Raw genomic sequence first — 72,089 nt, forward strand, 5'->3', positions numbered from 1 at the left:
GCACTCTCTGAGTAAAATACTTACCCCTGACATCTCCTCTGTACCTACTTCCCAGCACCATAAACCTGTGTCCTCTTTTGGCAACCATTTCAGCCCTGGGAAAAAGCCTCTGACTATCTACATGATCAATGCCTCTCATCATCTTATACATAGAGTGGTTGTAGATGGGTCATATTCTGCATGGAGATTGGTGACCAGTGGTGTAGTGGTGTGCCTCAGGGATCTGTTCTGGGACCTTTACTCTTTGTGATTTTCATAAATGACCTGGATGAAGAAGTGGAAGGATTGGTTAGTAAATTGGCTGATGACACAAAGTTTGGAGGTGTTGTGGGTAGTGTGGAGGGATGTCAGAGGTTACAGTGGGACATTGGTAGGATGCAAAACTGGGCTGACAAGTGGCAGATGGAGTTCAACCCAGGTAAGTGTGAAGTGGTCCACTTTGGTAGGTCAAATATGTTGGCAGAACATAGTATTAATGGTAAGACTCTCGGCAGTGTGGAGGATCAGAGGTATCTTGGGGTTCGAGTTTATAGGACCCTCAAAGCAGCTGCGCAGGTTGACACTGTGCTTAAGAAGGCATACAGTATATTCGTGGAATTGAAGTTAGGAGCCGAGCGGTAATGTTGCAGCTAAATAGGACCCTGGTCAGACCCCACTTGGAGTACTGTGCTCAGTTCTGGTTGCCTCACTACAGGAAAGATGTGGAAGCCATAGAAAGGGTGCAGAGGAGATTTACAAGGATGTTGCCTGGATTGGGGAGCATGCCTTATGAAAACCAGTTGAGTGAACTCGGCCTTTTCTCCTTGGAGTGACGGAGGATAAGAGGTGACCTGATATAGGTGTATAAGATGATGAGAGGCATTGATCGTGTGGATACGATAGGGTATTTTAAGAGACTTTTGGATAGGTACATGGAGCTTAAAAAAATAGAGGGCTATTGGTAAGCCTTTTAATTTCTAAGGTAGGGACATGTTCTGCATAACTTTGTGGGTCAAAGGGCCTGTATTGTGCTGTAGGTTTTCTATGTTTCTATCAATAAAATATTTATTATTATTATTACTATATGAAAAAACTTTTAATATTCGACTTTATATCATTGGCTTGTTTTCCCTCATATTTTCTTTTCCCTTCTTATGACTCTTATATTTGCCCTATGATGGATTTTAAGAATTCCTCAATTATCCAACTTCCCACTCATTTTTGACAATAGACAATAGACAATAGACAGTAGGTGCAGGAATAGGCCATTTGGCCCTTCTAGCCAGCACCGCCATTCACTGTGATCATGGCTGATCATACACAATCAGTACCCTGTACCTGCCCTCTCCCCATATCCCTTGACCCCTCTATCTATAAGAGCTCTATCTAACTCTCTCTTGAATGCATCCAGAGACTTGGCCTCCACTGCCTTCTGGGGCAGAGCATTCCACATATCTACCACTCTCTGGGTGAAAAAGTTTTTCCGCATCTCTGTTCTAAATGGCCTACCCCTTATTCTTAAACTGTGGCCTCTAGTTCTGGACTCACCCATCAGTGGGAACATGCTTCCTGCCTCCAGTGTGTCCAATCCCTTAATAACCTTATATGTTTCAATCAGATCCCCTGTCATCCTTCTAAATTCCAGTGTATACAAGCCCAGTCGCTCCAATCTTTCAACATATGACAGTCGTGCCATTCTGGGAATTAACCTTGTGAACCTACACTCCCTCAATAGCAAGAATGTCCTTCCTCAAATTTGGAGACCAAAACTGCACACAATACTCCAGGTGGGGTCTCACCAGGGCCCTGTACAGCTGCAGAAGGACCTCTTTACTCCTATACTCAATTCCTCTTGTTATAAAAGCCAGCATGCCATTAGCTTTCTTCACTGCCTGCTGTACCTGCATGCTTGCTTTCATTGACTGACGTACAAGAACACCTAGATCTTATTGTACTTCCCCTTTTCCTAACTTGACTCCATTTAGATAGTAATCTGCCTTCCTGTTCTTGCCACCAAAGTGGATAACCTCACATTTATCCACATTAAACTGCATCTGCCATACATTTCCCCACTCACCCAACCTGTCCAAGTCACCCTGCATTCTCATAACATCCTCCTGACATTTCACACTGCCACCCAGCTTTGTGTCATCAGCAGATTTGCTAATGTTACTTTTAATCCCTTCATCTAAATCATTAATGTATATTGTAAACAGCTGCGGTCCCAGCACTGAACCTTGCGGTACCCCACTGGTCACAGCCTGCCATTCCGAAAGGGACCCGTTAATCGCTACTCTTTGTTTCCTGTCAGCCAGCCAATTTTCAATCCATGTCAGTACTCTGCCCCCAATACCATGTGCCCTAATTTTGCCCACTAATCTCCTATGTGGGACTTTATCAAAAGCTTTCTGGAAGTCCAGGCACACTACATCCACTGGCTCTCCCTTGTCCATTTTCATAGTTACATCCTCAAAAAACTGCAAAAGATTAGTCAAGCATGATTTTCCCTTCATAAATCCATGCTGATTCGGACTGATCCTTCTACTGCTATCCAAATGTGTCATAATTTCCTCTTTTATAATTGACTCCAGCATTTTTCCCACCACTGACATCAGGCTAACCGGTCTTTAATTCCCTATTTTCTCTCTCCCTCCTTTCTTAAAAAGTGGGACAACATTAGCCACCCTCCAATCAGCAAGAAGTGTTCCTGAATCTATAGAACATTGGAAAATGATTATCAATGCATCCACAATTTCTAGAGCCACCTCTTTAAGTACCCTGGGATGCAGACCATCAGGTCCTGGGGACTTATCAGCCTTCAGACTCAACAGTCTATCCAACACCGTTTCTTGCCTAATATAAATTTCCTTCAGTTAATCCTTTACCCTAGTTCCTTTGGCCACTATTACATCTGGGAGATTGTTTGTGTCTTCCCTTGTGAAGACAGATCCATAGTACCTGTTCAAGTCATCTGCCATTTCCTTGTTCCCCATAATAAATTCACCCGTTTCTGTCTTCAATGGCCCAATTTCGGTCTTAACTATTTTTTTGCTATTCACATACCTAAAGAAGCTTTTACTATCCTCCTTTATATTCTTGGCTAGTTTACCTTCGTACCTCATTTTTTCTTGGCGTATTGCCTTTTCTGTTGTCATCTGTTGCTCTTTGAAAGCTTCCCAGTCCTCTGGTTTTATGCAGTGCTTAACTTCCCTTGTCAGCCACAGTGGCCTATCCCTGCCATTTGAGACCTTCTGCTTCTGTGGGACCTATCTATCCTACACCTTGTAAACTATGCCCAGAACTTCAGCCATCTCTGCTCTACCATCACCCCCACCAGTATCCTCCTCCAATCCACCTGAGCAAGTTCCTCTCTCATGCCTCTGTAATTCCATTTATTCCATTGTGATACTGATACATGTGAGTTACGCTTCTCCCTTTCACATTGCAGTATGAATTCAATCACATTATGATCACTGCCTCATAAGGGTTCATAGAAGATACATAGAACATTGAGATTTAAAGCACATTACATAGTCTTCGGGCCACAATGTTGTGCTGACCATGTAACCTGCTCCAGAAACTGCTGAGAATTACCCTACCACATAGCCCTCTATTTTTCTAAGCTCCATGTACCTGTCCAATAATCTCTTAAAAGACTCTATTGTATCTGCCTACATCACCGGCAGCCCATTCTATGCACTCACCACTCTCTGCGTAACAAAATTTACGCTGACATCTCCTCTTTACCTACTTCCAAGCACCTTAAAACTGTGCTGTTTCGTGTTAGCCATTTCAGCCCTGGGAAAACCCCTCTGACTCTCCACACTATCAATGCCTCTCATCATCTTATACACCTCTATCAGGTCACCTCTCATCCTCCGTCACTCCAAGGAGAAAAGGCCGAGTTCACTCAACGTATCCTCATAAGGCATGCTCCCCAATCCAAGCAACATCCCGGAAGCACAGGTAAGCACATCCAAGGTACAGACAAGGGAAGCACAGGAGTGCCTACAGGACTGCTTTGAATCAGTGGACTGAACCGTATTCAGGGATTCATATTCGAACCTGGATGAGTATGCTGCAGTTGTTACTGACTTCATTAAAACTCATGTGGATGACACTGAACATTCCCAAACCAAAAGCCGTGGATGAACCAGGAGGTATGTCATCTGCTGAAGGCAAGATTTGTGGCATTCAAGTCTGGCAACCCAGGCCTGTACCAGAAAACCAGGTATGATTTGCAGAAGGCTATTTCAAGGGCAAAGAGACAATTTTGAATGAGTTTGGGGGTGACATCGGATCCACAGCAACTCTGGCAGGGTCTGCAAAACATTACTTCCTACAAAGCAAAACCCAATAGCATGAATGGCAGTGATGCTTCACTACCAGATGAATTCAATGCCTTCCATGCACACCTTGAAAGGGAGAACACAACTACAGCTGTGAAAATCCCTGCTGCACCTGATGACCCTGTGATCTCTGTCTCAGAGGCTGATGTTAGGCTGTCTCTAAATAGGGTGACCCCTCGCAAGGCGGAAGGTCCTGATGGAGTACCTGGTTCAGGTTCAGAATACCTGTGCCAACCAACTAGTGGGAGTATTCAAGGACATTTTCAATCACTCACTGCTATTGGCGGAAGTTCCCATGCTTCGAAAAGGCAACAATTATAATAGTACCCAAGAAGAGTAATGTAAGCTGCTTTAATGACTATCACCTGGTAGCACTCACATCTAATGCTTTGAGAGGTTGGTCATGACTAGACTGAACTCCTGCCTCAGCAAGGACCTGGACCCATTGCAATTTGTCTATCACCACAATAGGTCAACAGCAGACCAACCTCAATGGCTCTCCACACGGCTTTAGACCACCTGGACAACACAAACACCTACGTCAGGATGTTGTTCATCAACTATAGCTCAGTATTTAATACCATCATTCTCACAATCCTGATTGAGAAGCTGCAGAACCTGGGCCTCTGTACCTCCTTTTGCAATTGGATCCTCAGCTTCCTAACTGGAAAACCACAATCTGTGTGGATTGGTGATAACATATCCTCCTTGCTGACAGTCAACATCGGCGCACCTCAGGGCTGTGTGTTTAGCCCACTGCTCCACTCTCTATATACACATGACTGTGAGGCTAGGCATAGCTCAAATACCATCTATAAATTTGCTGATGATACAACCAGTGTTGGTAGAATCTCAGGTGGTGACAAGAGGGTGTACAGGAGTAGGATATGTCATCTAGAGGAGTGGTACCGCAGCAACAACCTGGCACCGATATCAGTAAGACGAAAGAGCTGATTGTGGACTTCTGGAACTGTAAGACGAAGGAACACATACCAATCCTCATCAGTGCCTTATAAAGCCTCAGCAACACATCCCTGCCCTTGTGTTCAAGCCCTCTTGAAATGAATTCTATCGTTGCATTTGCCTTCATCACCACAGACTCAATCTTCAAATTAACCTTTAGGGAGTTCTGCACAAGGACTGCCAAGTTCTTTTGCATCTCAGATTTTTGAATTTTCACCCCAATTAGAAAATTGTCTGCACATTTATTTCTACAACCAAAGAGCATGATTATGCATTTTCCAACATTGTATTTAGAAACATAGAAACATAGAAAACCTACAGCACAATACAGGCCCTTTGGCCCACAAAGCTGTGCTGAACACGTCCTTGCCTTAGAACTACCTAGGCTTACCCATAGTCTTCTATTTTTCTAAGCTCCATGTACCTATCCAGGATATTCTTAAAAGACCCTTTTGTTTCCACCTCCACTACTGCCACTGGCAGCCCATTCCATGTACTCACCACTCTCTGCGTAAAAAACTTACCCCTGACATCTCCTCTGTACCTACTTCCAAACACCTGAAAACTGTGTCCTCTCATGCTCGCCATTTCAGCCCTGGGAAAAAGCCTCTGACTATCCACATGATCAATGCCTCTTATTATCTTGTACACCTCTATCAGGTCACCTCTCATCCTCCATTGCTCCAAGGAGAAAAGGCCAAGTTCACTGAGTTTTTACCCTCTTTGTGCATGGCACAGGCAACAATCCAGAAATTACTACCCAGTTTTCTCTGTAGCTCTCTAAATTCTCTTTACAGGACCTCATTGCTTTTCCTTCCTATGTCAATGGTACCAATTTGTACCAAAACATCTGGCTGCTCCCACTCCCTCTCCAAACTGTTGTGGACATGATCTGAGACATCCCTGACCCTAGTACCTGGGAGGCAACATACCATCCAAGTGTCCCATTCATCTCCACAGAATCTCCTGTCTGTTCCCCTCACTATTGAGTCCCCTATCACTACCGCTTCCTTCTTCTCTCTATTTCTCTTCCGCACCACAGACCCATGCTCAGTGCCTGAGAGGGAATGGATCAGCCATGATGAAATGGCAGAGCAGACTCGTTGGGCCAAATGCCCTAATTCTGCTCCTATATCTTACGGTCTTATGGTCTTAGGTTACCTGAATTCTTTACCAAGGTGAACTCCACAGGAACACTTAAAAGGATGGTGCTAGCTTTTTCATAGCTAGGCAATCTCATTCACAAGCACAGGATGTCGTGGAGTGACCTTGCCAACAATAACGTATTTTTGAAATATTTTTGAGCTGGAAATGAGTGTTTTGTTGATTGATTTTGTTACCCATTTACTGCCCCTCCCTGTTTGCCCTTGAGAAGGTCAGAATAAGAATCAGAGTCAGGTTTAATATCACCGGCATTTATCATGAAATTTGCTTTCTTTACAGCAGCAGTACAATGCAATATATAACACTAGAAAAATGTGAATTACAGTAAGCACTTCTTTATTAGATAGTTAAATTTAATAAGTAGTGCAAAGGTAGAAATAAGAAAGTAGTAAGGTAGAGTTCATGGGTTCAATCTCCATTCAGAGATCAGATGGCAGAAGTGATTAAGTTGTTCCTGAATCGCTGAGTGTGTGCCTTCAGGCTTCTGTACCTCCTTCCTGCTGGCAACAGTGAGAAGAGGGCATGTCCTGGGTGGTGGGGGTCCTTAATGATGGATGCCACTTTTCTGAAGCTCTGGTACTTGAAGATGTCCTGGATACAATGGAGGCTAGTACCCACGTTGGAGCTGACTAAGTTTACAACTCTGTCTAGCTTATTTCAATTCTGTGCAGTAGTCCCCTCCCCCCCCCATATGGTGATGCTGCCAGTTAGAATGCTCTCCTCTGTACATCTGTAAAAAAATTTGCAAGTGTTTTAAGGTGGCACGCAAAGTCTCCTCAAACTCGTAATGAAATATTGTCTCCTTCTTTGTAGCTGCATTGATATGTTGGATCCAGGATAGAACCTTAGAGATGTTGACACCCAAGAGCAGGAAATTTCTCACTCTCTCCACTTCTGATCCCTGTATAAGGACTGGTGTGTGAGGATAGTTCTTTGCTCTAAAAGAGATTGAGTGCAAGGTTGTTGCTGCAACACATCTCAACGAGCAGATCTATCTCATTCCTGTATGCTTTCTTGTCACCATCTGAAATTCTGCCAACAGTGTTTGAGCAACATTAGAATCACTACCAACCTTCTGATGATGATGCCCCCCCTCTCTGTTGCTGGGGAGGGAGTTCCAGGATTTAGACCCAGCACCAATGAGTGTGGTGGGGTGGAGATATGTCTCTACCAAAGAAGTTGTAAGGCTCTCCTTCCCTCTGCTAACCTGAATGGTCACCCTTGGACAAGGTGAGGCTCCTGCTTAGCCCCCGATCATAGTCATGCACGGAAGCAGGTGGTAGATGGTCATATGAGCAGCTGATGAATATCACAGTTCCTGGTTATGCAACCACTGATGCCAGGCAGATAATCTCTGAAGAGTATTGATAATGGCTGAGGTCAAAAGTCTTGTAAAGACACTACTGATATGAAGGCAATGGCAAACCACTTTTGTTGGTAATTTGCCACAAACAATCATGGTCACAGATAGAGAAAGGAATAAGAAGAGCTTATTAGTAGACAGAAGTCCATGTTTGCCCATGTCATTGGACAAGGCGTAATGAGGATGACAATAACCAATGAGGCATTGGCTATACATTTCCAAACCAGAATGGTGAGTGGCTTGGAGGGGAATCTCTTGTGTTTGTCCTTGGGACTCAAAAGAACACTGTTTTTTGGGCAGGAAACTTAAAATTGCACAATCCTTCTTGTAAACATAAACAAAGCAGTTCTGCAGATGCTGGAAATGTAGAGCAACATACCCAGTCCTGATGAAAGGTCTCGACCCGAAACATCAACTGTGTATTCTCTTCTGTAGATGCTGCCCGACCCATTGAATTCCTCCAGTATTTTGTTTGTGTTACTCTCAAAAATGCAAAAGTTCAAAGTTCAAAGTTTATTTATTATCTAAGTATGCATACGTTGTACGAGGCTGAGATTCGTCTCATAACAGGTAGCCGTAAAACAAAGAAACCCAGAAGAACCCAGGAAAAAAAAGGCCCTCAAACCCAGAAAGAAAACAAATCATGCAAACAGTAAATGCAAGCAAATAGCTTTCCGAACTGAAGTTCACAGAGAATCCATCCCAGACCTTTAGTTTGTCTCAGAGCCAAGTAGCCTTGGATCCTGACATCCGAACCTTTTCAACCTGACACAGCGCCTAAGTTATCGTCCAAACATCGAGTTCAGTGTGTTCGTAAACTCTCTGCTGCCAGTGTTCTCGGAGACCATTGATAGGGGGAGTGATGTCAAATGGCATGGAATGTGGGCACTTCTGGGCATACTTTTGGAAGTGTTATTTGCCCACTTGTGGCCTCCAAACACGACAGGTGAATGGACCGGAGGAAGGTGTAATAGGAGCTTTGAGGCCAGTTTCTGTGCAGATTGAAGAGAATGGACTCACCTAATACTAGAGGAGCCAGACTATGACTGAGTGACTTTTCAGCACACACCCTTATACTTTCTTATAATGCAGAAGGCCATTCAGCCCAATAAGTTTCTGTTAGCTTTCTGATCAATCCCATTTATCCCAACCCTGTACATATTTTCTTGTAACCTGCTCCCACTCATAAAATGTAGACAATATAGCATAGAACATAGAACATAGAATAGTACAGCACATTACAGGCCCTTTGGCCCACAATGTTGTGCTGACCCTCAAACCCTGCCTCACATATAACCCCCCACCTTAAATTCCTCCATATACCTGTCTAGTAGTCTCTTAAACTTCACTAGTGTGTCTGCCTCCACCACTGACTCAGGCAGTGCATTCCACGCACCAACCACTCTCTGAGTGAAAAACCTTCCTCTAATATCCCCCTTGAACTTCCCTCCCCTTACCTTAAAGCCATGTCCTCTTGTACTGAGCAGTGGTGCCCTGGGGAAGAGGCGCTGACTGTCCACTCTATCTATTCCTCTTAATATCTTGTACACCTCTATCATGTCTCCTCTCATCCTCCTTGTCTCCAAAGAGTAAAGCCCTAGCTCCCTTAATCTCTGATCATAATCCATACTCTCTAAACCAGGCAGCATCCTGGTAAATCTCCTCTGTACCCTTTCCAATGCCTCCACATCCTTCCTATAGTGAGGCGACCAGAACTGGACACAGTACTCCAAGTGTGGCCTAACTAGAGTTTTATAGAGCTGCATCATTACATCGTGCCTCTTAAACTCTACCCCTCGTCTTATGAAAGCTAACACCCCATAAGCTTTCTTAACTACCCTATCTACCTGTGAGGCAACTTTCAGGGATCTGTGGACATGTATCCCCAGATCCCTCTGCTCCTCCACACTACCAAGTATCCTGCCATTTACTTAGTATTCTGCCTTGGAGTTTGTCCTTCCAAAGTGTACCACCTCACACTTCTCCGGGTTGAACTCCATCTGCCACTTCTCAGCCCACTTCTGCATCCTATCAATGTCTCTCTACAATCTTCGACAATCCTCTACACTATCTACAACACCACCAACCTTTGTGTCGTCTGCAAACTTGCCAAACCACCCTTCTACCGCCACATCCAGGTCATTAATAAAAATCACCAAGAGGTCCCAGAACAGATCCTTGTGGGACACCACTAGTCACAACCCTCCAATCTGAATGTACTCCCTTCACCACGACCCTCTGCCTTCTGCAGGCAAGCCAATTCTGAATCCACCTGGCCAAACTTCCCTGGATCCCATGCCTTCTGATTTTCTGAATAAGCCTACCGTGTGGAACCTTGTCAAATGCCTTACTAAAATCCATGTAGATCACATCCACTGCACTAGCCTGATCTATATGCCTGGTCACCTCCTCAAAGAACTCTATCAGGCTTGTTAGCAATGATCTGCCCTTCACAAAGCCGTGCTGCCTGTCCCTGATCAGACCATGATTCTCTAAATGCCCATAGATCCTATCTTTAAGAATCTTTTCCAACAGCTTTCCCACCACAGATGTAAGGCTCACTGGTCTATAATTACCCGGACTATCCCTACTACCTTTTTTAAACAAGGGGACAACATTCACCTCCCTCCAGTCCTCCGGTACCATTCCTGTGGACAACGAGGACATAAAGATCCTAGCCAGAGGCTCAGCAATCTCTTCCCTTGCCTCGTGGAGCAGCCTGGGGAATATTCCGTCAGGCCCCGGGGACTTATTCATCCTAATGTATTTTAACAACTCCAACACCTCCTCTCCCATAATATCAACATGCTCCAGAACATCAACCTCACTCATATTGTCCTCACTGTCATCAAGTTCCCTCTCAGTGGTGAATACCGAACAGAAGTATTCATTGAGGACCTCGCTCATTTCCACAGCCTCCAGGCACATCTTCCCACTTTTATCTCTAATCGGTCCTACCTTTACTCCTGTCATCCTTTTGTTCTTCACATAATTGAAGAATGCCTTGGGGTTTTCATTTCCCTTACTCGCCAAGGCCTTCTCATGCCTCCTTCTTGTTCTTCTCAGCCCCTTCTTAAGCTCCTGTCTTGCTACCCTATATTCCTCAATAGACCCATCTGATCCTTGCTTCCTAAACCTCATGTATGCTGCCTTCTTCCACCTGACTAGATTTTCCACTTCACTTGTCACCCATGGTTCCTTCACCCTACCATTCTTTATTTTCCTCACCGGGACAAATTTATCCCTAACATCCTGCAAGATATCCCTATACATCGACCACATGTCCATTGTACATTTCCCTGCAAAAACATCATCCCAATTCACACCCGCAAGTTCTAGCCTTATAGCCTCATAATTTTCCCTTCCCCAATTAAAAATGTTCCTGTCCTCTCTAATTCTATCCTTTTCCATGATAATGCTAAAGGGCAGGGAGCGGTGATCACTGTCCCCCAGATGCTCACCCACTGACAGATCTGTGACCTGACCCAGTTCGTTACCTAATACCTAGTATGGCATTCCCCCTAGTCAGCCTGTCAACATACTGTGACAGGAATCCATCCTGCACACACTTAACAAATTCTGCCCCATCTAAACCCTTGGAACTAATCAAGTGCCAATCTATATCAGGGAAGTTAAAGTCACCCATGATAACAACCCTGTTATTTTTGCACCTTTCCAAAATCTGCCTCCCAGTCTGCTCCTTGGTATCTCTGCTGCTACCAGGGGGCCTATAGAATACCCCCAGTAGAGTAACTGCTCCCTTCCTGTTCCTGACTTCCACCCATACTGACTCAAAAGAGGATCCTGCTACTTTACCCACCCTTTATGCAGCTGTAATAGTATCGCTGACCAGTAATGCCACCCCTCCTCCCCTTTCCCCCCTCTCTATCCCTTTTAAAGCACTGACATCCAGCAATATTGAGAATCCATTCCTGTCCTGGTGCCAGCCAAGTCTCTGTAATGGCCACTGCATCATAATTCCATGTATGTATCCAAGCTCTCAGTTCATCACCTTTGTTCCTGATGCTTCTTGCATTGAAGTACACACACTTTAGCCCTTCTAACTTACTACCTTTACACCCTTTATTCTGCTGCTCTTTCCTCAAAGCCTCTATATATGTTAGATCTGGCTTTACTCCATGCACTTCTTTCACTGCTCTATCGCTCCGGGTCCCATCCCCCTTGCAAATTAGTTTAAACCCTCCCGAACCATGCTAGCAAACCTACCAGCAAGGATATTGCTCCCCCTCGAATTCAGGTGCAACCATTCAATCTGTACAGGTTCCACCTTCCCCAGAAGAGATCCCAATGGTCCAAAAATCTAAAACCCTGCCCCCTGCACCAATTCCTCAGCCACGCATTCAACTGCCATCTCCTCCTATTCTTACCATCACTATCACGTAGCACTGGCAGCAATCCTGAGAATGCCACCCTTGAGGTCCTGTTCTTCAGCCTTCTGCCTAGTTCCTGAAACTCACGCTTCAGGACCTCATCCCCCTTCCTGCCTATATCATTGGTACCAACATATATCACGACTTCTGTATGGGGCCTTTGGGGCAAGAGTGGACATGGGGAAGATTTTTCTATGATGGGGGAGTCCAAGACCGGAGGACATAGCCTCAGAATAGAGAGGCTTCCTTTTAGAACAGAAATGAGGAGGAATTTCTTTTGACACCCTGAGTGGTGAATCAGGGGAATTTGTTGCCACAGGTAGCTGTGGAAGCCAAGTCATTGGGTATATTTAAAGCAGAGGCTGACAGATACTTGAATAGTCAGGGCATGAAGGGATACGGGAAAGAAGCAGGAGACTGGGACTGAGAGGGAAATGGATCGGCCATGATAAAATGGAGGAGCAGACTCAATGGGCCAAATGGCCTCATTCTGCTTCCACACCTTATGATGTTATGCTGACCATGATCAATCTAAATCTTCCCTCCTATGCATCATATGACTCAATTTTTTTTACATCTATGTGCCTATCCTAGATTTGTGAGCAACCTTTGTTTATGCCCCATTTCTACCTGAATTTTCACCTCTCTCCCATCACTGTCGAGTGGATCATCAGACTATTGCCTGTGGCCTGGAGGTCTGTGTGATCCTACTAAAAACGATGAATGGCATTTTAAAAGCTGGGAGATAAAATTTCTTCTGCAGGGCTCAAAACAGATTTTTAACGATGAAAAAATTGAATAAAGATTTACCCAGGTTCTTCTTTTAGCATTAATCTTTTAACTCTCAAAAATTCAAATCCTTTTGATCTTTCAGCCAATATTATGAGAAACATTACCGCATAACAGCCCATATTTGATTTGCCACTTTCTTTTGCATTCTCCTAATCTGTCTAGGTCCTCCTGTAGAGTCGACTGTACTTCCTAAGAAGGTTGGCGTCATTCAATGTCTGTAGTGAGATGCTGAAGATGTTCTATAGGTCAGTTGTGGAGAGCGCCCTCTTCTTTGTGGTGGCGTGTTGGGGAGGAAGCATTAAGAAGAGGGACGCCTCACGTCTTAATAAGCTGGTAAGGAAGGCGGGCTCTGTCGTGGGCAAAGTACTGGAGAGTTTAACATCGGTAGCTGAGCGAAGGGCGCTGAGTAGGCTACGGTCAATTATGGATAACTCTGAACATCCTCTACATAGCACCATCCAGAGACAGAGAAGCAGTTTCAGCGACAGGTTACTATCGATGCAATGCTCCTCAGACAGGATGAAGAGGTCAATACTCCCCAATGCCATTAGGCTTTACAATTCTACCGACAGGACTTAAGAACTTTTTAAAAGCTATTATTAATGCTTTTTGAGATAGTGATTTAGATGCATATCATATTTTTTTTACTGAGTTAAGTATTGTATGTAATTAGTTTTGCTACAACAAGTGTATGGGACATTGGAAAAAAAGTTGAATTTCCCCATGGTGATGAATAAAGTATCTATCTATCTATCTATCTATCTATCTAGACATATCAGTATCGCAGATGTACATGTATCAATATCATAACGGAATAAAGGGAATTACAGAAGAATGGGTGAGGAGCTTGCCCAGGTGGATTGGAGGAGGATACCAGCAAGGATGAGAGCAGAGTAGAGATGGCTGAAGTTTCTGGGAATAGTTCACAAGATGCAGGATAAATATGTCCCACGAAGAAGAAGTTCTCAAATGACAGGGGTAGGCAACCATAGCTGACTAAGGACTGCATATAAGCCAAGGAAAGTGCATATTAAGTGGAAAGCTGGATGCTTGGGAAGCTTTTAAAATCCAACAAAAGACAACTAAAAAAAACTGTAAGAAGGTATATGTATATATTTTTTGATTTGGAACAAGAAGGCAACGGGAGAGCACCTAAGGATTTCCAGTGGGAAGACATTTTGAGTTCTCGGGGGGAGAGGCTAAACTGCGCAGGTGCGTGATGTCAGCCAGTTGAGCGCAAACAGTTTAAAAAGAAGGCAACCATATCCAGCAGGCAGCGTTGGGAGCGGGCAGTGGAGTGAGAGGCAACAGAGTGAAAGGGCTTTGGCTCCACGGGCTTTAGCGGTAACGGGATGAGGCGAGGCAATTGTTGATTGCAAAAGGAAGTAGTATTTGTGTGAGGCCAGTTTTCTGTGGTCGGTGTCAGATGTGGGAGGTCTTGGAGTCTCCCGGCATCCTGGATGGCCACTTCTGCACCCGATGCATCAAGATGCAACTCCTAAGGGACCATGTTAAGGAACTGGAGATGCAGCTCAATGACCTTCGTCTGGTCAGAGAGAGTGAGGAGGTGATAGAGAGGAGTTACAGGCAGGTGGTCACTCCGGGGCCATGGGAGACAGAGAAATGGGTCACAGTCATGAGAGGGTAGGGGAAGAGTCAGGTACTAGAGAGTACCCCTGTGGCTGTACCCCTTGACAATAAGTACTCCTGTTTGAGTACTGTTGGGGGGGGACAGCCTACCTGGGGGAAGCGACAGTGGCCGTGCCTCTGGCACAGAGTCTGGTCCTGTGGCTCAGAAGAGTAGGGAAAGGAAGAGGGAGGCAGTAGTGATAGGGGACTATAGTCGGGGGTTCAGACAGGCGATTCTGTGGACGCAGGAAAGAAACTCGGATGGTAGTTTGCCTCCCAGGTGCCAGGATCCAGGATATTTCTGATCACATCCAAGATATCCTGTGGTGGGAGGGAGAACAGCCAGAGGTTGTGGTACATATTGGTAGCAATGACATAGGTAGGAAAAGGGAAGAGGTCCTGAAAGAAGACTACGGGGAGTTAGGAAGGAAGTTGAAAAGCAGGACCTCAAAGGTAGTAATCTCAGGATTACTGCCTGTGCCACGCGACAGTGAGAATAGGAATAGAATGAGGTGGAGGATAAATGCGTGGCTGAGGGATTGGAGCAGGGGGCAGGGATTCAGATTTCTGGATCATTGGGACCTCTTTTGGGGCTGGAGTGACCTGTACAGAAAGGACACTGAGGCAAGGAAAAAATGGTAGGAAAAGGGAACCGTGGCTGATGAAACATGTGAGGCAACTCGTCAAGAGGAAAAAGGAAGCATATGTTAGATATAAGAAGCAGGAAGAAGGACAGGCTCATGAGAAATATAGGGTAGCCAGGAAGAAGCTAAAGAAAGGACTAAGGAGAGCTAGAAGGGGGCATGAGAAGGCCTTGGCATGTAGGATTAAGGAGAACCCCAAGGTGCTCTATGCGTATGTGAAGAACAGGAGGATGATGAGAACGAAGGTGGGACCGCTAAAGGATAAAGAGGGCAACATGTGCCTGGAGGCAGAGGAGGTTGGAGAGGCCCTAAATGAATACTTTGCTTCAGTATTCACAAGTGAAAAGGATCTTGATCAGGGTGAGGTCGAAATAGAGCAGGCCTGTGTGCTGGTCAATGTGGAGATTACGGATGAAGAAGTGCTGGATCTTCTTAAAAACATCAAGATTGATAAATCCCCAGGGCCGGATATGATTCACCCCAGGTTGTTGTGGGAATTGAGAGAAGAGATCGCAGAAGCATTAACTATGATCTTTGAATCCTCTTTGGCTAAAGGGGAAATGCTGGAGGACTGGAGAATGGCAAATGTAGCTCCCTTCTTTAAAAAAGGTAATAGGGAGAAACCTGGGAACTACAGACCTGTGAGTCTTATGTTGGTGGTCTTCAAACTACTGGAAAGGATTCTTAAGGATAGGATCTACGAGCATTTGGAGAAGTGCAGTCTACTCATGGATAGTCAACATGGCTTTGTGAAGGGAAGATCATGCCTCACGAGCCTGATTGAGTTTATTGAAGAGGTAACGAAAGAAATTGATGAGTGTAGGGCAGTGGATATGGTCTACATGGACTTTAGCAAAGCATTTGACAAGGTCCCTCATGAGAGACTCATGCAGAAAGTCATGAGGCATGGGATAAGTGGAACCTTGGCTCTTTGGATAAAAAATTGACTTAAAGGAAGAAAGCAGAGGGTAGTTGTGGAAGGAAAGCATTCTGCCTGGAGGTCGGTGACTAGTGGAGTGCCGCAGGGATCTGTCCTGGGACCCCTGCGCTTCGTGATTTTTATAAATGACCTGGATGTAGATGCAGAAGGATGGGTGAGTAAGTTTGCGGATGACACAAAGATTGGAGGAGTTGTGGATGGAGCTGCAGGTTGTCGAAGGTTACAAGAGGATATAGACAGGCTGCAGAGTTGGGCAGAAAAATGGCAGATGGAGTTCAATCCGGATAAGTGTGAGGTGATGCATTTTGGAAGGACAAACCAGAAGACTGAGTACAGGATTAATGGTCAGTTACTTAAGAGTGTGGATGAACAGAGGGACCTTGGGGTTCAAATCCATACATCCCTCAAGGTCACTGCACAGGTTGATAGGGTAGTTAAGAAGGCCTATGGGATGCTAGGCTTCATTAACAGGGGGATTGAGTTCAAGAGTAGAGAGGTCATGTTGCAACTCTACAAATCTCTGGTGAGATCGCACTTAGAGTATTGTGTTCAATTCTGGTCACCTCATTATAGGAAGGATGTGGAAGCTATGGAGAGGGTGCAGAGGAGATTTACCAGGATGTTGCATGGTTTGGAGAACAAGTCATATGAAGCAAGGTTAGCAGAGCTGGGACTTTTCTCTTTGGAGCGTAGAAGAATGAGAGGAGACTTGATAGAGGTCTACAAGATTTTGAGAGGCATAGATAGGGTGGATAGTCAGTACCTGTTTCCCAGGGCACCAATAGCAAACACCAGAGGGCATATGTACAAAATTAAGGGAAGGAAGTTTAGGGGAGACATCAGGGGTAAGTTTTTTTACACAGAGGGTTGTGAGTGCCTGGAATGACTTGCCAGAGATGGTGGTGGAGGCTAAAACATTAGGGGTATTTAAGAGCCTCTTGGACAGGCACATGGATGAAAGTAAAATAGAGGGTTATGGGCTAGTGTGAGTTTAGTACTTTTTTTAAGCAGTATATGGGTCAGCACAACATGGAGGACTGAAGAGCCTGTACTGTGCTGTAATGGTCAATGGTTCTATGAATGGGTTAGTAGATTAAAAGTTAGTTTAAACAGGTCAGTTGATTTGGGGAATAATGTACGAGGAGCGTTTGATGGCACTGAGCCTGTACTCACTGTAGGTTAAAAGCACTGGGGTGGGGGAATCTCATTGAGACCTATCAAATATTGAATGGTCTGGACAGAATGGATGTGAAGAGGATGTTTTGATTAGTGTAGGATTCTAGGACCAGAGGACACAGCCTCAGAATAAAGGGATGTCCATTCAGTCAGAGGGCAGTGAATCTGTGGAATTCATTACCACAAACAGCTGTGGCCACATTGAGCATATTAAAAGCAGAGGGTGACAGGTTCTTGATTAGTCAGGGCATCAAGAGTTATAGTGAGAAGGCAGGAAAATAGGGTAGAGAGGAATGGTGAAGCAAACTCGATGGGCCAAATGATCAAATTTTGCTCCTGTGTCTTATTGGTCTTGTAGTCTGATTGCTCACATGGGTGTAATTGGGCAGCATGGGCTCATTGGTCTGGAAAGACTTGTTACTGTGCTGTATATCTAAAATAAAATAAAAAATAATCATGGCAGAATATCGATGAAAGTTAGAGCAATGATATCAGACAACATTTTGGGTTTTCGATTGCTATTCATTTGTAATTCATAATACGATCAGGATCTTTGCATTACAAAATAAGGGTGGATAGTTTGGGTGTCACGTCAACTTTGTCAGTTTCATTGGCTTTTGCTTTAGAAAAGCCACACAGTTACTACACATCACTAAAATGAAGCCTTTTGACATTTTCAAAACCATAAATATTTAATTTGCTGGAATTCCTGATTTAATTGCATCAATTATTTTTTAGCTTCTCCAATTGTGATTCAGACACTACTGTAAAGGGTTAAACAAGAAATTAATCTATAATTTCCTCTTCTATATTTCTTTTTCATAATGGTGATCATTTCATTAAAAATCACTTGAAAGTGCTTACAGCATGCATATTTATTACTGGAGAATATACCTCTTCGATTGCCTGCTTTTAGTAACTAATTTAACAGAGAAAAGCACTTCAATGAAATGTATTCAAACATTTTGACATCTTGCCTCACCTCACCTCTAGTGCAGAAATTGTTTCTGACAGTCATTAAATCAGGATCCCACTGTTTTGCTCTATTGGACTTTGTGTGTTCTCAACACAGACATTGCCTTATTTTAAAGGGTTCATTTCTACAGGAGAAAATATTCTTGTCAACAATGATTCAAGACAGCTTTGACCAAAGTCCTGCTCCATAGTGCTTTCAGATGAAGAAGCATAAAAATAGTAAATACTAAAAATAGTATGTACATGAAAGCTATTTAGTTCAACAATCTCTTAATCATTTCACAGATGAAGACAATGATTATAAATACTATTTCCTTTGTATTAAATTCAGATTTCAGATGACAGCCTGCCAGATAATGTTCACCATAGTGATAGACTGACATAAATATTATCAAAATCCTTCAATAGTTTACAAAACTATTAAACATCAGTGGCAGACCAATCGATTTGAAGAGAGAATGAGCTTTGCACAGGTCGGGGAGAAGTGCACAGACACAGTAGCTCGTCATCACGCAAGGACACTGAGAAAGCTCCGAAATAAAAGAGAGACACTGTCTAGCGGACCAGTCTGCGAAGGAGCGGTCATCGCAGTAGTGCAAGTCAAAGTAGTAGGGCTTTGCCGAGGATGGGCCTAGGCGAGGTAGGTTACATTTTAGACCATAAGACCATAAGACAAAGGAGCAGAAGTTGGCCATTTGGCCCATCGATTCTGCTCCACCATTTAATCATCAGCTGATCCATTCTCACATTTAGTCCCACTCCCCCGCCTTCTCACCATAACCTTTGATGCCCTGGCTACTCAGGTACTTATCAGTCTCTGCCTTAAATACATCCAATGACTTGACTTCCACTGCCACCCATGGCAATAAATTCCACAGATTCACCACCTTCTGGCTAAAAGAATTTCTTCGCATCTCTGTTCTGAATGGGCGCCCTGCAATCCTCAAGTCATGTCCTCTCGTACTAGACTCCCCCACCATGGGAAACAACTTTGCCACATCCACTCTGTCCATGCCTTTCAACCTTTGAAATGTTTCTAAACATTCTTCTAAACTCCAAGGAGTACAGTCCAAGAGCAGTCAAACGTTCCTCTTATGTTTACCCTCTCATTCCCAAAATCATTCTAGTGAATCTTCTCTGAACCCTCTCCAACGTCAGCACAACCTTTCTTAAATACGGAGTCCAAAACTGCACACAGTACTCCAAGTGAGGTCTTACCAGTGCCTTATAGAGCCTCAAAATAACATCCCTGCTCCTATACTCCATTCCTCTAGAAATGAATGCCAACATTGCATTTGCCTTCTTCACCACCGACTCCATCTGGAGGTTAACCTTAAGGATTTCTTGCATGAGGACTCCCAAGTCCTGTTGCATCTCAGAACTTTGAATTCTCTTCCCATTTAAATAATAGTCTGCCCATTTATTTCTCCTACCCAAGTGCATGACCATACAATTGCCAACATTGTATTTCATTTGCCACTTCTTTGCCCATTGACCCAATCTATCCAAGTGTCTCTGCAGATTCTCTGTTTCCTCTGCACTACCGGCCTCTCCATCTATCTTTGTATCATCAGCAAACTTAGCCACAAAGCCATCTATTCCATAATCCAAATCATTGATAAACAACATAAAAAGAAGCGGCTCCAATACGGACCCCTGTGGAACACCACTGGTAACCAGCAGCCAACCAGAATGGGATTCCTTTATTCCCACTCTGTTTCCTGCCAATCAGCCAATGCTCTATCCACGTATGTAACTTTCCCGTAATTCCACGGGCTCTTATCTTGTTTAGGCCTTGTCAAAGGCCTTCTGAAAATCCAGATACACAACATCCACTGCATCTCCCTTGTCTAGCCTACTTGTAATTTCCTCAAAAAATTGCAATAGGTTTGTCAGGCAGGAGTTTCCTTTAAGGAAACCATGCTGAGTTCTGCCTATCTTGTCATATGCCTCCAGGTACTCCGTAACCTCATCCTTGACAATCGACTCCAACAACTTCCCAACCACCGATGTCAAGTTAACAGGTCTATAATTTCCTTTCTGCTTCCTTGTCCCCTTCCTAAATAGCGGAGTGACATTTGCAATTTTCCAGTTCTCTGGAACCATGCCAGAATCTATTGACTTTTGAAAGATCATTGCTTATGCCTCCACAATCTCCACAGCTACTTCCTTCAGAACACGAGGGTGCATTCCAGCTGGTCCAGGAGATTTATCTACCCTTAGACTATTCAGCTTCCTGAGTACTTTCTCTGTTGTAATTGTGACTGCACACACTTCTCTTCCCTGACACCCTTGAGTGTCCGGTATACTGCTGATGTCTTCTTCAGTGAAGACTGATGCAAAATACTCATTCAGTTCCTCTGCCATCTCCTTATCTCCCATTACAATTTCTCCAGCATCATTTTCTATTGGTCCTATATCTACTCTCACCTGTCTTTTACTCTTTATATACTTGAAAAAGCTTTGAGCCTAATCCTCTTACTGCTCTCTTTGGTATTCTCGGAACTCAAGATATAACTTTAACTCCTTCAGACTTGTATGTTCTAGCTTTAATCTCACTTATGGTAAGAAGACGGATTTTGCTTAAATGGAAAGAAGCAGTCTCTCCTACTCATATGCAGTGGTTAGAAGACATTATGACTCATCTTAGTTTGGAGAAGATTTGGTGTTCTATTTCTAATTCAGTACAGTATTTTTATATGACATGGGGTCCTTTTATGAACTACTACTCTAAGGTTTTTTTTCTACGTAGATGTTATTAATTATGTTATTCTTTGTTAACAACTTAGCGACACTTTTTAAAAAAATTTTCTTTCCTTGTTCTTACCCATTGGCTTTCTTGGTCGGGGCTAGATTTTTTTAAATGTATATAAAATTCCTAATGTATACGGTTTATAAATTTGCAGTATTAGTAATCATTACCGGAGTACTATATACACGTATGTTACTCAGTCCTATACAGTTCAATTTTTCCATTGTCTGTATTCTGTTAGTAATTTTTTAATATATATACTCTGTATTTGTTATGTATTCTTGTATACATTAATAAAAATATTGAAAGAGAGAAAAAGCTTTTAATATCCTCTTTGATATTACTTGCTAGCTTTCTTTCATAGTTCATCTTTTCCCTCTTAATGACCTTCTTAGTTTCTTTTTGTAAGCTTTTAAAAACTTCCCAATCCTCTGTCTTCCCACTAATTTTTGCTTCCTTGTATGCCCCCTCTGCTTTTACTTTGGCTTTGACTTCTCTTGTCAGCCACGGTTGCATCCTTTTTCTATTTGAAAATTTCTTCTTTTTTGGAATATATCTGTCTTGCACCTTCCTCACTTCTCACATAAACTCCAGCCACTGCTGCTCTGCCGTCCTTCCCGCTAGTGTCCCTTTCAAGTCAACTTTGGCCAGTTCCTCTCTCATGCCACTGTAATTTCCTTTACTCCATTGAAATACCGACACATTGGATTTCGGCTTTTCGTTCTCAAATTTCACAGTGAACTCAATCATGTTGTGATCACTGCGTCCTAAGGGTTCCTTCACCTCAATCTCTCTAATCACCTCTGGTTCATTGCACAATGCCCAATCCAGTACAGCCGATCTCCTAGTGGGCTCAACAACATCCTGTTCTAAAAAGCCATCTCATAGACATTGTAGAAATTTTAGCCCTTCTCAAACAAGAATACTGGGAATGACTGAGAGACCAGTTTTCTGTTCTGGGTGTCAGATGTGGAATGTCTGGGAGACTTCCAGCCTCCCCCATGGCCACATCTGTGCCAGGTGCGTCGAGCTGCAGCTTCTTAGAGACTGAGTTAGGGAACTAGCCTTGCAGCTTGATGATCTTTGGCTTGTTAGGGAGAATGAGGCGGTGATAGACAGGAGCTACAGGCTGGTAGTCACCACAGAGCCAAAGGAGACAGAGAAGTGCATGACCATCAGAAATGGGAAGGGAGGATGTAAGGTAGTGGAGAGCACCCCTGCAGTTGTCCCCCTTAACAATAAGTACTCCAGTTTGAGTGCTGTTGGTGCTGTTTGGGCAGTGGTCCTACCTGGGGAATAGAATGAGGTGGAGGATAAATGCATGGCTGAAGTATTGGAGCAGGGAGCGGGGATTACGATTTTTGGATCATTGGGACCTTTTCTGGGGCAGGTGTGACCTGTACAAAAACAGAGATGGGTTGCGCTTGAATCTGAGGGGGAACCAATATCCTAGTGGGGAGGTTTCCTAATGCTGTTGGTGAGGGTTTAAACTAGATTTTCAGGGTGGTAGGAACTGAAGTAGACAGACAAACAGACAGACAGACCTACTTTATTGATTCCGAGGGAAATTGGGTTTTGTTACAGCTGCACCAACTAAGAATAGTGAAGAAATATAGCAATATAAAACCATAAATAATTAAATAATAATAAGTTAATCATGCCAAGTGGAAATAAGTCCAGGACCAGCCTATTGGCTCAGGGTGTCTGACACTGTGAGGGGGGAGTTGTAAAGTTTGATGGCCACAGGTAAGAATGACTTCCTATGACGCTCAGTGTTACATCTCAGTGGAATGAGTCTCTGGCTGAATGTACTCCTGTGCCTAACCAGTACATTATGGAGAGGATGGGAGTCATTGTCCAAGATGGCGTGCAACTTGGACAGCATCCTCTTTTCAGACACCACCGTCAGAGAGTCCAGTTCCACCCCCACAACATCACTGGTCTTATGAATGAGTTTGTTGATTCTGTTGGTGTCCGCTACCCTCAGCCTGCTGCCCCAGCACACAACAACAAACATGATAGCACTGGCCACCACAGACTCGTAGAACATCCTCAGCATCGTCCAGCAGATGTTAAAGGACCTCAGTCTCCTCAGGAAATAGAGACGGCTCTGACCCTTCTTGTAGACAGCCTCAGTGTTCTTTGACCAGTCCAGTTTATTGTCCATTCATATCTCCAGGTATTTGTAATCCTCCACTATGTCCACACTGACCCCTTGGATGGAAACAGGGGTCACTGGTGCCTTAACCCTCCTCTGTTTCAGTAAAGAGACATAGGATGGGGAGGTTGGAGCACAAGTTGAGACAGCTTGTAGAGAGTTTGTGAGGAATGATAGGTAGACATTAGAGCAAAGGAAGTAGTGACCATAGTGACCAAAGGAGGTATTAGGAGGTAGTGACCATTATATGATAAGTTTTTACCTGCAATTTGAGAAGGATAAGGGCAGATCGGAGGTGTCGGTGTTGCAGTTGAACAAAGGAGACTATGGAGCCATGAGGGAGGAGCTGGCCAAAGTTAACTGGATGGATATTGTAGTAGAAAAGACAGTGGAACAGCAATGGTAGGTATTCTTGGGAATAATGCACAAGGTGCAAAATCAGTTCATCCCCCAGAGAAGGAAGGATTCAAAGGGGGGAAAGGGGCCACAGTGGTTGACAAATGAAGTCAGAGATAGCATAGAGTTAAAAGAAAGGAAGTATGACAGAGCTAAGGTGAGTGGGAGGACAGATGATTGGGAAAGTTTTAAGGAACAACAGAACTTAACTAAAAAGGCAATACGGGGAGAAAAAATGATGTACGAACGCAAGCTAGCCAGGAATATAAAGGAGGATAGCAAAAGCTTTTTTAGGTATGTGAAGAGAAAGAAGATAGTTAAGAACAATGTTGGGCCCTTGAAGAATGAATTGGGTGAAATTGTTATGGAAAACAGAGAAATGGCAGAAGAATTTAATAAGTACTTTAGATCTGTCTTCACTAGGGAAGACACAAGCAATCTCCCAGATGTATGGATGGGCCAAGGTCATAGGGTAACAGAGGAAATGAAACAGATTGACATTAGGAAGGAAACGGTGATGAGTAGACTGATGGGACTGAAGGCTGACAAATCCCCAGGTCCAGATGGTCTGCATCCTAGGGTACTAAAGGAGGTGGCTCTGGAAATTACGGATGCATTGGTAATCATTTTCCAATGTTCCTTAGATTCAGGATCAGTTCCTGAGGATTGGAGAATGGCTAATGTTATCCCACTTTTTAAGAAAAGAGGGAGGGAGAAAACAGAGAACTATCATCCTGTCAGCCTAACATCAGTAGTGGGGAAGATGCTAGAGTCCATTATTAAAGATGAAATAGTGGCATATCTAGATAGCAGTGATAGGATTGGGCCGAGCCAGCTTGGATTTACCAAGGGCAAATCATGCTTGACTAATCTATTGGAGTTTTTTGAGGATGTAACCAGGAAGTTAGACAAGGGAGACCCAGTGGATGTAGTGTACCTCTATTTTCAGAAGGCATTTAATAATGTCCCACATAGGAGATTGGTGGGTAAAATCAGAGCTCATGGCATTGGGGGGAAGGTATTGACATGGATAGAAAACTGGTTGGCAGATAGAAAGCAAAGGGTAACGGTGAATGGGTGTTTCTCGGAATGGCAGGTGGTGACTAGTGGGATGCCACAGGGCTCGGTATTGGGACCACAGCTGTTTACGATTTGCATCAACGATTTAGATGAATGCATTGAGAATAACATCAGCAAGTTTGCTGATGATACTAAACTGGGTGGCAGTGTGACATGTGATGAGGATGTTAGGAGAATTCAGGGTGACTTGGATAGGCTGGGTGAGTGGGCAGATACTTGGCAGATGACGTTTAATGTGAATAAGTGTGAGGTTATCCACTTTGGGAGTAAGAACAAGAAGGCAGATTATTATCTGAATGGTGTAGAGTTAGGTAAGGGAGAAATACAAAGAGATCTAGGAGTCCTTGTGCATCAGTCACTGAAGGTGAATGAGCAAGTGCAGCAGGCAGTGAAGAAAGCTAATGGAATGTTGGCCTTTATTAAAAAAGGAATTGAGTACAAGAGCAAGGAAACCCTCTTGCATTTGTACAGGGCGCTGGTGAGACCACACCTGGAGTATTGTGTACAGTTTTGGTCTCCAGGGTTAAGGAAGGACATCCTGGCTGTAGAGGAAGTGCAGCGTAGATTCACAAGGTTAATTTCTGGGATGTCTGGACTGTCTTACGCAGAGAGGTTAGAGAGACTGGGCTTGTACACACTGGAATTAAGGAGATTGAGAGGGGATCTGATTGAAACATATAAGATTATTAAGGGATTGGACAAGACAGAGGCAGGAAATATGTTCCAGATGCTGGGAGAGTCCAGTACCAGAGGGCGTGGTTTGAGAATAAGGGGTAGGTCATTTAGGACAGAGTTAAGGAAAAACTTCTTCTCCCAGAGAGTTGTGGGGGTGTGGAATGCACTGTCTCAGAAGGCAGTGGAGGCCAATTCTCTGGATGCTTTCAAGAAGGAGCTGGATAGGTATCTTATGGATAAGGGAATCAAGGGATACGGGCACAAGGTAGGAACCGGGTATTGATAGTAGATGATCAGCCATGATCTCAGAATGGCGGTGCAGGCTCGAAGGGCCAAATGGTCTACTTCTCCACCTATTGTCTATTGTCTATTGTCTATCTTTGCATCATCATTGGGGGAGGTTCCAGAGGATTGGAAGGTTGCGGGTGTTGTTCCTTTATTCAAGAAAGGGAGTAGAGATAGTCCAGGAAATTATAGATCAGTGAGTCTTACCTCAGTGGTTGGTAAGTTGATGGAGAAGATCCTGAGAGGCAGGATTTATGAACATTTGGAGAGGTATAATATAATTAGGAGTAGTCAGCATGGCTTTGTCAAGGGCAGGTTGTGCCTCACGAGCCTGATTGAATTTTTTGAGGATGTGACTAAACACATTGATGAAGGAAGAGTAGTAGATGTAGTGGATATGGATGTCAGCAAGGTATTTGATAAAGTACCCCATGCAAGGCTTATTGAGAAAGTAAGGTGGCATGGGATCCAAGGGGACATTGCTTTGTGGATCCAGAACTGGCTTGCTCACAGAAGGCAAAGAGTGGTTGTAGACGGGTTATATTCTGCATGGAGGTCAGTGACCAGTGGTGTGCCTCAGGGATCTGTTCTGGGACCCTTACTCTTCGTGATTTTTATAAATGACCTGGATGAGGAAGTGGAGGGATGGTTTAGTAAGTTTGCTGATGACACAAAGTTTGGAGGTGTTGTGGGTAGTGCAGAAGGCTCTTAGAGGTTACAGCGGGACATTGGTAGGATATAAAACTGGGCTGAAAAGTGGCAGATGGTGTTTAACCCAGATAAGTGTTAAGTGATTCATTTTGGTAGGTCAAATATGATGGCAGAATATAGTATTAATAACCATATAATATAACCATATATCAATCACAGCACGGAAACAGGCCATCTCGGCCCTCCTAGTCCGTGCCGAACTCTTAATCTCACCTAGTCCCACCTACCCGCACTCAGCCCATAACCCTCCACTCCTTTCCTGTCCATATACCTATCCAATTTTACCTTAAATGACACAACTGAACTGGCCTCTACTACTTCTACAGGAAGCTCATTCCACACAGCTATCATTCTCTGAGTAAAGAAATACCCCCTCGTGTTTCCCTTAAACTTTTTCCCCCTAACTCTCAAATCATGTCCTCTCGTTTGAATCTCCCCTACTCTCAATGGAAACAGCCTATTCACATCAACTCTATCTATCCCTCTCAACATTTTAAATACCTCGATCAAATCCCCCCCTCAACCTTCTACGCTCCAATGAATAGAGACCTAACTTGTTCAACCTTTCTCTGTAACTTAAGTGCTGAAACCCAGGTAACATCCTAGTAAATTGTCTCTGCACTCTCTCTAATTTATTGATATCTTTCCTATAATTCGGTGACCAGAACTGTACACAATATTCCAAATTTGGCCTTACCAATGCCTTGTACAATTTTAACATTACATCCCAACTTCTGTACTCAATGCTCTGATTTATAAAGGCCAGCGTTCCAAAAGCCTTCTTCACCACCCTATCTACATGAGACTCCACCTTCAGGGAACTATGCACTGTTATTCCTAGATCTCTGTTCCACTGCATTCCTTAATGCCCTACCATTTACCCTGTATGTTCTATTTGGATTATTCCTGCCAAAATGTAGAACCTCACACTTCTCAGCATTAAACTCCATCTGCTAACATTCAGCCCATTCTTCTAACTGGCATAAATCTCCCTGCAAGCTTTGAAAACCCACCTCATTATACACAACACCTCCTACCTTAGTATCATCAGCATACTTACTAATCCAATTTACCACCCCATCATCCAGATCATTTATGTATATTACAAATAACATTGGGACCAAAACAGATCCCTGAGGCACCCCGCTAGTCACCGGCCTCCATCTTGATAAACAATTATCCACCACTACTCTCTGGCATCTCCCATCTAGCCACTGTTGAATCAATTTTATTACTCCAGCATTAATACCTAATGACTGAACCTTCTTAACTAACCTTCCATGTGGAACTTTGTCAAAGGCCTTGCTGAAGTCCATATAGACTACATCCACTGCCTTACCCTCGTCAACATTCCTCGTAACTTCTTCAAAAAATTCAATAAGGTTTGTCAAACATGACCTTCCATGCACAAATCCATGCTGGCTACTCCTAATCAGATCCTGTCTATCCAGATAATTATAAATACTATCTCTAAGAATACTTTCCATTAATTTACCCACCACTGATGTCAAACTGACAGGTCTATAATTGCCAGGCTTACTTCTAGAACCCTTTTTAAACAATGGAACCACATGAGCAATACGCCAATCCTCCGGCACAATCCCCGTTTCTAATGACATCTGAAAGATCTCCATCAGAGCTCCTGCTATCTCTACACAAACTTCCCTCAAGGTCCTGGGGAATATCCTGTCAGGACCTGGAGATTTATCCACTTTTAAATTTCTTAAAAGCACCAGTACTTTCACCTCTTTAATTGTTATAGGTTCCATAACTTCTTTACTTGTTTCCCACACCTTACACAATTCAATATCCTTCTCCTTAGTGAATACCGAAGAGAAGAAATCGTTCAAAATCTCTCCCATCTCCCTCGGCTCCACACATAGCTGACCACCCTGATTCTCTAAGGGACCAATTTTATCCCTCACTATCCTCTTGCTTTTAATATAACTAGAAACCTTTCGGATTTACTTCCACCTTATTTGCCAAACCAAACTCGTATCTTCTTTTAGCTTTCCTAATCTCTTTCTTAAGATTCCTTTTACATTCTTTATATTCCTCGAGCAATTCCTTTACTCCATGCTGCCTATATCTATTGTAGACATCCCTCTTTTTCCGAACCAAGTTTCTAATATCCCTTGAAAACCATGGCACTTTCAAACCTTTAACCTTTCCTTTCAACCTAACAGGAACATAAAGATTCTGTACCCTCATAATTTCACCCTTAAATGACCTCCATTTCTCTATTACATTCTTCCCATAAAACAACTTGACCCAATCCACTCTCTCTAAATCCCTTCGCATCTCCTCAAAGTTAGCCTTTCTCCAATCAAAAATCTCAACTCTAGGTCCAGTCCTGTCCTTCTCCATAATTATATTGAAGCTAATGCTATTGTGATCACTGGACCCGAAGTGCTCCCCAACACATACATTTGTCAGCTGACCTATCGCATTCCCTAACAGGAGATCCAACACTGCCCCATCTCTAGTCGGTACTTCTATGTATTGTTGCAAAAAACTATCCTGCACACATTTCACAAACTCTAAACCATCCAGCCCTTTTACAGAATGAGCTTCCCAATCTATGTGTGGAAAATTAAAATCTCCCACAATCACCACCTTGTGTTTACTACAAATATCTGCTATCTCCTTACACATTTGCTCTTCCAACTCACGCTCCCCATTAGGTGGCCTATAATACACTCCTATCAGTGTTACTACACCTTTCCCATTCCTCAATTCCACCCAAATAGTCTCCCTAGAGGAGCTCTCTAATCTATCCTTCCAAAGCACCGCCATAAGATTTTCTCGGACAAGCAATGCAACACCTCCTCCTCTGGCCCCTCCTACTCTATCACACCTGAAGCAACTAAATCCAGGAATATTTAGTTGCCAATCACACCCGTCCTGCAACCATGTTTCACTAATAGCTACAACATCATAATTCCAGGTATCAATCCACGCTTTAAGCTCATCCACCTTTCTTACAATGCTCCTAGCATTAAAATAGATACATTTAAGATACTCTCTACCTCCTCCTCTCTTTTCATCCCTAACAATGCATTCAAATTTATTATCCTTTTCTTTCTTCTCCCCTACATCTTCGGGCTGAGCGCATCCCTTCTCCATCACCTGCCTTTCCTCCCTCACACACTGTCTACTTACTTGCTCTACTGGTGAACTAACCTCCTCTCCCATAGTTTCCTCAAATTGATTCCTGCCCCCCCCCCCATCTTACTAGTTTAAAGTCTGCCCTGTAGCCCTAGCAAACCTCCCTGCTAGGATATTGGTCCCCCCAGGATTCAAGTGTAACCCGTCCTTCTTGAACAGGTCACGCCTGCCCCAGAAGAGGTCCCAATGATCCAGAAACTTGAATTCCTGCCCCCTGCTCCAATCCTTCAGCCACGCATTCATCCTCCACCTAATTCCATTCCTACTCTCACTGTCGCGTGGCACAGGCAGTAATCCCGAGATTACTATCTTTGCGGTCCTTCTTCTTAACTGCCTTCCTAACTCCCTATACTCTCGTTTCAGGACCTCTTCCCCTTTCCTACCTATGTCATTGGTACCTACATGTACCACGACCTCTGGCTCCTCACCCTCTCACTTCAGGATATCTTGGACGTGATCAGAAATGTCCCGAATCCTGGCACCAGGGAGGCAATCTACCATCCGGGACTCCCGATCACCTCCACAGAACCACCTGTCTGAACCCCTGACTATCGAGTCCCCTATTACTATGGTCCTCTTTCTTCTATCCCTACCCTTCTGAGCTACAGGGCCGTCCTCTGTGCTGGAGGCCCGGCCACTGTCACTTCCTCCAGGTAGGCTGTCCCCAGCAACAGTACTCAAACATGAGTACTTATTGTCAAGGGGTACAGCCACTGGGGTACTCTCTAGTACCTGCCTCTTCCCCTTCCTGACCGTGACTCACCTATCTGCCTCCCGTGGCCCCAGAGTGACCACCTGCCTGTAACTCCTCTCTATCACCTCCTCACTCTCCCTGACCAGGCGAAGGTCATCGAGCTGCAGCTCCAGTTCCCTAACTCGGTCCCTCAGGAGCCGCAGTTCGGCACACTTGGTGCAGATGTGGACGTCCGGGAGGCTCGGAGACTCCAGGATCTCCCACATCTGACACCGAGAACAACAAGCTGCCCTCACACTCATACTTCCTGAATAACTGAAAATAACAAGGAGACCTAAAAGATAAGCCTACTGTGCCCTCTTCCGCCTAAGCCCTCTGAGCCCAAGCCCTACACTCTGCTCCCGGCTCACTCCGCTGCCCGCAAACGAAGCTGCCCGCTGCTTAAGGCTGCGTTCTTTTTATATCTTCCCTCCTTCCCAGGCCTCCTTCACGCGCCTGCGCAGTCCCGCCTCTCAGAACTCCGATCTGAGAAGCAATTTGTTCTTTCTTTTTCAATCTTTTTATTAGTATTAAAAATATTATGAACAAAATACAGTTATTATATTAATAAAGGGATTACAAACATATAAACTCCCATTACACATGAAGGAATACATAAGCAATGAATACAGTATAAATAAGTTTTCCCAAAACATGAACCATATAGTATATATATGAACAAGATAAATCTAGATATTTCATAATATATAATATATAAAAAAAAGAAAAAGAAAAAAATATATATGCAAAGTTACTAACCTACTAATCTAATATCTAAGGGAAAAAAAGAAAGCAAAAAAAGAAAAAACTAAAGAAAAAGAGAAAAAAAAAGGGCTGTTTATAGTATCTCACAAGAGTACATAAACATCAATGTCGTCAACTCCGATCCTCTCAACATACATACAATTAAAGCTGAAAAAACCAATAAGCTTGGCACAGGGCCATATTACATCATATGAAAATATTGAATAAATGGTCTCCATATCTTTTCAAATTTAATAGAAGTATCAAATACAGCACTTCTAATTTTTTCTAAATTTAGACATAACATAGTTTGAGAAAGCCAATGAAATACCGTGGGAGGATAATTTCCTTCCAATTCAACAAAATAGATCTTCTAGCCATCAAAGTGAGAAAAGCAATCATTCGACAGGCGGAAGGAGATAAATGGAGTGAGTCCATCATCGGTAAACCAAAAATTGCGGTAATAGGATGGGGTTGTAAATCGATGTTCAGTACCGCAGAGATAATATCAAAAATATCTTTCCAATATTTTTTCAAAAGCGGACATGACCAAAACATATGAGTTAAAGACGCGATTTCTAATTGACATCTGTCACAAATAGGGTTTATATAAGAATAAAAATGAGCTAATTTATCCTTGGACATATGGGCCCTATGTACAACCTTAAATTGTATTAATGAATGTTTGGCACATATAGATGATGTATTAACTAATTGAAGAATTCTATCCCAATTCTCAATAGGAATAATAAGATTGAGCTCTCTTTCCCAATCATTTTTGGTCTTATCAAAGGGCACTGAACGTATCTTCATAATTATATTATAAAGTTTTGATATAAGCCCTTTTTGAAAAGGGTTTAATTCAAACAAACTCTCCAAAATATCTGAAGACACAAAATTTGGAAACGTAGGAAGTACCATACTTAAAAAATGCCTAACCTGTAAGTATCTAAAAAAATTAAATCTAGGCAAATTATATTTATTAGATAATTGCTCAAAAGACATAAAACAATTGTCCAAAAATAAGTCGGAAAATCTTAATAAACCCTTAGTTTTCCAAGCCGAAAAAGCTTGATCTATAATTGAGGGGTGGAAAAAACAATTAGCTACAATAGGACTATTTAAAACGAATTGAGTCAACCCGAAAAATTTCCGAAATTGAAACCATATACGTAAGGTATATTTAACTATCGGGTTGTCAATTCATTTCGGCAATTTAGAAAGAGCAAAAGGGAGAGATGTCCCTAAAATAGAACCCAGAGCATAACCTGATACCGATTTAGTTTCCAAACTCACCCAATGAGGGCCAAAAGGACCATCCCATTCTTTCAACCAACATAACAAATATCTAATATTAACTGCCCAATAATAAAATCTGAAATTGGGTAATGCCAACCCACCTTCCTTCTTTGTCTTCTGTAAGTATGTTTTACCTAACCTGGGATTTTTATTCTGCCATATATATAAGGAAATTTTTGAATCAACATTAGTAAAAAAGGATTTCGGAATAAAAATTGGTACCGCTTGAAAAATATATAAAAATTTAGGTAAAGTAACCATCTTAATAGCATTAATCCTACCTATCAGAGATAAAGATAATGGTGACCACTTAGTAAACAAGCCTTTAATCTGATCAATTAAGGGTAGAAAATTAAACCCAAATAATTATTTATGGTTTTTTGTGATTTTAATCCCTAAGTAATTAAAAGAATCATTAACTAATTTAAAAGGTAAAATACCATAGCTTGGGACCTGTCTATTCAAAGGAAACAATTCACTCTTATTAAGATTTAACTTATACCCAGAAAACTCACTAAATTGAGCCAACAATGATAAGACTGCTGGAATAGATTTCTCAGGGTTAGAGATGAATAATAATAAATCATCTGCATACAAAGATACCTTATGAATATCTGTTCCACGATTAATACCCAAAATATCCTGTGATTCTCTGATGGCAATTGCCAAAGGTTCTAAAGCGATGTTAAATAGTAATGGACTAAGAGGACAACCTTGTCTAGTGCCCCGAAATAAGAGAAGCAATTTGAAAATGGCCGCCGCCGCACTTCCTCTCAAAGCCTCGCTGTCTTCTTCCAAAAGAGGAAGTCATCGCTGTCATCCTTTTGTTCTTCACATAATTGAAGAATGCCTTGGGGTTTTCCTTTACCCTACTCGCCAAGGCTTTCTCATGCCCCCGTCTTGCTCTTCTCAGCCCCTTCTTAAGCTCCTTTCTTGCTACCCTATATTCCTCAATAGACCCATCTGATCCTTGCTTCCTAAACCTCATGTATGCTGCCTTCTTTCATCTGACTAGATTTTCCACTGCACTTGTCACCCATGGTTCCTTCACCCTACCATTCTTTATTCTCCTCACCAGGACAAATTTATCCCTAACATCCTGCAAGAGATCCTTAAACATCGACCACATGTCCATAGTACATTTCCCTGCAAAAACATCATCCCAATTCACACCCGCAAGTTCTAGCCTTATAGCCTCATCATTTTCCCTTCCCCAATTAAAAATTTTCCTGTCCTCTCTGATTCTATCCTTTTCCATGATAATGCTAAAGGTCAGGGAGCGGTGATCACTGTCCCCCAGATGCTCACCCACTGACAGATCTGTGACTTGACCCGATTCGTTACCTAATACTAGATCTAGTATGGCATTCCCCCAGTCGGCCTGTCAACATACTGTGACAGGAATCCATCCTGCACACACTTAACAAATTCTGCCCCATCTAAACTCTTGGAACTAATCAAGTGCCAATCAATATTAGGGAAGTTAAAGTCACCCATGATAACAACCCTGTTATTTTTGCACCTTTCCAAAATCTGCCTCCCAATCTGCTCCTCGGTATCTCTGCTGCTACCAGGGGGCCTATAGAATACCCTCAGTAGAGTAACTGCTCCCTTCCTGATCCTGACTTCCACCCATACTGACTCAAAAGAGGATCTTGCTACATTACCCACCCTTTCTGTAGCTGTAATAGTATCCCTGACCAGTAATACCACCCCTCCTCCCCTTTCCCGTCTCTATCTCTTTTAAAGCACTGAAATCCAGGAATATTGAGAATCCATTCCTGCCCTGGTGCCAGCCAAGTCTCTGTAATGGCCACTACATCATAATTCCATGTATGTATCCAAGCTCTCTGTTCATCACCTTTGTTCCTGATGCTTCTTGCATTGAAGTACACACACTTTAGCCCTTCTACCTTACTACCTTTACACCCTTTATTCTGCTGCTCTTTCCTCAAAGCCTCTCTATATGTTAGATCTGGCTTTACTCCATGCACTTTTTTCACTGCTCTATCGATCCGGGTCCCAACCCCCTTGCAAATTAGTTTAAACCCTCCCGAACCATGCTAGCAAACCTACCAGCAAGGATATTGCTCCCCCTCGAGTTCAGGTGCAACCATCCAATTTGTACAGGTCCCACCTTCCCCAGAAGAGATCCCAATGGTCCAAAAATCTAAAACCCTGCCCCCGCACCAACTCCTTAGCCATGCATTCAACTGTCATCTCCTCCAATTCTTACCATCACTATCACGTAGCACTGGCAGCAATCCTGAGAACGCCACCCTTGAGGTCCTGTTCTTCAGCCTTCTGCCTAGTTCCCGAAACTCACACTTCAGGACCTCATCCCTCTTCCTGCCTATGTCGTTGGTACCAACATGCATCACGACTTCTGGTTGCTTTCCCTCTCGTACCAGGATGTCATGCACCCGGTCAGAGACATCCTGGACCCTGGCACCCGGGAGGCAACAAACCATGCGGGTTTCCTTCTCACGTCCACAAAATCTCCTGTCTGTTGGCTGGCATACCTGGCTTTTCATTAATCCTGTTCACCAAGACCTTCTCATGACCCCTTCTGGCTCTCCTAATTCCATTCTTAAGCTCCTTCCTACCAACCTTGCCATTTTCTAGAGCTCTAACATTACCTAGTTTCTTGAACCTTTTCTAAGCTTTTCTTTTCTATTTAACTAGATTTTCTACATCCTTTGTACACCATGGTTCTTTAACCCTACCATTTCTTTCCCTGCCTCGTTGAAACATACCTGTGCAGAACTCCATGCAAGTGTTCCCTGAACGTTTGCCACATTTCTGCCATGCATTTTCCTGAGAACTTCTGTTCCCACTTTAAGCTCCCAATTTCCTGCCTAATAGCATTATATTTCCCCCTACCCCAATTAATCGTTTTCCCCAATTGTCTGCTCCTAGCTCTCTCCAGCGCTATGGTGAAGGGGATAGAGTTGCTGTCACTACCTCCAAAAGGCTCTCCCACTGAGTGATCATTGCCAGAGGCTCAGAAATCTCCTCCCTTGTCTCCCACAGTAGCCTGGGGTACATCTCATCCAGTCCCAGAGACTTATCCAACTTGATGCTTTCCATAAGCTCCAGCATTTCCTCTTTCTTAATATCTACATGCTCAAGCTGTTCATTCTGCTGCAAGTCATCACTACAATCACCAAGATTCTTTTCCATAGTGAATACTGAAGTAAAGTATTCATTAAGTACCTCTGCTATTTCCTCCGGTTCCATACACACTTTCCCACTGTCACACTTAATGGGTCCTATTCTTTCATGTCTTATCCTCTTGCTCTTCATATACTTGTAAAATGTCTTGGGCTTTTCCTTAATCCTGTCTGCTAAGGCCTTCTCATCGCCCCTACTGGCTCTCCTAATTTCCTTCTTAAGCTCCTTCCTATTAGCCTTATAATCTTCTAGATCTCCAACATTACCTACAGTAGCTCTCTGAACTTTTTGTAAGCTTTTCTTTTCTTCTTGACTAGATTTATTATAGCCTTTGTACACCACGGTACCTGTATCCTACCATAATTTCCCTGTCTCATTGGAACATACCTATGCAGAACTCCACATAAATATCCCCTGAACATTTGCCACATTTCTTCCATACTTTTCCCTGAGAGCATCTGTTTCCAATTGAAGCTTCCAATTTCCTGCCTGACAGCTTCATAATTCCCCTTTCTCCAATTAAATGCTTTTCTAACTTGTCTGTTCCTATCTCTCTCCAATGCTATTGTAAAGGAGATAGAATTATGATCACTATCTCCAAAATACTCTCCCACTGAGAGATCTGACACCTGACCAGGTTCATTTCCCAATACCAAATCAAGTACAGCCTCTCCTCTTGTAGGCTTATCTACATATTGTGTCAAGAAGCCTTCCTGAATACACCTAACAAACTCCACCCCACCTAAACGCCTTGCTCTAGGGAGATGCCAATCAATATTTGGGAAATTAATATCTCCCATCACGACAACTCTGTTATTATTGCACATTTCCAGGATCTGTTTCCCTATTTGCTCCTCGATATCCTTGCTACTATTAGGCGGCCTATAAAAAACACCCTGTAAAGTTATTGACCCCTGCTTGTTCCTAACCTCCACCCACAAAGACTCTGTAGACAATCCCTCCATGGCGCCTACCTTTCCTGCAGCTGTGACACTATCTCTGATCATGCGACGCCCCCACATCTTTTGCCTCCCTTCCTGTCCTTTCTGAAACATCTAAAACCCAGCACTTGAAGTAACCATTCCCGTCCCTGACCCATCCAAGTCTCTGTAATGGCCACCACATCATATCTCCAACTACTGATCCGTGCTCTAAGCTCATCCACTTTGTTCACAAGACTCCTTGCGTTAAAATAGACACATCTCAAACCTTTGATCTGAGCGTGTCCCTTCTCTATCACCTGCCTATCCTCCCTCACACACTGTCTCCAAGCTTTCTCTATTTGTGAGCCAACCTCCTCCTCCCCAGTCTCTTCAGTTCAGTTCCCACCCTCCAACAATTCTAGTTTAAACTCTCCCCAGTAGCCTTAACAAACTTCCCTGTCAGGATATTGCTCCCCCTGGGATTCAAGTGCAACCCGTCCTTTTTGTACAGGTCACACCTGCCCCAGAAGAGGTCCCAATGATCCATAAATCTGAATCCCTGCCTCCTGCTCCAATCCCTCAGCCACACATTTATCCTCCATCTCATTCTATTCCTATTCTCACTGTCGCATGGCACAGACAATCATCCCAAGGTTACTACCTTTGCGGTCCTGCTTCTCAACTTCCTTCCTAACTTCCTAAGATCAATGGAGTTGTGAGGTTTGGCATGAGTCAATGGAGCTGTGAAGTTAGTAATGATCCAATGGAGCCATGGGGTTAGGAATGAGTTAGTCAATGGAATCATGAGGTTAGGAATGAGTTAGTCAATGGAGCTGTGAGGTTAGGATTTAATTGGTCAATGGAACGGTGTGATCTGGAATTAGTTGATCAATGGAGCTCTGAGATCAGAATAGAGGTGGTCAATGGTGCTGTGGGGTTATGAATGAGTTGGTTAATAGAGCCACGAGTTTAGGATTGAGTTAATCACTGGAGTCATGAGATTAGGAATGAGTCAATGGAGCTATGAAATTAGGAATGAGTTAGTCATTGGAGCTCCAAGTTTTGTAATAAGTTAATCAATGCAGCTGTGAGGTATGGAATGAGTTAGTAGAGCTGTGAGGTTAGGATGGAATTGGTCAATGAAGCTGTGTGGTTTGGAATGATTTTGTCAATAGATGGTTGAGGTTAGGGATGAGTTAGTCAATGGAACTGTGAGGTTAGGAATGTTTTGGTCAATGGAGACGTCAGTTTTGGAATAAATTAGTCAATCGAGCCATGAGGTTAAGATGGACACACACAAAATGCTGGAGGAACTCAGCAGGCCAGGCAGCATCCATGGAAAAAAATGCATTCAACATTTCGGGCTGAAACTCTTTGGCAGGACTGTGTTAGAAATAGCTGAGGAAGTGGAACAAATGCTACACCTGTACCTACATCTCCTCCCTCAATACCACCCAGGGCCTTAAATAGTCCTTCCAGATGAGGTGACACTTTACCTGTGAGTCTGGTGGGGTCATTTACTGTGTTTGGTGCTTCCTGTGTGGCCTCCTGTACATCAATGAGACACAAGTAGTTTGGGAGTTCACTTCTCTGAACATCTACACTCCGTCCGCCAGAACAAGTGGGATCTCCTAGTGGCCACCAGTTTTAATTCCATTTCCCATTCCCATTCCGGTATGTTCATCCAGTGCCTCCTCCACTATCATGATGAGGTCACACAAGGTTAGAAGAGCAGCATCTTATATTCCATTTGAGTAGCCTCCAATGTGATGGAGTGAACACTGATTTCTCAAATCTCCAGTAATTCTCTCCCATCCTTCTCCATTTTCCATCCTCTTTTCCCTCTCTCACTTCATCTCACCAATCAACTTCCCAGCTCTTCACTTCATCCCTTCCCCTCCAGGTTTCACCTGTCACTGGTGGTTCTCTTTGCCCTCCCCCACCTTTTAAATCTACTCCTCAGCTTTTTATCTCCAGTCCTACTGAAGGGTTTCAGCCTGAAACGCCAACTGTACTTTTTCTGTAGATGCTGCCTGGCCTACTGAGTTCCTCCTGCACAGTATGTGTGTTGCTTGGATTTCTAGTATCTGCAGGTTTTCTCTTGGTTGAGGTTAGGATGGAGTTATTCAATGGAGCTGTGAGGTTAGGAATGAGTTATTCAATAGAGCTGTGAGTTTGGCATGGAGTTAGTCAATGGAGCCATAAGATTAGAATGAGTTAGTAATGGAGCTTTGAGTTTAGAAATGAGTTACTGTGGTGACCCACTTCCCAGCGCACTCGAACCGGCTCACAAAGTCGCGCACACCGGGAATTGAGGCCGGTCCCAAAGAGGGCACCAAGCCTGCTTCACCAGCAAGGGGAAAAGCTTGCGCGCAGGACGGGACTGTGAATATGCGCCCCCTACGGCATTCCCGCCCAGGGAGGGGGGGAACAAGAAGGCTTTAAAGCGAGGCCGCGAAGTTTGAATAAACCTCTTTGCAACTGCAGCTCATCGACTACGTGTCGTTATTTCAGCACTGCGTGTAGCACACCGCTACATTACGATGGGGATATTTGATAGAGCTATGAGGATAAATATGAGTTAATGGAATTGTTGATGTTTGGAATGAGTTAATGGAATTGTTGATGTTTGGAATGAGTCAATGGAGCAGTGATGTTAGGATGGAGTTGTTCAATGGAGTTATGAGGTTTGATATGAATCAATGAAGCCCTGAGATTAGTATGGAGCTATTCAATAGAGTTGTGAGGTTAGCAAATGGGTTAGGCAATGGAGCTATGAGTTTAGGAATGAGTTAGTCAATGGAGGGATGAGATTAGGAATGAGTTATTCAATAGAGCTGAGTCGTTATCAATGAGTTAGTCAATGGTGACATTAGCTTTTGATTTATTAGTCAATTAACCATAAGGTTACTCTGGAGTTATTCAATGATGATGAGAGGTTATGAATGAGTCAATGGAGCCATGAGTTTGCAATGGGATTACTCAAAGGAGCTATAAGGTTAGGAATGAGCCAATGGCGTTGTAAGATTTGGAATGAGTCAATCAAGCTGTCAGGTTAAGATGGAGTTTTTCAATGGAGCTTCAAATGAGTCAATAGAGCCATGAGGTTAGGATAGATTTATTAAATGGGGCTGTGAGGTTAGCAATGTGTTAGTCAATAGAGCTGTGAGATGAGGAATGAGTTAGTCAATAGAGGTGCAATCGTAGGATGGCATTGATTAATGTAGCTTTGAGGTTTGGAATGAGTTGCTCAATGTAGCTGTGAGGCTAGGATGGAATTAGTCAATGGAGCTGTAAGTTTAGGAATGACTTGATTAATAGAGCTGTGAGGTTAGAATGGAGTTAGTGAATGGAGTTGTGAGGTTAGAAATGAGTCAATGGAGTCATGATGTGAGGAAAGAGTTATTCAATGGAAATGTGAGATTAGGAATGAGTTAGTCAATGGAGCTCTGAGGTTGGTTGTAATTGGTCAATGGGAAAGTGAGGTTTGGAATGAATCAATAGAGCTGTCAAGATGAAGTTAGTTATTCAATGGAGTTGTGAGGTTTGGAGGAGTTAATGGAGCCATGAAATTCAGATGGAGTTATCCAAGGAATCTGTGGTAGGTTTGGGATGAGTGAATGGAGTTGAGCGGTTAGGATGCTTTTATTGAATAGAGCTGTGAAGTTAGGAATGTGTAATCAATGGAACTGTGTGGTTAAGATGGAGTTGATCAGTGGAGCTTTTAGGTTAGGATGGAGTTATTCAATGGAGCTGTGAGGTTAGGATTGAGTTAATGGAGCTATGAGATTAAGATGATATTGCTTAATGGAATTGTGAGGTTTGAAATGAGTTGGTCAATGGTGCTCTGAGGTTAGGATGGAGTTGTGAGGTTATAATGGACATGTTCAACGGAGCTGTGAGGTGGGGAATGAGGTCTTGGCCTAAAAGGTCGACTGTACTTTTTTCCATAGATGCTGCCTGGTCTGCTGAGTTTCTCCAGTACTTTGTATGAGTTGCTTGGTTAATGGAGCTGTGAGTTTAGGAATGAGTTAGTTAGTAGACCTGTAAGGTTAGGATGGAATTATTCAATGGATGTGTGTGGTCAATGAAGCTGTGAGGGTTCAATGAGTTGGTCAATGGTGTTGTGAGGTTTGGAATTCGAGGTTCCAAATCTGTTGAGGTTCAACAGATTTGACACTGTGGCCCCTGCCCATCCCCCACATGATTCATCTGTTGTCGGCCCCCAACCAACACATACTCCACTCTCCCCTCCTACCCCTCCTCACAGCCCCCCACCCTGTTCTCATGGCTACACCCCTCCCCCACCTGAAACCACCATGGTGGGCTTCACAGCAGAACAGGTGAGAAGACAGCTGAAACGTCTCCACCCAAGCAAGGCTGCAGGCCCGGATGGTGTCAGTCCCAGGGTGCTCAAAGCCTGTGCCCCCCAGTACTTCACCATGTCTTCAACCTGAACCTGAGTCTCCAGAGGGTTCCTGTGCTTTGGAAGACATCCTGCCTCGTCCCTGTATATAAGGCGCCGCGCCCCAGTGGCTCCAATAACTACAGACCGGTGGTATTGACCTCCCACATCATGAAGACCCTGGAGAGACTTGTTCTAGAGCAGCTCCGGCCTATGGTTAGGCCACACTTAGACCCCCTCCAGTTCGCCTACCAGCCCCGACTAGGAGTTGAGGATGCCATCGTCTACCTGCTGAACCGTGTCTACGCCCACCTGGACAAGCCAGCGAGCACTGTGAGGGTCATGTTTTTTGACTTCTCCAGTGCATTCAACACCATCCACCCTGCTCTGCTGGGTGAGAAGCTGACAGTGATGCAGGTGGATGCTTCCCTGGTGTCATGGATTATTGATTACCTGACTGGCAGACCACAGTACATGTGCTTGCAACACTGTGTGTCAGACAGAGTGGTCAGCAGCACTGGGGCTCCACAGGGGACTGTCCTGTCTCTCTTTCTCTTCACCATCTACACCTCGGACTTCAACTACTGCACAGAGTCTTGCCATCTTCGGAAGCTTTCTGATGACTCTGCCATAGCTGGATGCATCAGCAAGGGAGATGAGGTTGAGTACAGGGCTATGGTGGGAAACTTTGTCACATGGTGTGAGCAGAATCATTTGCAGCTTAATGTGAAAAAGACTAAGGAGCTGGTGGTGGACCTGAGGAGGGCTGAGGCATCGGTGACCCCTGTTTCCATCCAAGGGGTCAGTGTGGACATAGTGGAGGATTACAAATACCTGGGGATACGAATTGACAATAAACTGGACTGGTAAAAGAACCCTGAGGCTGTCTACAAGAAGGGTCAGAGCCGTCTCTATTTCCTGAGGAGATTGAGGTCCTTTAACATCTGCCGGACGATGTTGAGGATGTTCTACGAGTCTGTGGTGGCCAGTGCTATCATGTTTGTTGTTGTGTGCTGGGACAGCAGGCTGAGGGTAGCGGACACCAACAGAATCAACAAACTTATTCGTAAGGCCAGTGATGTTGTGGGGGTGGAACTGGACTCTCTGACGGTGGTGTCTGAAAAGAGGATGCTGTCCAAGTTGCATGCCATCTTGGACAATGTCTCACATCCACTACATAATGTACTGGTTAGGCACAGGAGTACATTCAGCCAGAGACTCATTCCACCGAGATGCAACACTGAGCGTCATAGGAAATCATTCCTGCCTGTGGCCATCAAACTTTACAACTCCTCCCTTGGAGTGTCAGACACCCTGAGTCTATAGGCTCATCCTGGACTAATTTCCACTTGGCATTATTTACTTATTATTATTTAATTATTTATGGTTTTATATTGCTATATTTCTACACTATTCTTGGTTGGTGCGATTGTAACAAAGCCCAATTTCCCTCAGGATCAATAAAGTATGTCTGTCTGTCTGTTTGTCTGAATGAGATGGTCAATGGTGTTGTGAGGTTAGGAATGATTCAACAGAGCTGGGAACTCAGTAAGTTGTCTCTTGCACCACCCCTACAGGTGGTTGAACTGTACTTCCAGTGTAAAAGCTACACTCAGTGGCACTTTACCTCCAGTACCTAAAAAAATGGCCACTGAGTGCATGTTAGTGATCTCTTGCTGCTGTAGCCCATGCATGTAAAGTTCATTGTGCTGTATATTCAGAGATGCTGACACCACCATTGTAATGTGTGGTTATTGAGTTACTGTTCTTCCTTCGGATTCGAAGACGACCACAACTTCTGTCAGGTGGAGGGTTTGTGACTGTGGGTCTGGAGGTGACTGGTGAGGCCAATCCGGGCCCTGAAAGCTCGCCCACATGTGGGACACATGAGGGTAGGTGCTGCAGTGGAAGTGGAGGTAGTTCAAGCCTTGCATGTGGCGCGTTTCCTCTGAGCCTCTGCGGTGCGTCTGATTTCTGCTGCATACGCTCCTTTAGTGGTCCTGCTCCACCAGGTTGGGCGGTCCAGAGCAAGTGATTCCCAGCTACTGGGATTGATGTTGAGGTCTTTGAGGGACACTTTGAGGCAGTCTTTGAAATGTTTCTTCTGCCCTCCAACTGAGCGCTTGCCCTGGCTCAGCTCTCCATACAGCAGCTGTTTTGGTAGTCGACTGTCAGACATCCTGACGACATGGCCAGCCAATCTGGCTTGGGCTTTCTGTAGGAGGGTGTAGACGCTGTGGGTGCTAGCCCGCTCCAGGACCTCTGTGTCTGGGGCTTTGTCCTGCCATCGTACGTGGAGAAGTCTGTGGAGGCAGCTCAACTGGAAGCGGTTGAGCTGTTTAGCGTGTCTGCTGTAGACAGTCCAGGTCTCGCTGGCATAGAGGAGGGTGGTGAGAACCACTGCTCGGTAGACCTTCAGCTTGGTGGTAAGGCTGAGTCCTCTCCGCTCCCATACGTTCTCACGGAGTCTCCCAAAGGTGGCACTGGCTTCGGCAATTCTGTTGCTGATCTCTGCATCTATGTTCACCGCTCGTGATAGAGTACTGCCCAGATAAGTAAAGCTGTCGACTGCCAGTAGCTTCTGCCCCTTTACTGTGATGTGGGGTTCCTGGTAGGGCTTTCCGGGTGCGGGCTGGTACATAACTTTGGTCTTTTTGCTGCTGATTGTAAGTCTGAAGTTGTCACAGGCTTGAGAGAGGCAGTCCATTTCTCACTGCATCTTCTGCTGTGTGCTGGCGTTGAGGGCACAATCATCAGCGAATAAGAGGTCTCTGACGACGGTCTCCTTTACCTTTGTAACAGCCTGTAGATGCCGGAGGTTGAATAGCCCACCACCAGTCCTGTATCTGACGTGTATACCATCCTGACAATTGCGGAAGGCATCATTCAGCATAGCAGAGAAGACCCTGCTAAAGAGTGTAGGGGTGAGAACGCATCCTTGCTTCACACCGTTCATCACTGGGAAGGCTTCTGACTCGTCACCATCATCCAAAACTTTCACCATCATGCCATCGTGGAACTGCCGAACAGTCATGATGAACCTGCTAGGGCAGCCAAACTTCTCCATTATCTTCCATAAGCCATCTCTGCTGACCGTATCAAATGCCTTGGTCAGATCTCCGAAAGCCGTCCACTGCTCTTCAATGCTGGTGTGGTCATTCTGGGGTGTGTCAAGCAGCCTGCTTTGTAGGTCTTCACGAAAATCTTCTGCAACTGTGCTGCTCTTCAGCCTGGAGACATTGAGCCTCTTTGCAGTCTTCTGATCTTGGGGTCTTCTCACAGGCAGGATGCGAAGTTTAAACTTGGACACTATGAGTCGATGATAACTCTTTGTCAAAGTAACACTTTGAGTTACTGTCACTTTCCCGTCAGCATGAACCAATCTGGCCATTTTCCTCTGATCTCTTTTGCGACAGGGCATTTTCGCCCACAGAACTGTCACTCCCTGGATTTTTTTAAGTTTATTTTTTGCCCCAGTCTTCATAAACTCTGTAGGAAACAAGGCTGGAGAGATGGTCTAATTGTGCATGAAAATCCCTGGTGATCAGCAGTTTCTGACATACTCAAACCCCACTGTCTGGCACGAACAGACAATCCATTGTTCAAGTGACTTAGATTGCAATTCTTCCTCATGTCTACATCCTTTTATCCATTGCTGGCACGCGATTGGCTAATTAGATATTTGCATTAATGAACAGGTGTATAGGTGTATCGAAATAGTGGCCACTGGTTGTATAGCTGCAGTTAAGAGGTATTGGTACTTGTTCAAAACTGATGTTGTTTTAATGTCCCTGAATAAGAAGAAAAACAAACTCTCTATACTGAGGATGTAGATTTAAAATAATTGGCTTAAGAATTGAAGAGAGGAGAACTTCTTTCTTAATGTACATATTAAAATTTAGAACACACTGTCTAAGAGAAAGTGGGAGTACATTCAGTAAGACATTTCAAATGAAAAATTAGATTACTTGAAGAAGGTGAAAGCTTTGCAGAGCTATAGGAAAAAAGGCTGGAGAGATGGTCTAATTAGTGAGCTATTTCAATGGGTTGAATGGCTTGCTTCTGTGGCTATCATTCTGTGATAGGGAGGGCAGATACTTCAGCAGAAGTTGTGTGGTGATTAAAAACTGTAACCAGTTACAAAAAAGATTCATCCTGGATCAGAATAGAACTAATTACTTCCAGCTGGGGCAGAGGAGATTTTACTGATGTTGTCCTAATCCTTAATGATAAAGATGGAAACATTATCAGTCTTCTAATACTGATTCATGGTGGGATATTTTCAGTACAGAGATTTGTCTTCTGGGGCATATGTACAATGTACTGTGTACGTAATCAAAATGGCTTCTTTGGTTTGCTAGAGTAGGAATGCTTTTATGTCTAATAAGTGTTTTTTTCTCACAGTTGATTAGCTTTGGACTTGCTGATATGGGGATTGTATTCACTTGTTAACCAATGGGGAATGTTATTTTGTCTTGTGGGGCTGGGAGCTTGGGGGGGTTTCATGGTCTTTTGAGGGGAGGCGGGAAGGAGATGCCGAGGAAGGTGGACGTGTGCTGCACTGCTCGGTCGACCACCAGGGTGGTCCCAGGTGTGAAGACGTGGAGGCCGGAGGCAAGCGATGAGGGGTCGAATGGTTCGATGGTTGAGCTCCAACGATGTGCACTAAACTGACTGAACTTTGATAAGTTGGCGCCTTTTGCTTTATTTTCTTTCCCTTCATATATACTGTATTGCATAGTAAGATTTTAATTTTAGTAAAATCTTTAAAGTGTATTCTATAATGGTATCTGGTGTGAGTTTGATATTGTGTGGTACGCACGGCATAAACTTGATTCTCACAGCACCTGCGTGTATGGGAGGTGGGGTTGGTGAGTGGCTGGATCTCCTTTTCCCCTAGACATATACCAGCCTGTTGGGTAAGTGTTACATCTGTGGGGGCTCATCCGGGATTGGATTGTCAGGGGCTGTGGAATCGCGCAGGCAGCAGAGTGGAGATGGACAGTTTGTTAACTGGTGCGAGTTGGAAGATGTACCAGTGCAGTATGCCTGCGTAGTGAGCGGGGTGGATTTTTGAGTTTCGGGTGACGCGTTAGTGTGGGGGTTAAGTTTGGTGAAGGGTATTGGGCAGGTAGAATTGGTAGCTAGACGGTGTGGTAAAGAGATGGAGTCTAGCTGGGTGTTGGTTCGTACGAGTGCTGACATCAGGACGTTGGAACTGCCGGCGACAGTCAGTGTTCCGGGGGAGGAGGGGCCATGGGGGCTCCACACTCTCTCCAAGGATGACGATGACGAGACATCGGAGGAGGAGCTAGAGCTAGAGGCGGACCCCAGAGAGGTGCCCGTCACTAGTAAAGGGGAGTAGGAGGGGGAAGGCATGACTAGACCCCGCCCCCCAGGTAGGGTGGAAGCCTCGGAGCTGGCAGCCGCACTTAACTCCCCGGTGGGAGTGGCCGAGAGGCCACAGCTGAAGCTGGGGGTGTTCTCCGGAGCCAAGCCTACCCCAGATGGGGAGGTGGACTATGAGACCTGGATTGAGCATACGTCTTTGATGTTAGAGGAGTGGCCAGGCTCGGAGGAGGAGAAGAGGCGGCGATTGGTGGGAAGTTTGAGGGGTTCAGCAACCAAAACAGTCCGGGAGTTGAAAGCTGAAAAGCCTGGGGCTTCAGTGGAGGAATGCATAGAAGTTTTGGAGGGAGCGTTTGGGTTGTCAGGGGAACCCTGGCTGCTTTTAGCAGAGTTCCAATGCCTGGAACAATGGAGAGGGGAAAAGCTCTCCGAGTACATATTTAGGATGGAGGGAATGCTCTCGGGGCTGCGGCGCCGGGGGGTAGTGAAGGCACCTGACGTGGCTAGCGTGAGGATGAGTCAGTTATTCAGTGGCTCTCTGGAGGAGGACAAGGTGGCGTGGACTATCCGGCAGGCTTATAGGAAGGGCCCCCCTCCATCATTCGGACAACTGATTAGAGAGGTGCAGGAGGAAGAGAGAGCATTGGGGCGGAAAAGGGGCTCGGGCCACCAGGAGCGATCCTCAGCGATACAGGAAGTGGTGGCTGGGTGGAGGACTGAAAACCCCCAGGGGAGTAGGGACCCCCCTCTGGAGGGGAAGAACAGGGAAGGTACTCACTCCCGGGGGCGGCCCGTGCAGTGGGTTGGGAGCGGGGGCCGTCCTGGGGGAGGAGGGGCGGTGGGCCGCGTGTGCTTTAACTGTGGGAAAGAGGGGCATTTCAGATGGGACTGTGGGCGGCCAAGGGTATGCTATAGCTGTGGAGAAGAGGGACACTTTCGGTGGGATTGTGACAGACAAGGAGCCCCGCGGAGGGCAAGCCCCCCTGCGACTAAGAAGGGAGAGGTGTCGGGAAACTTAGGAGAGGCTCAGTGAGGTAATGGACTAGAGCCTCTGGAGGAACACGTTCCCAGAGATCAGCCAGGGGACCACCGGGTGCCCACGCCTCTATTCCAGATGGGCTGGTAGGACCCTGTGCCAGTGTGTGTCTATGGATAGAGGGAGTTTACGCAAAAGCTGTTCTTGATACGGGATCGCAGGTGACCTTATTGTACCAGTCTTTCTACAACAAATATCTAAAGCATTTGCCCGTAATCCCATTTGATGCCCTGCAGATTTGGGGTGTGAACTAGGGTGACTACCCGTATGATGGGTACCTATCGGTGAGTTTGGAGTTCTCAGAGGGCGATGTGGGAGTGTCCGAAGCTATTGAGACGTTGGTGTTGGTGTGTCCTGACCCGGTGGAAACCGGTGGTGCTGCCCTCCTGGTGGGGACTAACTCCCCTGTCGTGCGACGGCTCCTGGGAGCTTGTAAGGAGAAAGGGGGGGAACACTTTCTGGAGACCCTCTCGGTGCATCCAGTGTTTCGAGCGGTATGCGAAGAAGGGGTTGCCCCCCAAGGGCTGGACCCGGAGTGTAAACGAGGGACGGTGTGGTGTACGCAGGCGAGGCCCAAGGTGATTCAGGGGAGGTAGCACTCGTGATGGGGACCCCCAGATTCCCCGGAATGCCGACGGGCAAAGCCCTGTTAGTAGACGCCCCGGACGATCTTGATGGGGAGACACGATTTCCAGCGGGGGTGCTGGTGAGGCCCGAAGTGCAGAGACCAGGGGCGGTACATGTGAGGCGTATAGCTGTAAGTGTCAGGAACACTACGGCAAGAGAAATCACCTTTAAGAGGGGAATGCCGCTGGCACATCTGTTCCCGGTGACGGTAATGTCTAGCACACCAGTGAGGACCCCTAATGGGGAAGGGGTGGAGCATCGAAGGGAGCTGACCGCTGAAGCCTTTAACTTCGGGGATTCCCCTGTGTCACCGGAGTGGAAACGCAGGCTAGTGGAGAAGATGCTGAAGATGGAAGCTGTTTTTTCTTGGGGTGAGTTTGATGTTGGCTGCTCCAAAAGCACTCGCCACACCATCCGGGTGACGGAGGACACCCCGTTCCGAGAGAGATCCCGGTGGCTGGCCCCGGCAGATGTTGAGGACGTGCGGCAGCACTTGTGCAAGTTGAAGGAAGCCAGAGTCATACCTGAGTCTCGAAGTCCTTATGCGTCCCCAATAGTGGTGGCATGGAATAAGAATGGGAGGGTGCGCATGTGTGTTGACTACAGGACTTTGAATCGGCGAACTGTCCCTGATCAATATACTGTCCCGAGGGTCGAGGATGCGTTGGCCTACCCGAGCGGAGCGAAGTGGTTCAGTCTGCTGGACTTAAGGAGTGGGTATTGCCAGATCCCAGATGAGCCCCCACAAATGTAACACTTACCCAACAGGCTGGTATATGTCTAGGGGAAAAGGAGATCCAGCCACTCACCAACCCCACCTCCTATACACACAGGTGCTGTGAGAATCAAGTTTATGCCGCGCGTACCACGCAATATCAAACTCACACCAGATACCATTACAGAATACACTTTAAAAACTTTACTAAAGCTAAGAGTACTATGCAATACAGTATATATGAAGGAAAAGAAAATAAAGCAAAAGGCGCCAACTTATCAAAGTTCAGTCAGTTTAGTGCACATCGTTGGAGCTCAACCATCGAAACATTCGACCCCTCGTCGCTTGCCTCCGACCTCCACGCCTTCGCACCTGGGACCACCCTGGTGGTCAACCAAGCAGTGCAGCACATGTCCACCTTCCTCAGCATCTCCTTCCCGCCTCCCCTCAAAAGACCGCAAAACCCCCCAAGCTCCCAGCCCCACAAGACAAAATAACATTCCCCATTGGTTAACAAGTGAATACAATCCCCATATTAGCAAGTCCAAAGCTAATCAACTGCGAGAAAAAAACACTTATTAGACATAAAAGCATTCCTACTCTAGCAAACCAAAGAAGCCATTTTGATTACATACACAGTACATTGTACAATTGAATTCTCTAACTTCCATTAATTCCCCTTCTCCTCTTCTTACCCCAGCCCTGATATATATAGTTTTTCTCCCCCATCCTCTTTTTTTCCCTCTCTCTGTTCATCACTCTGCCTGTTCTCCATCTCCCTCTGGTGCTCCCCTCCCCCTTTCTTTCTCCCTAGGCCTCCTGTCCCATGATCCTTTCCCTTCTCCAGCTCTGTATCCCTTTTGCTAATAACCTTTCTGGCTCTCAGCTTCACCCCACCCCCTCCGGTCTTCTCCTATCATTTTGCATTTCCCCCTCCCCCTCCTACTTTCAAATCTCTTACTATCTTTCCTTTCAGTTAGTCCTGACGAAGGGTCTCAGCCCGAAATGTTGACAATGCTTCTCCCTATAGATGCTGCCTGGCCTGCTGCATTCCACCAGCATTTTGTGAATGTGAAAAGCAGTAGTCCCAATTCTAACCACTGAGAAACACTACTAGTCACTACCAATCAACCACAAAAGACCCCTTTTATTCCCACTCGCTGCCACTCATTAGGATCTTAACTTCAAAGTCTAGAAGCATATGAAACTATTTTTTTATAACACTCTAAAGTAAATGAGAAGGAACTGTTGGCAGGGATGACAGCAGAGCAGCAATGGCGTGAGTTTCTGGGAAAAAAATTACAAAGGTGCAGGTTAGATGTATTCCAAAAAAATACTCAAATGGCAAAATAATACAACCATGGCTGACAAGGGAAGTCAAAGCTAATGTAAAAACAAAAGGGAGGGCATACAACAAAGCAAAATTAGTGGGAAGATAGAGGATTGGGAAGCTTCTCAAAACTTTCAGAGAGCAACAAAAGGAATCATTAGGAAGGAAAAGTGAAGTATGAAAGCAAGCTAGCAAACAATATCAAAATGGATAGTAAAAGTTCTTTCAAGTATGTAAAAAGAAGAGAGATGAGAGTGGATAGAGGACTGTTAGAAAATGAGGCCGGAGAAATAATAACAGGGGACAAGGAGATGGCAGATGAACTAAATGAGTATTTTGCATCAGTCTTCACAGTGGAAGACATTAACAGTGTGCCAGATGTTGTAGTGTGTGAAGGAAGAGAAGTGAGTGCAGTTACTATTTCAAGAGAGAAGGTGCTCAAAAAGCTGAAAGAGCTGGGGGTACATAAATCACCTGGACCAGATGAACTGCACTCTAGGGTTCTGAACAAGGTAGAGTTAGAGATTGTGGAGGCATTATTAATAATCTTACAAAATCATTGGTCTTTGGGATGGTGCCAGAGGACTGGAAAATTGCAAAGTCGCTCCGTTCTTTCAGAAAGGAGGAAGGTAGCAGAAAGGAAATTACAGACCTGTTAGCCTGACTTCAGTGGTTGGGAAGATGTTGGAGTCAATTGTTAAGAATGAGGATGAGAATGAGGAGTACTTGGTGACACAGGACAAGTTAGACAACATTGGCATAGTTTCCTTAAGGGAAAATCTTGCTTGACAAACCTGGTGAAATTCTTTGAGAGATTACAAATAGGATAGATAAAGTGGATGCCAGTGGATGTTGTATATTTGGACTTTCAGAAGACCTTTGACAAGGTGCCACACTTGAGTTCACTTACAAATTTGACCCCATGGTATTACAGGAAAGTTACTAACATGGTTAGAGCATTGGCTGATTGGTAGGAAGCAATGGGTGGGAATAAAAGGATCATTGTCTAGTTGGCTGCCAGTGACTTGTAGTGATCTGCAGGGGTCGGTATTGGGACCGCTTCTTTTTATGCTGTATATCAATGATTTATATGATGGAATAGATGGTTTTGTTGCCAAGTTTGCAGATCATATGAAGACTGGTGGAGGAGCAGGTAGTGTTGAGGAAACAGGTAGGATACAGAAGGACATAGACAGATTAGGAGAATGGACAAGAAAGTGGCAAATGAAATACAATGTTGGAAAATGCATGGTCATGCACTTTGGTTGTAGAAATAAAAGTGTGCACTATTTTCTAAATGGGGAGAAAATCCAAAAATATGAGATGCAGAAGGACTTGGAAGTCCTTGTGCAGGACACCCTAAAGGTTAACTTGCAGGTTGAGTCAGTGGTGAGGAAGGCAAATGCAACATTAGCATTCATTTCAAGAGAGCTTGAATACAAGAGCAGGGATGTGATGCTGAGGCTTTATAAGGTACTGTTAAGGCATCCCTTGATATTGTGAACAGTTTTGGGCTCCTCACCTGAAACAAGATATGCTGGTATTGGGGAGATCCAGATTGCCATTGGCTCACAAGTATGATTCTGGGAATGAAAGTGTTGTTATACGAGAAACATTTGATGGCTCTGGGTCTGTTCTTGCTGAGGGGTAATCTCATTGAAACTATTTGAATGTTGAAAGGGCTAGACAGAGTAGATGAGGGAAGGATGTTTCCCATCGTGGGGTAGTCTAGAACTGCAGAGAATTCCTTTAGCCAGAAACTAGTAAATTTGTGAAATGAGTTACCACGGGCAACTGTGGAGGCCAGTTGTTGGGTGTATTTAAGGCAGAAATTGATAGATTCACAATTGGGCACAACATCAAAGGTTATGGGGAGAAGGCCAGAGAATGAGGTTGAGGAAGGGAAGAAAGGATCAGCCATGGCAGAGCAGACTTGAAGGGCCAAATGACCTAATTCTGCTCCTATATTTTATGGTCTTATGGTAACATAATAATAATATGTGTACAATGTACTGTGTATGTAATCAAAATGGCTTCTTTGGTTTGCTAGAGTAGGAATGCTTTTATGTCTAATAAGTGTTTTTTTCTCGCAGTTATTTAGCTTTGGTCTTGCTGATATGGGGAGTGTATTCATTTGTTAACCAATAGATAGATAGATAGATAGATAGATAGATAGATACTTTATTCATCCCCATGGGGAAATTCAACATTTTTTTTTCCAATGTCCCATACACTTGTTGTAGCAAAAACTCATTACATACAATACTTAACTCAGTAATAATATGATATGCATCTAAATCACTAACTCAAAAAGCATTAATAATAGCTTTAAAAAAGTTCTTAAGTCCTGGCAGTTGAATTGTAAAGCCTAATGGCATTGGGGAGTATTGACCTCTTCATCCTGTCTGAGGAGCATTGCATCGACAGTAACCTGTCGCTGAAACTGCTTCTCTGTCTCTGGATGGTGCTATGTAGAGGATGTTCAGGGTTTTCCATAATTGACCGTAGCCTACTCAGCGCCCTTCGCTCAGCTACCGATGTTAAACTCTCCAGTACTTTGCCCACGACAGAGCCCGCCTTCCTTATCAGCTTATTAAGACGTGAGGCGTCCTTCTTCTTAATGCTTCCTCCCCAACACGCCACCACAAAGAAGAGGGCGCTCTCAACAACTGACCTATAGAACATCTTCAGCATCTCACTGCAGACATTGAATGACGCCAACCTTCTAAGGAAGTACAGTCGACTCTGTGCCTTCCTGCACAGGGCATCTGTGTTGGCAGTCCAGTCTAGCTTCTCGTCCAACTGTACTCCCAGATACTTGTAGGTCTTAACCTGCTCCACACATTCTCCATTAATGATCACTGGCTCCATATGAGGCCTAGATCTCCTAAAGTCCACCACCATCTCCTTGGTCTTGGTGACATTGAGACTCAGGTAGTTTGAGTTGCACCATATCACAAAGTCCTGTATCAGTTTCCTATACTCCTCCTCCTGTCCATTCCTGACACACCCCACTATGGCCGTGTCATCAGCGAACTTCTGCACATGGCAGGACTCCGAGTTATATTGGAAGTCAGATGTGTACAGGGTGAACAGGACCGGAGAGAGTACGGTTCCCTGTGGCGCTCCTGTGCTGCTGACCACTGTGTCAGACCTACAGTCTCCCAACCGCACATACTGAGGTCTATCTGTCAAGTAGTCCACTATCCAATCCACCATGTGAGAGTCTACTCCCATCTCCGTTAGTTTGTGCTTTAAGATCTTGGGCTGGATGGTGCTAAAGGCACTAGAGAAGTCAAGGAATGTAATCCTCACAGCACAACTGACCCCATCTAGGTGAGAGAGTGATTTGTGCAGCAAATACGTGATAGCATCCTCCACTCCCACCTTCTCCTTATACGCAAACTGAAGCGGATCCCGGGCGTGCCTGGTTTGTGGCCTCAGATTCTGTATTATCAGCCGCTCCATGGTCTTCATCACATGCGACGTCAAGGCAACAGGTCTGAAGTCATTCAACTCCTTTGGTTGTGGTTTCTTCGGTACCGGGACAATACAAGATGTTTTCCACTGTCTGGGTACTCTTCTCTGATCTAGACTCATGTTGAAGATGGAATGTTATTTTGTCTTGTGGGGCTGGGAGCTTGGGGGGTTTTGCGGTCTTTTGAGGGGAGGCGGGAAGGAGATGCCGAGGAAGGTTGATGTGCGTTGCACTGCTCGGTCGACCACCGGGGGTGGTCCCAGGTGTGAAGACGTGGAGGTCGGAGGCAAGCGACGAGGGGTCGAATGGTTCGATGGTTGAGCTCCAACGATGTGCACTAAACTGACTGAACTTTGATAAGTTGGCGCCTTTTGCTTTATTTTCTTTTCCTTCATATATACTGTATTGCACAGTACTCTTAGTTTTAGTAAAATTTTTAAAGTGTATTCTGTAACGGTATCTGGTGTGAGTTTGATATTGTGTGGTACGCGCGGCATAAACTTGATTCTCACAGCACCTGCGTGTACGGGAGGTGGTGTTGGTGAGTGGCTGGATCTCCTTTTCCCCTAGACATATACCAGCCTGTTGGGTAAGTGTTACACAATGTTCATGCCATCAGGTTGGAGGCTACTCAGCCAGTATATAAGGTGTTGTTCCTCTAATCTGAGTGTGGCTTATCTTGACAGTAGAGGAGGCCATGGATAGACATATCAGAATGGGAATGGGACGTGGAATTAAAATGTGTGGCCACTGGGAGATCCTGCTTTCTCTGGCAGACAGAGCGTAGGTATTCAACGAAACGGTCTCCCAGTCTGCGTCAGGTCTCACCAATATATAAAAGGCCACACCGGGAGCACTGGGCGCAGTATACCACACCAGCCGACTCACAGGTGAAGTGTCGCCTCACCTGGAAGGACTATCTGGGGCCCTGAATGGTGGTGAGAAGTGTAAGGGCAGGTGTAGCACTTGTTCCGCTTGCAAGCATAAGTACCAGGAGGGAGATCAGTGGAAAGGGATTGGGGAGATGAATGGACAAGGGAGTCACGTAGGGAGCGATCCCTGTGGAAAGCAGAAAGGGGGGGAAGGAAAAGATGTGCTTGGTAGTGGGATCCCGTTGGAGGTGGCAGAAGTTACGGAGAATTATACGTTGGACCTGGAGGCTGGTGGGGTGGTAGGTGAGGACAAGGGGAACCCTATCCCGAGTGGGGTGGCAGGAGGAAGAGGTGAGGGCAGATGTGCAGGAAATGGGCACATTTCTCTCTTACTGCCCATCACACTGCCTATTCTCCATCTCCCTCTGGTGCTCCTCTCCCCCTTTCTTTCTCCCTAGGCCTCCCGTCCCATGATCCTTTCCCTTCTCCATCTCTGTATCCCTTTTGCCAATCACCTTTCCGGCTCTCAGCTTCACCCCACCCCCTCCGATCTTCTCCTATCATTTCGCATTTCCCCCTCCTCCTCCTACTTTCAAATCTCTTACTATCTTTCCTTTCAGTTAGTCTTAACAAAGGGTCTCAGCCCGAAACATCGACGGTGCTTCTCCCTATAGATGCTGCCTGGTCTGCTGCGTTCCACCAGCATTTTGTGTGTGTTGCTTGAATTTCCAGCATCTGCAGATTTCCTCATCTTTGCTTTTCACATCATTTGTTAATGATTTAGATAATGGAGTTGATGGCCTTGTTGCAAAGTTTGCAGATGATATAAAGATAGGTGGAGGTGTAGGTAGTGCTGAGGAAGCAATGCGATTGCAGCAGTACTTAGACAAATTGGAAGAATGAGCAAAAATGCAAGGAGGGTATGTTGAGCCTTTATAAGACACTAGTCAGGTCACACTTGGAGTATTGTTGACAGTTTTGGGTCCCATATCTCAGAAAGGATGTGTTGTCATTGGACAGAGTCCAGAGTCCAGTGATTCCAGGAATGAAGGGCTTAACATATGAGGAGCATTTGGCAGCTTTGGGTCTGTACTTAGCGGAATTTAGAAGAATGCAGAGGGATCTCATTGAAACCTACCGAATGTTGACAGGACTAGATAGGGTGGATGTGGAAAGGATGTTTCCTGTGGTGGGGTTATCCAGAACTAAAGGGGACAGCCTCAAAATTGAATGGTAACCCTTTAGTATAGAGATAAGAAGGAATTTTTTTAGACAGAGAGTAGTAAATCTGGAATGCTCTGCCACAGATTGCAGTGGAGGCCAAGTCCATGGGTATATTAAAGGCGAAAGTTGATCGTTTCCTGATCTGTCAAGGCATCAAAGGATATAGTGAGAAGGCAGGTGTACGAGGTTGAGTGGGATCCGGGATCAGCCATGATGGAATGGCGGATCGGACTCGATGGGCTGAATGGCCTAATTCTACTCCTGTGTCTTATGCTCTTATGGTCTTATGAACAAGCAACAAATAGAAGGGTTGTGTGTGGTGGTAATAATTTTCTGAGGTGTGTCTATTTCAATACGAGGAGTATTGTGGGGAAGGCTGACAAGCTGAGGGTGTGGACTGACACATGGAATTACGACATTATAGCCATTAGTGAAACTTGGCTACAGGAGGGGCAGGACTGACAGTGTAATGTTCCAGGGTTCTGATGTTTCAGATGTGATAGAGGCAGAGGGATGAAGGGTGGGGTGTGGCATTGCTAGTCAGGGAAAACAGAAGTTAGAGAAGTCCACATTCAGGTTGGAGGAACAACACCTTACATATCGGCTGGGTAGCCTCCAACCTGATGGCATGAACATTGACTTCTCTAACTTCCGTTAATGCCCCTCCTCCCCTTCTTACCCCATCCCTGACATATTTAGTTGTTTGTTTTTTTTTCTCTCTCTGCCCATCACCCTGCCTGTTCTCCATCTCCCTCTGGTGCTCCCCCCTCCCCTTTCTTTCTCCCTAGGCCTCCCGTCCCATGATCCTTTCTCTTCTCCAGCTCTGTATCACTTTCGCCAATCGCTTTTGCAGCTCTTAGCTTCATCTCACCCCCTCCGGTCTTCTCCTATCATTTCGCATTTGCCCCTCCCCCCACTACTTTCAAATCTCTTAGTATCTCTCCTTTCAGTTAGACAAGACGAAGGGTCTCGGCCCAAAACATCGACAGCGCTTCTTCCTATGGATGCTGCCTGGCCTGCTGTGTTTTGTGTGTATTGGGAGAGATATTAAATGGGTTTTTTGCATCTGTATTTACTAAGGAAACTGGAATGGAGTCTATGGAAACAAGGCAAACAAGTAGAGAGGTCATGGAACTTATACAGATTAAAGAAGAGGAGGTGCTTGCTGTCTTGAGGCAAATCAGAGTAGATAAATCCCCAGGACCTGACAGGGTATTCCCTCGGACCTTGAAGGAGACTAGTGTTGAAATTGTAGGGGCCCTGGCAGAAATATTTAAAATGTTGATATCCACAGGTCAGGTGTCGGAGGATTGGAGGATAACTCATGTAGTTCTGTTGTTTAAAAAAAGCTCAAAAAGTAAGCCGGGAAATTATAGGCCGGTAAGTTTGACATTGGTAGTAGGTAAATTATTGGAAGGAATACTAAGAGATAGGATCCACAGGTATTTGGATAGACAGGAACTTATTATAAAAAGTCAGCATGGATTTGTGCGTGGTAGGTCATGTTTAACCAATCTATTCGAGTTTTTCGAGGAAGTTACCAGGAAAGTGGATGAAGGGAAGGCAGTGGATGTTGTATACATGAACTTCAGTAAGGCCTTTGACAAGGTTCCGCAAGGAAGGTTAGTTAGGAAGATTCAGTCACTAGGTATACATGGAGAGGTAGTAAATTGGATTAGACATTGGCTCAATGGAAGAAGCCAGAGAGTGGTAGTGGAGGATTGCTACTCTGAGTGGAGGCCTGTGACTAGTGGTGTGCCACGGGGATTGGTGCTAGGTCCATTGTTATTTGTCATCTATATCAATGATCTGGATGATAATGTGGCAAATTGGATCAGCAAATTTGCTGATGATACAAAGATTGGAGGTGTAGTGGACAGTGAGGAAGGTTTTTAAAGCTTGCAGAGGGATGTGGACCAGCTGGAAAAATGGGCTGAAAAATGTCAGATGGAGGTTAATACAGACAAGTGTGAGGTATTGCACTTTGAAAGGAAAAACCAAGGTAGAACATACAAGGTAAATGGTAGGGCACAGAGGAGTGCAGTAGAACAGAGGGATCTAGGAATACAGATACAAAATTCCCTAAAAGTGGCATCACTGGTAGATAGGGTAGTAAAGAGAACTTTTGGTACATTTGCCTTTATAAATTAAAGTATTGAGTATAAGAGTTGGAATGTTATGGTGAGCTTGTATAAGGCATTGGTGAGGCAAAATTGGAGTATTGTGTGCTCCACCTAATTACAGGAAGGATATTAATAAGGTTGAAAGAGTGCAGAGAAGGTTTACAAGGATGTTGCCAGGACTTGAGAAACTGAGTTACAGAGAAAGGTTGAATAGGTTAGGACTTTATTCTTTGGAGCGTAGAAGAATGAGGGGAGATTTGATAGAGGTTTATAAAATTATGATGGGTATAGGTAGAGTGAATGTAAGCAAGCTTTTTCCACTGAGGCTAGGGGAGAAAAAAAAAACTAGAGGACATGGGTTAAGGGTGAAGGGGGAAAAGTTTAAAGGGAACATTTGGGGGGGGCTTCTTCACACAGAGAGTGGTGGGAGTGTGGAATAAGCTGCCAGATGAAGTGGCAAATGCCGGCTCACTTTTAACATTTAAGAGAAACTTGGACAGGTACATGGATGAGAGGTCTATGGAGGGATACGGTCCAGGTGCAGGTCAGTGGGACTAGGCAGAAAAATGGTTTGGTATAGCCAATAAGGGCCAAAAGACCTCTTTCTGTGCTTTAATGTTCTATAGTTCTAACCAATGTGCAGCAAAAGACAACAGACTGTGCAAATACCAAAGCAAAAAATAATAATAAATAAAAAATAAATATTGAGAATATGAGATGAAGAGTTCTTGAAAGTGAATTCATGGGTCATGGGAACATTTCAGTGATGGGGCAAACGAAGCTGAGTACAGTTATCCCATCTGGTTCAATGGTTGAATGGTAATACTGTAACTGTTCCTGGCGTGAGTCCTGAGGCTCCTGTACCTTCTTCCTGATGGCAGCAGTGAGAAGAGAGCATGGCCCAGATGGTGGGGGTCCTTGATGATGGATCCTGCTTTCCTGCGACTGTGCTCCTTGTAGATGTGCTCAATGCTGGGTAGTGCTTTACCCATGTTGGATTGGGCTGTATCCACTACTTTTTGTAGGCTTTGTCAAGAGAGTTAAAGTTGGACCTAGCAGGAAGTCTGAGGTAGAGGGATGGGCAATGAACCATCACCTATTCTGGTTGTTTAAGTAGGAGGTATTGAGCCCAGCATGTTATCAATGAGGTGGGGCACAAGTAGGACTGGGGAAATACGGACTGTGATAGTGATGGGGCCAATAGAGTTTGGTTCTGGATTTCAGCAAACACTTGCTCATGGGTCTTAGATTTGTAGAGCTATTGGTCAAACTGTAGAACTACCATAATGCCTTCAAAATTAATCAGTAAACTCCAAGACCTGGGCCCCAATACCCCCGTGTGCAATTGGACCCAGGATTTCTTCACTTGCAGTTTGGATTGGCAAAGACATCTCCTCCACAATTCCCAGCAACAGAGGAGCACTACAGGGGTGTGTACTTAGCTCCCTGCCCTACTCACTTTACACCCATGAATGTGTGGCTAAATGCAGCTCCGACACCAGATACAAATTTGCTGATGACACCACTGTTGTGGACTGTATCAAATAGAATCATCATACAGGAGGGAGATTGAAAACTTGGCTGAGTGGTGTAATAACACCAGCTTCTCACTCTATGTCAATAAGACTCAAAGAACTAATCGTAGACTTCAGGAGAGGGAATGAGAGATGCAAAGATAGCAGAGGAACTGAATGCGTATTTTGCATCAGTCTTCACAGTGGAAGACATCTGCAGTATACTGGACATTCAAGAGAGTCAGGGAAGAGAATATTGTGGAGTGAAAAATTATGACTGAGAAGGTGCTCAGGAAGCTTAATGGTCTGAGGGTGGATAAATCTCCTGGACCTGATGGAATGCACCCTCGAGTTCTGAAGGAAGTAGCTGGAGAGATTGTGGAGGCATTAACGATAATCTTTCAAGAATCGATAGACTCTGGCATTGTACCGGATGTCTGGAAAATTGAAAATTTTACACCACTCTATTTAAGAAGGGTGGGAGGCAGCAGAAAGGAAAATATAGACCTGTTAGCCTGACATCAGTGGTTTGGAAGTTGTTGGAATCAATTGTTAGGGATGAAATTACAGTACCTAGAGGCACATGACAAGATAGGCCAAAACCAGCATGGTTTCCTGAAAGGAAAATCCTGCTTGACAAACTTACTGCAATTCTTTGAGGAAATGACAAGCAGGGTAGACAAAGGAGATCTGGTGTACTTGGATTTCCAGAAGGCCTTTGACAAGGTGCCACGCATGAGGTTGTGGAAAGCAGCCAGTGAGTGAGTGGGCCAGTGAAGGAGTGGGCCAGTGAGTGAGTGGGCCAGTGAAGGAGTGGGCCAGTGAGTGAGTGGGCCAGTGAAGGAGTGGGCCAGTGAGTGAGTGGGCCAGTGAAGGAGTGGGCCAGTGAGTGAGTGGGCCAGTGAAGGAGTGGAGCTTTGAGGATTTGACTCGAGAGATTCTGGCAGTTTTGGCAGTTAGACTGTGCAATCAAGTCAATCAAGATTTGACTAGCTCAGTAGAAAGCTGTTGATTAGACAATCAAGATTTGAATAGCTCAGACTCAGCAGAAAGCAGCTGATTAGGCAATCGAGGTCAGGTGAAAGCAGAGTGGGCCAGTGAAGGAGTGGAGCTTTGAGGCTTTGACTCGAGAGGCTTCAATGAGAAGAGGCGGAGGACAAGCTTGTTCCCAGTTAGTCTTTACAATGCCTGCTGAGATGGTGATGTGCCTCTCCTGTGAGACGTGGCAGTCTTGGGGGAGCTCCCCTCTCCCGCAGAGTCACATCTGCCAGAAGTGCATGCGGCTGGGCGATCTGGAAGACCGTGTGAGGAACCTGGAGCAGCAGCTGGATGACCTTTGACTCATAAGGGAGAATGAGGCAGTCATAGATGAGAGCTACAGGGAGGTAGTCACACCTAGGCTGCCAGAAGCAGGTCGTTGGGTGACAGTCAGAGGGGGTAAAGCAAAGGTGAGTAGACAGGTAGTGCAGAGCACCCCTGTAGCCATTCCCCTGAATAGTAAGTTTACTGTCCTGGATACTGTTGGTGGGAACGACCGACCAGGTGTGAGACACAGTGGCAGGGCCTCTGGCACTGAGTCTGACCCTGTGGTGCAGAAGGATGGGACGGAGAAGAGGAGAACTGTTGTCATTGGAGACTCTATAGTTAGGGGAGCAGACAGGAGATTTTGTGGATGTGAGAAGGAAACCCGCATGGTTTGTTGCCTTCCGGGTGTCAGGATCCGGGATGTCTCTGACGGGGTGCATGACATCCTGGTATGAGAGAGAAAGCAACCAGAAGTCGTGATACATGTTGGGACCAACAACATAGGCAGGAAGAGGGATGAGGTCCTGAAGTGTGAGTTTCGGGAACTAGGCAGAAGGCTGAAGAACAGGACCTCAAGGGTGGCATTCTCAGGATTGCTGCCAGTGCTACGTGATAGTGATGGTAAGAATAGGAGGAGATGGCAGTTGAATGCGTGGCTGAGGAATTGGTGCAGGGGGCAGGGTTTTAGTATGGTTCGGGAGGGTTTAAACTAATTTGCAAGGGGGATAGGACCTGGAGCGATAGAGCAGTGAAAGAAGTGCATGGAGTAAAGCCAGATCTAACATATAGAGAGGCTTTGAGGAAAGAGAAACAGAATAAAGGGTGTAAAGGTAGTAAGGTAGAAGGGCTAAAGTGTGTGTACTTCAATGCAAGAAGCATCAGGAACAAAGGTGATGAACTGAGAGCTTGGATACATACATGGAATTATGATGTAGTGGCCATTACAGAGACTTGGCTGGCACCAGGGCAGGAATGGATTCTCAGTATTCCTGTATTTCAGTGCTTTAAAAGGGATAGAGAGGGGGGTAAAAGGAGAGGAATGGTGGCATTACTGGTCAGGGATACTATTACAGCTACAGAAAGGGTGGGTAATGTAGCAGGATCCTCTTTTGAGTCAGTATGGGTGGAAGTCAGGAACAGGAATGGAGTAGTTACTCTATTGGGGGTATTCTATAGGCCCCCTGGTAGCAGCAGAGATACTGAGGAGCAGATTGTGAGGCAGATTTTGGAAAGGTGCAAAAATAACAGGGTTGTTATCATGGGTGACTTTAACTTCCCTAATATTGATTGGCACCTGATTAGTTCCAAGGGTTTAGATGGGGCAGAGTTTATTAAGTGAGTCCAGGACGGATTCCTGTCACAGTATGTTGACAGGCCGACTAGGGGGAATGCCATACTATAACCATATAACCATATAACAATTACAGCATGGAAACAGGCAATCTCGGCCCTTCGAGTCCATGCTGAACGCTTACTCTCACCTAGTCCCACCTACCTGCACTCAGCCCATAACCCTCCATTCCTCTCCTGTCCATATACCTATCCAATTTTACTTTAAATGACAATACCGAACCTGCCTCTACCACTTCTACTGGAAGCTCATTCCACACAGCTACCACTCTCTGAGTTAAGAAATTCCCCCTCGTGTTACCCCTAAACTTCTGCCCCTTAACTCTCAACTCATGTCCTCTTGTTTGAATCTCCCCTACTCTCAATGGAAAAAGCCTATCCACGTCAACTCTATCTATCCCTCTCATAATTTTAAATACCTCTATCAAGTCTCCCCTCAACCTTCTACACTCCAAAGAATAAAGACTTAACTTGTTGAACCTTTCTCTGTAACTTAGGTGCTGAAACACAGGTAACATTCTAATAAATCGAAGCAAGAGGCGGAAAGGGAGGAAGTAAAAGCATCTCAGAGAGAAGCCTTTTTTTAACTGATCGGGGAAAAGAGGCTAGACTGCGCATGTGCTTGATGTAGCGCGCCAAAGGTTTAAGAAAAAGACCGCCATATACAGTGGCCATCATCGCAGCAGCCACCGTCGGAGTGGACTGAGGCAGAGTGGGACGGCTTTGACTCAACAGGCAGAGGCAAGGTTTGAACGGGGCACGACTGTGCAAGCGCGTGAAAGTCGGCCTCTGAGATCAGCCGGAGAATTTAAAAAGTGAGCAGAGGCTGAATATGAGATTCACTCCAGTGAGGTAAGGCCGGGTAAGCTCCTTTAATTAATTTAATTACCTTAGGAGTAGGTAATGGAAGCAGCAGTTAGGGCAGTCGAGTGCTCCGTTTGCAGTATAAACAATAGACAATAGGTGCAGAAGTAGACCATTCGGCCCTTCGAGCCTGCACCACCATTTTGAGATCATGGCTGATCAATTACTATCAATACCCGGTTCCTGCCTTGTCCCCATATCCCTTGATTCCCCTATCCATAAGATACCTATCTAGCTCCTTCTTGAAAGCATCCAGAGAATTGGACTCCACTACCTTCCGAGGCAGTGCATTCCACACCCCCACAACTCTCTGGGAGAAGAAGTTTTTCCTTAACTCTGTCCTAAATGACCTACCCCTTATTCTCAAACCATGCCCTCTGGTACTGGACTCTCCCAGCATCTGGAACATATTTTCTGCCTCTATCTTGTCCAATCCTTTAATAATCTTATATGTTTCAATCAGTTCCCCTCTCAATCTCCTTAATTCCAGCGTGTACAAGCCCAGTCTCTCTAACCTCTCTGCGTAAGACAGTCCAGACATCCCAGGAATTAACCTTGTGAATCTACGCTGCACTTCCTCTACAGCCAGGATGTCCTTCCTTAACCCTGGAGACCAAAACTGTACACAATACTCCAGGTGTGGTCTCACCAGGGCTCTGTACAAATGCAAGAGGATTTCCTTGCTCTTGTACTCAATTCCCTTTGTAATAAAGGCCAACATTCCATTAGCCTTCTTCACTGCCTGCTGCACTTGCTCATTCACCTTCAGTGACTGATGAACAAGGACTCCGAGATCTCTTTGTATTTCTCCCTTACCTAACTCTACACCATTCAGATAATAATCTGCCTTCCTGTTCTTACTCCCAAAGTGGATAACCTCACACTTATTCACATTAAACGCCATCTGCCAAGTATCTGCCCACTCACTCAGCCTATCCAAGTCACCCTGAATTCTCCTAACATCCTCATCACATGTCACACTGCCACCCAGCTTAGTATCATCAGCAAATTTGCTGATGTTATTCTCAATGCCATCAAACTAATCGTTAACGTAAATGGTAAACAGCTGTGGTCCCAATACCGAGCCCTGTGGCACCCCACTAGTCACCACCTGCCATTCCGAGAAACACCCATTCACCGCTACACTTTGCTTTCTATCTGCCAACCAGTTTTCTATCCATGTCAATGCCTTCCCCCCAATGCCCTGAGCTTTGATTTTACCCACCAATCTTCTATGTGGGACCTTATCGAATGCCTTCTGAAAATCGAGGTACACTAAATCCACTGGATCTCCCCCATCTAACTTCCTGGTTACATCCTCAAAAAACTCTAACAGATTAGTCAAGCATGATTTACCCTTGGTAAATCCATGCTGGCTCGGCCCAATCCTATCACTGCTATCTAGATACGCCACTATTTCATCCTTAATAATGGACTCTAGCATCTTTCCCACTACCAATGTCAGGCTGTCAGGTCGATAGTTCTCTGTTTTCTCCCTCCCTCCTTTCTTAAAAAATGGGATAACATTAGCCATTCTCCAATCCTCAGGAAGTAATCCTGAATCTAAGGAACATTGGAAAATGATTACCAATGCATCCGCAATTTCCAGGGCCACCTCCTTTAGTACCCTAGGGTGCAGACCATCTGGACCTGGGGATTTGTCAGCCTTCAGTCCCATCAGTCTTCTCATCACCGTTTCCTTCTGAATGTCAATCTGTTTCATTTCCTCTGTTACCCTATGTCCTTGGCCCATCCATACATCTGGGAGATTGTTTGTGTCTTCCTTAGTGAAAACAGATCTAAAGTACTCATTAAATACTTCTGCCATTTCTCTGTTTCCCATAACAATTTCACCCAATTCATTCTTCAAGGGCCCAACATTGTTCTTAACTATCTTCTTTCTCTTCACATACCTAAAAAAGCTTTTGCTAACCTCCTTTATATTCCTGGCTAGCTTGCATCCGTACCTCATTTTTTCTCCCCGTATTGCCTTTTTAGTTAAGTTCTGTTGTTCCTTAAAAATTTCCCAATCATCTGTCCTCCCACTCACCTTAGCTCTGTCATATTTCCTTTTTTTTAATGCTATGCAATCTCTGACTTCCTTTGTCAACCACTGTGGCCCCTTTCCCCCCTTTGAATCCTTCCTTCTATGGGGGATGAACTGATTTTGCACCTTGTGCATTACTCCCAAGAATACCTGCCATTGCTGTTCCACTGTCTTTTCTGCTAGGATATCCGTCCAGTTAACTTTGGCCAGCTCCTCCCTCATGGCTCCATAGTTTCCCCTGTTCAACTGCAACACTGACACCTCTGAGCTGCCCTTATCTTTCTCAAATTGCAGATAAAAGCTTATCATATTGTGATCACTACCTCCTAATGGCTCCTTTACTGCGAGATCGCTTATCAAATCCTGTTCATTACATAACACTAAATCCAGAATAGTCTTGTCCCTGGTTGGCTCTCGTACAAGCTGTTCCAAGAATGCATCCCGTAGGCACTCTACAAACTCCCTATCCTGGGGTCCAGCACCAACCTGATTCTCCCAGTTCACCTGCATGTTGAAATCCCCCATAACTACTGCGACATTACCTTTGCCACATGCCAATGTTAACTCCCTATTCAACTTGCACCCAATATCCATGCTACTGTTTGTATGTGGGAAGTCAGGGCAAGCACTGTTGTCCCTGATGACTACACCTGTAAAAGGTGCATCCAGCTGCAGCTCCTGACAAATAGTGTTAGGGAACTGGAGCTGGAGCTGGATGAACTTCAGATCATTCGGGAGGCAGAGGCAGAAATAAACAGGAGTTACAGGGAGATAGTCACCCCTAAGAGTCAGGAGACAGGTAGCTGGGTGACTGTCAGGAGAGGGAAGGTGATTAGACAGAATGAGCAGAGCACCCCTGTGGCCGTTCGCATCAACAATAAGTATACCATTTTGGATACTGTTGGTGGGGATGACCTATCAAGGACAAGTTGCAATGGTTGCATCTCTGGCACCGAGCCTGGACCCTCAGCTCAGAAGGGAAGGAGGGAAAAGAGGAGAGCAGTAGTGGTAGGGGATTTGATAGTTGGGGGGGGGGCAGATAAAAGTTTCTGTCGAAGAGATCGAGTATGCTGGATGGTCTGTTGCCTCCCTGGTGCCAGGGTCCACGTTATCTCAGATTGAGTTCACAGTATTCTGAAGAGGGAAGGTGAGCAGCCGTATGTCGTGGTCCATGTAGGGACCTATAATTCAGTGAATTTGGCCTTACCGATGCCTTGTACAATTTTAACATTACATCCCAACTCCTATACTCAATGCTCTGACTTATAAAGGCCAGCATACCAAAAGCTTTCTTCACCACCCTATCCACATGAGATTCCACCTTCAGGGAACTATGCACCATTATCCCTAGATCACTCTGTTCTACTGCATTCCTCAATGCCCTACCATTTACCATGTATGTCCTATTTTGATTAGTCCTACCAAAATGGAGCACATCACACTTATCAGCATTAAACTCCATCTGCCATCTTTCAGCCCACTCGTTTAACTGGCCTAAATCTCTCTGCAAACTTTGAAAACCTACTTCATTATCCACAATGCCACCTAGCTTAGTATCATCTGCATACTTACTAATCCAATTTACCACCCCATCATCCAGATCATTAATGTATATGACAAACAACATTGAACCCGGTACAGATCCCCGAGGCACACCACTAGTCACCGGCCTCCAACCTGACAAACAGTTATCCACCACTATTCTCTGGCATCTCCCATCCAGTCACTGTTGAATCCATTTTACTACTTCAATATTAATACCTAACGATTGAACCTTCCTAACTAACCTTCCGTGCAGAACCTTGTCAAAGGCCTTACTGAAGTCCATATAAACAACATCCACTGCTTTACCCTCGTCAACTTTCCACGTAACCTCTTAAAAAACTTCAGTAAGATTTGTCAAACATGACTTTCCACACACAAATCCATGTTGACTGTTCCTAATCAGACCCTCTCTAACCAGATAATTATATATACCATCTCTAAGAATAACTTCCATTAACTTACCCACCACTGACATCAAACTGACAGGCCTATAATTTCTAGGTTTACTCTTAGAGCCCTTTTTAAACAATGGAATCACATGAGCAATATGCCAATCCCCGTTTCTAATGACATTTGAAATATTTCTGTCAGAGCCCCTGCTATTTCTACACTAACCTCCCTCAAGGTCCTAGGAAAATCCTGTCAGGACCCAGAGATTTATCCAATTTTATATTCCTTAAAAGCGCCAGTACTTCCTCCTCTTTAATTGTCATAGTTTCCATAACTTTCCTACTTGTTTCCCTTACCTTACACAATTCAATATCCTTCTCCTTAGTGAATACCGAAGAAAAGAAATTGTTCAAAATCTCCCCCATCTCTTTCGGCTCCACACATAGCTGTCCACTCTGATTCTTTAAGGGACCAATTTTATCCCTCACTATCCTTTTGCTATTATTATAACTGTAGAAACCCTTCAGATTTATTTTCACCTTCCTTGCCAAAGCAACCTCATATCTTCTTCTAGCTTTTCTAATTTCTTTCTTAAGATTCTTCTTACATTCTTTATATTCCTTGAGCACCTCATTTACTCCATGCTGCCTATATTTATTGTAGATATCTCTCTTTTTCCTAACCAAGTTTCCAATATCTCTTGAAAACCATGGCTCTTTCAAACTTTTAACCTTTCATTTCAACCTAACAGGAACATAAATATTCTGTACCCTCAAAATTTCACCTTTAAATGACCTCCATTTCTCTATTACATCCTTCCCATAAAACAAATTGTCCCAATCCACTTCTTCTAAATCCTTTTCGCATCTCCTCAAAGTTAGCCTTTCTCCAAATAAAAATCTCAACCCTGGGGTCCAGTCCTATCCTTCTCCATAATTATACTTAAACTAATTGCATTGTGATGACTGGACCCGAAGTGCTCCCCAACACATATCTCCATCATGTGACCTATTTCATTCCCTAACAGGAGATCCAACACTGCGCCTTCTCTAGTTGGTACCTCTATGTATTGCTGCAAAAAACAATCCTGCACACATTTTACAAGCTCCAAACCATCCATCCCAATTAAAATCTCTCACAATCACAACCCTGTGCTTACTACAAATATCTGCTATCTCCTTGCAAATTTGTTCCTCCAATTCTCGCTCCCCATTAGGTGATCTATAATACACCCCTATAAGTGTTACTACTCCTATCCCATTCCTCAATTCCACCCAAATAGTCTCCCTAGACGAGCTCTCTAATCTATCCTGCCAGAGCATCGCTGTAATATTTTCTCTGACAAGCAATGCAACACCTCCCCCTCTTGTCCCTCCAATTCTATCACACCTGAAGCAACGAAATCCAGGAATATTTAGTTGCCAATCACACCCCTCCTGCAACCATGTTTCACTAATAGCTACAACATCATATTTCCAGGTATCAATCCATGCTCTAAGCTCATCCACCTTTCTTACAATGCTCCTAGCATTAAAATAAATGCATTTAAGAAATTCTGCACCTCTTCCTCTCCGTTTATCTCAAACAGTACAAAGAACTTCACTGTCTTCTTTTTCTTCCTTCTCCCATACATCTGTTCCTACACTCTGGTTCTCCTCCCCCCTCATATCTAGTTTAAATCCACTGGAGCCTCTCTAGCAAACCTATCTTCAAGAATATTTGTCCCCCTCCAGTTCAGATGTAAACCGTCCTGCCGGAACAGGTCCCACCTTCCCTGGAAAACTGCCTAATTATCTATAAATCCGAAGCCCTCCTTCCTGCACCATGTCTTCAGCCACGTGTGATCTTAATACTAGATCTTCAGCCACGTGATGTGAATACTAGATCTAGTATTAAGTAATGAACCAGGTCAGGTCACAGATCTCTCAGTGGGTGAGCATCTGGGGGACAGTGATCACCGCTCCCTGGCCTTTAACATTATCATGGAAAAGGATAGAATCAGAGAGGACAGGAAAATTTTTAATTGGGGAAGGGCAAATTATGAGGCTATAAGGCTAGTAGTTGCAGGTGTGAATTGGGATGATGTTTTTGCAGGGAAATGTACTATGGACATGTGATCGATGTTTAAGGATTTCTTGCAGGATGTTAGGGATAAATTTGTCCTGGTGAAGAAGATAAAGAATGGTAGGGTGAAGGAACCATGGGTGACAAGTGAAGTGGAAAATCTAGTCAGGTGGAAGAAGGCAGCATACATGAGGTTTAGGAAACAAGGATCAAATGGGTCTATTGAGGAATATAGGGTAGCAAGAGAGGATCTTAAGAAGGGGCTGAGAAGAGCAAGAAGGAGGCATGAGAAGGCCTTGGTGAGTAGGGTAAGGGAAAACCCCAAGGCATTCTTCACTTATGTGAAGAACAAAAGGATGACTGGAGTGAAGGTAGGACTGATTAGAGATAAAGGTGGGAAGATGTGCCTGGAGGCTGTGGAAGTGAGCAAGGTCCTCAATGAATACTTCTCTTTGGTATTCACCAATGAGAGGGAACTTGATGACGGTGTGGACAATATGAGTGAGGTTGATGTTCTGGAGCATGTTGATATTAAGGGAGAGCAGGTGTTGGAGTTGTTAAAATACATTAGGACAGATAAGTCCCAAGGGCCTGACGGAATATTCCACAGGCTGCTCCACGAGGCGAGGGAAGAGATTGCTGAGCCTCTGGCTAGGATCTTTATGTTGTCGTTGTCCACGGGAATGGTACCGGAGGATTGGAGGATGGCTAATGTTGTCCCTTTGTTCTAAAAAGGTAGTAGGGATAATCTGGGTAATTATAGACTAGTGAGCCTTACGTCTATGGTGGGAAAGCTGTTGGAAAAGATTCTCAGAGATAGGATCTATGGGCATTTAGAGAATCATGGTCTGATCAGGGACAGTCAGCACGGCTTTGTAAAGGGCAGATCATGTCTAACAAGCCTGATAGAGTTCTTTGAGGAGGTGACCAGGCATATAGATGAGGGTAGTGCAGTGGATGTGATCTACATGGATTTTAGTAAGGCATTTGACAAGGTTCCACATGATAGGCTTATTCAGAAAGTCAGAAGGCATGGGATCCAGGGAAGTTTGGCCAGGTGGATTCAGAATTGGCTTGCCTGCAGAAGGCAGAGGGTTGTGGTGGAGGGAGTACATTCAGATTGGAGGGTTGTGACTAGTGGTGTCCCACAAGGATCTGTTCTGGGTCCTCTACTTTTTGTGATTTTTATTAACGACCTGGATGTGGGGGTAGAAGGGTGGGTTGGCAAGTTTAGATAGATAGATAGATACTTTATTCATCCCCATGGGGAAATTCAACTTTTTTCCAATGTCCCATACACTTGTTGTAGCAAAACTAATTACATACAATACTTAACTCAGTAAAAAATATGATATGCATCTAAATCACTATCTCAAAAAGCATTAATAATAGCTTTTAAAAGGTTCTTAAGTCCTGGCGGTTGAATTGTAAAGCCTAATGGCATTGGGGAGTATTGACCTCTTCATCCTGTCTGAGGAGCATTGCATCGACAGTAACCTGTCGCTGAAACTGCTTATCTGTCTCTGGATAGTGCTATGTAGAGGATGTTCAGAGTTTTCCATAATTGACCGTAGCCTACTCAGCGCCCTTCGCTCAGCTACCGATGTTAAACTCTCCAGTACTTTGCCCACGACAGAGCCCGCCTTCCTTACCAGCTTATTAAGACGTGAGGCTTTGTGAGTTTGCAGACAACACAAAGGTTGGTGGTGTTGTAGATAGTGTAGAGGATTGTCAAAGATTGCAGAGAGACACTGATAAGATGCAGAAGTGGGCTGAGAAGTGGCAGATGGAGTTCAATCCGGAGAAGTGTGAGGTGGTACACTTTGGAAGGACAAACTCCAAGGCAGAGTACAAAGTAAATGGCAGGATACTTGGTAGTGTGGAGGAGCAGAGGGATCTGGGGGTACATGTCCACAGATTCCTGAAAGTTGCCTCACAGGTAGATAGGGTAGTTAAGAAAGCTTATGGGGTGTTAGCTTTCATAAGTAGAGGGATAGAGTTTAAGAGGCACGATGTAATGATGCAGCTCTATAAAACTCTAGTTAGGCCACACTTGGAGTACTGTGTCCAGTTCTGGTCACCTCACTATTGGAAGGATGTGGAAGCATTGGAAAGGGTACAGGGGAGATTTACCAGAATGCTGCCTGGTTTAGAAAGTATGGATTATGATCAGAGATTAAGGGAGCTAGGGCTTTACTCTTTGGAGAGAAGGAGGATGAGAGGAGAAATGATAGAGGTGTACAAGATATTAAGAGGAATAGATAGAGTGGACAGCCTGTGCCTCTTCCCCAGGGCACCACTGCACAGTACAAGAGGACATGGCTTTAAGGTAAGGGGAGGGAAGTTCAAGGGGGATATTAGAGGAAGGTTTTTCACTCAGAGAGTGGTTGGTGCGTGGAATGCACTGCCTGAGTCAGTGGTGGAGGCAGATACACTAGTGAAGTTTAAGAGACTACTAGACAGGTATATGGAGGAATTTAAGGTGGGGGCATTATATGGGAGGCAGGGTTTCAGGGTCGGCACAACATTGTGAGCCGAAGAGCCTGTAATGTGCTGTACTATTATATGTTCTATGTTCTAAGTAAGATAAGGGCCCATGGAATTACAGGAAAGTTACTAGCATGGTTGGAGTATTGGCTGGTTGGCAGAAAACAGAGAGTAGGCATAAAGGAATTGTATTCTGGCTGGCTGCTGGTTACTAATGGAGTTCCACAAGGGTCACTGTTGGGACCGCAGCTTTTTACGATGTACGCCAATGATTAGGACTATGGTGTTAATGGATTTGTAGCAAAATTTGTCAATGATACAAAGATAGGTGTTGAGGAAACAGAGAGCCTGCAGAGAGACTTAGATAGTTTAGGGGAATGGGCAAAGTGACAAATGAAATACAATGTGGGAAAGTGTATGGTCGTGCCCTTTGGTGGAAGAAATAAATGGGTAGACTATTATTTAGCTGGGGAGAGAATTCAAAGTGCAGAGATCCAAAGGGACTTGGGAGTCCTTGTGCAAGATACTCTAAAGATTAACCTGCAGCTTGAATCGGTTGTGAAAAAGCAAATGAAATGTTGGCTTTCATTTCTAGAGGTGTAGAATATAAGAGCAGGGATATGATGTTGTGTCTCTATAAGGCACTCGTGAGACCACTCTTGGAGTATTGTGTGCAGTTTTAAGCTCCTTATTTTAGAAAGGATATACTGACATTGGAGAAGGTACAGAGAAGATTCACGAGAATGTTTCCAGGAATGAAAGGGTTACCGTATGAGGAATGAATGGTAGCCCTTGGGCTGCATTCCCTGGAGTTCCGGAGAATGAGGGGGGATCACATAGAAACATTCCGAATGTTGAAGGGCCTAAACATATTAGATGTGGCAAATTTATTTCCCATGGT

This window comes from Hemitrygon akajei, chromosome 9 (genome assembly GCF_048418815.1).
Source record: "Hemitrygon akajei chromosome 9, sHemAka1.3, whole genome shotgun sequence".
NCBI classification, from domain to species: Eukaryota; Metazoa; Chordata; class Chondrichthyes; order Myliobatiformes; family Dasyatidae; genus Hemitrygon; species Hemitrygon akajei.